Raw genomic sequence first — 72,089 nt, forward strand, 5'->3', positions numbered from 1 at the left:
ATATTATTTAGTCATAAGTTTCATCTACACCCTAGATAAAGAAAATTAGCTACTCATGAATGATTTAACAATCAAACTCACAAGTTTATTGATGCAAAACATCATAAAGTACAAGTATAAGAAAGATAAAAGAAAGCTTAGCCAATTGAAGGTGAAGCTCTCCAATTCCTGCTATGCTCTTGCACAATATGATTCAAGTGAAAACTCCAAATGCTTCTCCAAGAACTCTTAATTAGAGAGAAAGTTGTTATAAGATGAAAAACTAGCTACGTATGGTAATGTCCACACCTCTGCCCTGTGTTTCTGCATAAAAAGTGGTAGAAAGTCTACTCTTCTCCCTTCATAATTTCCTCCACTCAGATTTTGTAAAAAGAAGTCAAAGATATGATGTTTCTTTTTGTCTACACTCATTTGGTCTTCTCTTTTGTTACAGAAGCATGTGCCACCGATTTCTGGCCCTCAAAATAGTTGGAAAAGTTGTGAGAAAGGTAAAGAAAAATGGCTGTGCCACTTGCTGAGGAGAGAGACAGATCCGAGTCTTGGATCCGAGGGGTGAAAATGGATCCGAGCTCGGATCAGTGGATCCGAGGACTTCCTATGATGGATCCGAGGTCGGATCGTTCTGACCTCGGATACGCTCCTCCAGAAGTACAGACGAGGGCTCGGATCCCTCTTGTTCACACGGATCCGAGCTCGGATCCGTGTTAACCAATTTTTTCAGTTTTTCACTTCTTTCCTTTTTCTACATTTTTGCTCCCCATTTCTTGTGTACTTTGTCCTCTGGATGATCCTTACATTTCTTTCAGCTCGTGCATGAATTTCATACATCAATAAACCTTCACAATTTCACAAAATTAACGCTTTAATCCTTTCATTTATCAAGTCTTGAACACTTAAACAATATTTAAGCAATTATCACCAAAAGAGTTCAAATATGGCTTTAATCTTCTCAAAACATATCAAAATTTCATGCCAAATTTGTACAAAATGTACGTTAAATATTCACTTATCAAATTCCCCACACTTGAATCATTGCTTGTCCTCAAGCAATTTTTACATAAAACTTACTACAATGATTCAATAGATAAAACAACATACGTACTTTTGTCAAATGTAATTCCTCAAAAACCTAAAAACCAATCGTTATGCCATTTCTCAGATTACACTAAATACTCATAATATTTAATTAAATAAAAATAATTATGCCTTAATTTCAACAAATTCAAATCAATCTCTCATTCTATCCTAATTTCACAAATAAGTAAATCACATAGTCAATTTTATGGCCTTCCTCATCCCAAAACTTAACAATTTAGAGGGATTTATTCACATTTCATCTTATTTAAATAGTGAAAACGTCTTTTTACGCGAAAATCAACACTTTTAGGTGAAAATTCTCGGTTACTCAACATTTCACTTATTCAAATTGCTAAGCATACTCTTAATTCCAATACCTTTTTACGCGAATGTCGACATTTGTAAATGCGAACCCCCGGTTACTCAGTATGTGAATCATTGGAGTAGAAAATTAAAAATAAATATTTTTCTCTTTTTTTTTTAACAATCAATTCTTTTCCCTCTAACATAATTAAAGGAAGAATTTGGCCTTGTCTTGACTATATCAATCACTTACTTATAAAATTAAGTAAAAATGATAAATATCATTAATCATGCAAAATTCTAAGCATAATTTTTCTTATTTAGCCAAATATACTTTCTAAAATGTAAAAATCCTAATTGCATAATAATTCATTCCAAGCCAACTAAGGACTAAACTTTTCCAAAATACATATAACATTTTATCCAATGGAAGAATTGGACACTTAAAATTTGAACATTTTGGCCTTTTAATTGAAAGAATTGCAATGAAATATTGGAAAAATTTTTAGAAAAATTTTGACAGAGTTTCCCCATAAAAATGGACAAAACTCCCTGCTAACAACCTCAATTTCACAAAAATTATCCTCATGACAGTATCTCCAAATATAATTTCAACATTTTTAAGCCATAAACAACTAAAATCATGCATTTCAAGACACAATCACCCATAAGATAAAGTAATCCCTCCCCCACACTTAAAATCTACAATGTCCTCATTGTAGAGGAAGGTAAAAGAAACTGAAACTTCCCTCAAATAGGTGGTAATGCAATTTGAAACCCTTAATCATCACGATCATCCAAATTCTGTCCAAAATGAAACAACAAGGGTACCAAACACCATAAGTAGCACAAGATGATTCAAATAAAAGAAAAATAAAGTCTACAAAGTTTGTCTTAACAAAAGAAAAGAAAAATAAAAGATCCAATCCACTAAGGAGCATCATGGCTGCTCGGAACGAGGGTCTACTGCCTCCTCGGCTCCATGAGAACCATGTGATGTACCAATGTGACCCTCCTCATGATGAGGTGTCGGAGTGGGTGGCCGGCGGATATGGAAATGATCTTCCATCGCCCGAAGACGACGATCATGCCTGTCTAGTCGCTCCGTTATCCGGCGCTCGGTCTGATCGATATGCTCGACGACTCATGCCTCCATACAACAAATGGCATTGAGGAGCTCTTTGCCACTTAGAGCGCAGTGGAGGAGGTGGTCGCGGAACAGGAGGAGGAAGAGTCTGGTGTGCCTCAGTCTCTTGAGTTTCCGCTTGTGGTTCAGTATGAGGTGGAGGCTGAGTGGAAGTCGATGCTTCTCCTGTGTCCCGGACCAGAGCAGCTCCAAAATCCGTAGAAATACCCAAGGATTTGAGTATCGAAGCATTTACCTCCTCGGCCGACCTAGTTACCACAGCTCTCTCGGTTCCAAGAGGGACCTTGAGCTTCTCAAACAGAAGAGAGAGAAGTCGAGGAAATCCGAAGCAAGTCTCGCCGGCCCTCATGCGAGCTGTGGTCCGCATATAACTGATGATAATGCTGGGTAGAGGAATACCGGTCAACTGCCTACCCACTCCATGTATCATCTTATCCAGAAAATAGAGATCGCTATTTCGGATCTCCCATTTGCCACTCCTTTTCAGCACCACATTAAAGGCAAAAAGATAGAAGATCAGGTGGTACCGATGCTCGAAGGAGTCGGCATATACCGTGAGTTTTTTCGAACTTCCTCGCTCACGGTACTGACCTTTAAGACGTCCCACAGCCTCTCCCACTTGCCAAGGGTTTCGAACCTTGAACTCCTTGGTCAATTTGACATCTTCGCCTTCGTCTTTGAGTTTGACGAATTGTCTCAGTATATCTCGATTGAGAGCCACTCTCCTGCCTCGAACCCACGAGACAATGAGGTTGCCACTGTGGCTCTGTTTGTTTTCTACATTGGCGTAGCACTCCCGGACCAGGTTGGGGTAGTAGTGCTTGGGCAATTGAAGGATGTTCTCCCATCCGAGTCTCTTGAATGCCGTAGAAATGTGATAGTGTGCATCCACCTCCGGTGCCAAGTGCTTATCAAATTATGATTTCCTTGTCCAATCCGGCTTCGTACCACTGTTGATTCTCGAGTGATGTGAATCGTGTGGTATCATAGTCCGGAGGTGGCTCGTCACGGCTAGTAGACGCGGTCTTCCGGCGAGAGCGAGGTGGCGGCTCTGGTGAGGGAGATTCCTCTTCAGGCGACTCCTCTTGCAAGGAAGGTGTGTGTTCCTCACTCGACGATGACGAAGGTGTAGGAGTCCTAGTCCTTCTTGTGCGAGCCATGATGCTTGTATACAAACAAGATGAATATTCATTAGAAACAATATAAACTTGCTCTCAAATGATAAATAGAAATTTAAGAAAATTTCGGCAAAGTTTCCCCTTATAAAAGGGCTAAACTCCCTTCCAACAATTGACAGTTCCAAGCACATAGCCTATTTAACTACTTTTTAAGCTCAATTGCAACATCAAGGTTACTTAAAATTATCTATCCAAGAGCACATATCCAAAATTCACAGCATGCTTAACATAGCATTCAAATTCAACCACTTAGCATTTATATTCATGGACTTCCTACCAATTTGTTCTTTTATCAAATGGGGTCGGCTAAATGGCATAAAGATAAGCACCACCACAATTAAAACAAATTCAACCCTTTGTTTTTTTTTTTTTTTACATTCAATAAGAAACACATCCTTTTACAAAATGGAAGTTGCTCTAATGATCACAAATTGTTCACAATTGTACAATAGTGATTTGTATGAAAGCAAAAATTCAAAAGCCTAAAGAACCAAATGCTCAAACCCAAAAATTGAGAAAAAAAATCTCAAAAATATCACCAAATCTGCAATTCACTCAATACTAAGCATAACAATTGTTGCAACAACTTATTTTAGAACAATGTAGCACAATTGTATCAAGAAATTCCAACAAATATGTATTTATCAACATATACTCAAAAACTAAAAAAAATGCAAAAATAGGAATTATAAAATCTCAAAAGAAGTTGCAAATTGTTACCTCAAATGTATAGGAGGATGCTAGAGGATGATAATGATGAAAAATGAGGAAGAAACAAGTCCAATTTCACCCAGAAATCAAAGAATTTCCGCGCGGCCCAAAATCCCCTTTTTAAGATCAAAATCCTCTTTTGACGATGTTTTGTGGTGAAATAGCTTAGGGTTTCTAATCATACAAGGGTTGGGGAGGTGTTTATGGTGAAAGATTGGAGATTTGATGGTTAAAATGGAAGATTGGAGGAAAGGGGGTAGGGTTTCGGTGAGAAGAGGAAAGAAAATTTTGAAAAGTGCAGAAACGAAGCCTCGTTTCTGCTATATCCGCGAACTGATCCGGGCTCGGATCAGTTCTGGAGGGCCTCAGATCCGACAAGGCTCAGATCCATCTCACCAGAAACACAGACGAGCCCTCGGATCCATCTGGGTTCAATTGGATCCGAGCTCGGATCAGTGGATCCGCGGTCGGATCTGTCTGGACATTTAGGATCCGAGCTCGGATCTGTTTTTCTCTGCACTAATTGCAGAATCTGCAAATTTTTCAAACTTTTTCTCCCTTTTCCGGCCAATTCCAAATTACACATTGGACAAACTTTTTATCAATTCCAACCTCCCACGTACATGTAATATACCATAAACACAATATCCAACCTCTCAAAACACATCAAACACATTTTCATTAAAAATCGAGGTGTGAGGTTCTTTGATCATTTTTGCACTTTTACACTAAAATGGTATTTTTGGGCATTAAATGCACATCAAATGAATCTATATGCATTTATAACCATGTTATCACCAAAACTCACTTAAATATACTTGAAATGCACAATGTATATATATGCATGGGAATTTTAAGCACTTAAAACACAATTTGGTAAGAAAAACTCCCATTTTACACATGTTCTTCAAGTGCACGTCCAAGATGGATGATAAAACTCCTGTACCTCCTACAAACAAGTGAAATACGTCCAATTAGTCAATTAAATCACACCAAAATGTAAGAAATACATAAATACACACAAATACACTATTATCATTGGGTTGCCTCCCAACAAGCGCTTTTGTTTATAGTCGTTGGCTCGACTCTCCTATAACTTCTTTAACTCTCCATTGCATTTCCTAAGGAGTAAATTACTCATTTAGGAACCTTTTTTCCGGCCAAATAGAGCTTCAATTTTTGGCCATTTACTTTGAATGGAGCCCCATTTTCTCCTTTTATTTCCACTGCTCCATAAGGAAACATGCGAACCACTTCAAATGGACCGGACCATCGAGACTTAAGTTTTCCAGGGAATAATTTAAGCCTTGAGTTAAACAACAAAACCTTTTGCACTTCTTCAAAATGCTTAGGAAGAATGTGTTTATCATGTCAAGATTTTACTTTTTCTTTGTAAATCTTGATATTCTCATACGAAGTCAACCGCAATTCCTCCAATTCGCTTAACTCAAGCATTCTCTTTTCACCTGTAGATTTATAATAAAAATTAATAGCTTTAACGGCCCAATAAGCTTTATGCTCTATTTCTACAGGTAAGTGATACGCTTTCCCATAAACAAGCTTATTTGGAGACATTCCCAACGGCGTTTTAAATGCCGTTCTATACGCCCACAACGCATCTTCAAGCTTGTTCAACCAATCCTTTCTTGATTGGTTTACCGTTTTCTCCAAAATAATTTTAATTTTCCGATTGGCCAACTCCGCTTGTCCATTAGCTTGAGGATGATAAGGGAGTGACTTTTTATGCCTGCATCCATATTTAAGCAACAAAGTATCAATAATTTTATTACAAAAATGCTTACCTTCGTCGCTTATTATTGCCTTTGGAACTCCGAACCTGCAAAATATGTTCCGCTTAAGGAACTTAAGTACAACTTTAGCATCATTAGTTTGTGAAGGAATAGCCTCCACCCATTTAGAAATATAATCAACTGCTAAAAGAATGTACTTATTATTATATGAACTAGGAAATTGTCTCATAAAATCAATGCCCCAAACATCAAATAACTCAACTTTCAAATATGTAGTCAAAGGCATTTCATTCTTTCTTGAAATATTCCCGGTTCTTTGGCATTGATCACAACTTTTAACCCAATTTCTAGCATCTTGGTACATAGCAGGCCAATAAAATCCAGATTGTCATATCTTTGCTACGATTTTAGTAGTATTAAAATGACCTCCCGTTTCAAGAGTATGACAATGCATTAAAATACTATGTACCTCCTCCTCCGGAACACATCTTCTAATTATTCCATCTGCACAATGTTTGTAAAAGAATGGTTCCTCCCAAAAGTAATGTCTAGCATCATTTAAGAATTTTTTCCTTTGATGAGAATTCAAATCACTTGGTATCACTCCACTAGCTATAAAGTTAACTAAATCAGCATGCCATGGTGACTTATAAATTGCCATTAAAAATTCATCTGAAAATTCTTCTTTAATGGAAGAATGGTCTTCTTGAGGCATGTTCTCCAGTCTAGAAAGATGATCAACAACTAAATTCTTGGATCCTTTTTTATCTTTGATCTCCAAATCTGCAATAATAAAATCCATCGAATTAGTCGTGATTTTGCATCTTTCTTATTTAACAAATATTTAAGTGCTGCATGGTCGGTATAAATGATAACTTTAGATCCTACTAGGTACGATCTAAACTTATCCAATGCAAAAATCACTGCTAGCAACTCTTTCTCTGTTGTTGCATAGTTGACTTGGGTTTCATTTAACATTTTACTTGCATAATAAATGACATGAAATCGCTTATCATGTTTTTGCCCAAGAACAGTCCCAACTGCAAAATCACTTGCATCACACATTAATTCGAATGGCACGCTCCAATCCGGTGATGCTATTATGGGTGCGGAGACAAGTTCCTTCTTCAACCTATTAAAAACAAGTAAACACTCATCATTAAAGTGAAAAGAAATATCTTTTGCAAGTAATTCACATAAAGGTTTAGCAATCTTAGAGAAATCCTTAATAAATCGCCGATAAAATCCCACATGTCCAAGAAAGCTGCGAATGCCTTTCACATTGGTCGGTGGGGGCATTCTCTCAATAACCACTATTTTTGCTTGATCAACCTCAATACCTTCTGCAGAAATTTTGTGGCCTAGCACAATACCTTCACAAACCATGAAGTGACATTTTTCCCAATTGAGTACAAGGTTTGTTTCTTCGCATCTCTGCAAAATTAGATCTAAATTGTTAAGACAATCATCATAAGTAGATCCAAATACAGAAAAATTATCCATGAAGATTTCCATAATTTTCTCATTAAAATCAGAGAAAATTACCATCATGCATCGTTGGAAGGTGGCCGGTGCATTGCACAGTCCAAAAGGCATCTTTCGAAATGCAAAAGTGCCGTAAGGACAAGTGAATGTAGTTTTCTCTTGATCTTCCGGTGCAATGACTATTTGATTGTATCCTGAAAAATCATCCAAGAAACAATAAAATTCATATCCGGCCAATCTTTCTACCATTTGATCAAGAAAAGGTAGAGGAAAATGATCATTTCTAGTAACTGCATTCAGTTTTCTGTAATCAATACAGACTCGCCAACCAACCACAACTCTAGAGGGAATCATTTCATCATTTTTACCATGTACTATGGTTATTCCCCCTTTCTTTGGCACTACATGTATAGGAGAAATCTAAACACTATCAGAAATTGAAAAACTTATACCTGCATCCAACCATTTAAGGATTTCTACTCTTACCACTTCCTTCATGTTTGGATTTAACCTTCTTTGAGTCTCAACCACTGGTTTAGAATTCTCTTTCAATAAAATCCTGTGCATACAAATAGTTGGACTAATTCCTTTGATATCAGAAATTGTCCATCCTATAGCCTTCAAATGCTTCCTCAAAACACGTAAGAGCTTGTCTAGTTGTTCCTCATCTAGTGCTGAATTTACAATCACCGACAATGTCTCTTTTTCTCCAAGAAACGCATATTTGAGGTGCTTAGGCAGCGGCTTAAGTTCAAGCTGCGGTGCTTGCTCACACGATGGTGGAGGTAGCCCTTTGCTCAGTCCTAACTCCTCATATGCATTTCTCCTTTTGTAAGGAACCTGTGCCTGCAAAAATTCAGTCATTTCTTCAACTTGTTCCTCTTGTAAACCTATACCATTAAGACAAAGTTCAAGAGAATCATTATCAAGATTAACTTGACTCATTTCTAATGCCAATTCATCACATATGTCAACCGAATAAACATGGTCAGTAAAAGAGGGATATTTCTCCACTTTACTCAAATCAAATTTCACATCCTCTTCACCGATTTGGAACTTAAACTTACCTCGTTTGACATCTATTATTGTCCCTGCAGTGGCCAGAAATGGTCTACCAAGTATAATAGGTACATTTACATCTTCCTCCATATCTAAAACAACAAAATCAACAGTGTGACGCCCCCACTTCTCCCTAAAGCGAACCAGAGGGTATCCGCGGGACGCCTGCCCAGCTCTCGCCAGGACTCAAGCAGTTTCCGTTCAAACTTAATGCAAAACTATTCGACTGCACTGGATAAATAAGAAAGTGCGAAAAACTTCCGAACTTAACAATATATATAACGTTTATCCACCCTTACATGAAATTTCCAAAAGTTACATCAATACCCAAAATATACCACATCTGGGTGCATCAAATATCCAAATCATACATAAAGTTTTCAAGAGTGCAATCAATAAGAGGTCTAACCCAAATTACATTAGAAACCCTAAGCCAGAAGTGCATCAAAAGGGGGTTTCTCCAAGTTCATTCCATGTCCATTCCTATTCAGGAAAACAAATCTACGGGGTGAGCAAAACGCTCGTGAGGCCAAGAACACACATGCAAGCACATAGTCCAAGTAACAAACCCAAATAACAGGTCAATGGATAAGTACAAGTAATTGACAATTCCAATAAAATGTAAACAGAAACAATTCAAGGATATGGTAGTTCTCAGGAGCTAAGTTCCACTTGCTTTGTCAGGGCCATTAGTATACCTTCCCGCGATGACACTCCGTCAACCGGATTGGTATTTTCAATCTGTAGATCACCACTTACTTCCATCCGTCCACCGTACATACCCCCACCGGACCCGAACGTCATTTATAAGGCGATACTTCAACGAGTATGCCAAGCAAGATCTCTCAAATAGATCAAACTTATCAGTTTTCTCATGGCTCGCCAAGGTTCCCGACCAAACCCATGCCGACTCGAGTCCAAGATCTGCCTATGAGTTTGGGCGTCCCCCAATTAACATTTATAAGTCGAGGAGATTCACTTCAGCAACGTATGCAGCCATAGCATACCATTACATTTCATTCAATACATTTCAGTCATTCATTTAAATCATTCATAATTCATTCGTTTCATTTTAATCATGGGTCATTCATTTCAAATAAGAATGAGTGCGGTAAAGTACACACTCGTCTTCATTTTCAAAATTTCCAAACAATTATAACAATTAAGCATGTATCAAGTATTCATACACTTGACACTCACTAATTAACAAGAGCAAGTAGATTCAATTGAAGTTCAAGCGTCCACCGTGGGGTCCTCTGGAAGGTTCTCGTGTGCGCTTGAGCAAATAATAATAGACTGTCATTTTCAAACCCCTACTATTAAAGGAGATCGTACCATAGTATAATCTTAGAAAGTCTCGTCAAACGAGCCTTATTTATCCTAAATCGAGGCTCTCAAGTGGGGTTTCAAAGTACAGGAGAAATTTAGTTTTCATCTTGGAAATCAAGTATAAAACGTTCAAGTAGTGTCGAAGGAATAAGGAGTACTCGAAAAACTACATTTCCTTGAAATTCAGAAATTTTCAGTTTTGATATGATACATTTGAAAAATCGTATCTCACGCTTTACAAGTCAAAAATTGGAAAACTTGGTACCGTTGAAAACCTCTTCCAAGGTACTAAAAGTTCATAGAATACTCTCTTCCATGATTCCAGACAGAGAGTATTCAAAAATTGGCTCAAAGTTGCTGTTTTAAACATGAGGATAGCTTTCGGGGTTGGTTTTTGGCCAACTTTGGAAATTCGAAAAAATTCACCCAATTTGAACTAGCCTTTGGAATTTGGAACTCAATTAGAGTTGCAAACAAGGTTTAAAATAAAACAAGCGGAATGAGAATTGAAATTTCGAGCACCAAGATATGGTAGCTCAAAGTTACCCAAATTTTCTTGTTAAACAAGGGTTTTCCAACACCAAGTCATGAATTTTGGAAATTTATTTGAACCATGAAACGGCCTCAAAATATCACCAAAATTAGCAGTATAATACTACCATATAAGGGTTGTTCCTCTACCAAATTTCATGGAGAAATAAGCACAGAAAGTGGGTTAACAAAACCGTTGAAATTCCAAGAAATTCTAAGGCTAAGCTGCCTTTGAACTTCCGTTTTGCCGTTTCAAAACATTTGGTCAAGGAACATCTCAAACATGGTTCATTCCAGTAGGAAATGTCCAAAATATGTTCAAGGTACATTCGATAGATAATTTACAATAAGAAGCTTTGGATAACAAGTCCCAAACCATAGTTAGTTTCAAATCTGTCCAAAACGCTGTTTTTGTTCACAAAGTCAGTTTTGAATTTCGACCATAAATCACTCAATTCAACTCATAATTGAGCGTGGTTGGTGGCGTTAGAAAATAGACTCATAAGGTTATATTTTCTCAGAAGAAACCATTTTCAAAATCTGTCCATAAATAGCTCATTCGTGAGCATCATTTTGCAACTCGTGTGCTGCCTTCCAGGAAGCAACGAAACAGGACAGTGGATTTCAAACAAATGGTTTGGCTCACTCAAATGGAACTAGAATGTGCATTTTATACCGTTACAAATCTAGGAATGTCTAGTTTCCGGTGCCGCAAACCGCACTCCATTCCGACATCGGAGTAAAAAGATATAGCTGAAACAAATACACTGCCTAGGTGAATACGGGATAAATTTCCAAATTGCTAAACTGTCGTAAATCCAACATTTGGGTGACCAAATCAAGTTATTTTTCAACGAAACTTTTTACACAACCAATATAACATGTAAAAAACATAATCAAGCCATTAGAACCTCAAAATTTTGCAAAAAAGTGGTCGGACAAGGCAGGGGTAAAATGGTCACTTTTGCTCCAAGTACCTCCTTTGATTTTCTACCAACAATTCAACATTAATCCACTAATATAAGCACTAAACCACCATTAATTTCATCATCAATCATCAAATCAGTCTTTCCATCAAAGTGGGAGTTCATAGAGCCCACTCACCAATTTTACAACAATTTAAAGCTACCCATGAGAATCCAAGAGCTCATGAGTGTAATCTAACTTCCATAAATCAAGAATTAAGAGGTTGATCGTCCATTACCTCTCTTGATGTGCATGACAGAAATTTCGACTCTCCTTAGCTCTAGAAAACCCGTGGATTGCAGCTCCTTTTCTTGGCTAGATGAAATCTCCAAGTGTTAAACTAAGTGTGGGTGAAATTTGAAATGAATTGGAGGAAGTTTGATGAAGATTTGATGAAGGAATTTGAAGAACTCTTGCGCTGTTTTTCTTCTTCTTGTTCGGCTGTTAGGAGAGAGAAGAGAGAGGGAAAAATCTGATGGAACTTGCTTCTTGAAGATAGCTTAATGGTTAAGTATTAGGTGCACAAAGTCAACCGCAAATAGTGCGCGTACGCGCGCGTTTTGTGCTCGATTCCTCTTAAATTTGTTACACTAGTGCACTAAACCTATAATGCACTTACATTCATATCATCATTATTCACTCTTAGTAGTTCCAAAGTAAACGTCTAAGGTCCTTCAATTAATCGCGCACGTAAAAACGCGTATTTCCAATTTAAGCGTGATAACGCGAAATTTCTAAGAAATTCTTATAACGATAATATTACTAACTAATATTTGAGCACTTAAACATAAAATACCTAGTTTAGGACTAATGTACATGTCTCCAATTTTTCCAAACTTATTGTATCCTCGATTCAATTATTTACTCCAATCGCGTATTCACTATTTTCACTTAACGAGTCTTCAGAAATTAAATTTTGAAACGAGTCACTTTAAAAATATAACTAAGCCATAGATCCCTTTAATTAGGTCTAAAAATGTTAGAAAATAATATTTGGGGCAATTGGCCAAATAAATAATTAAATGAGCTAGAATTTGGAGTTTAAAATAGGTAAATTTTTGTGAGTCTTTACATGAGTCGAGTATTAATTCCTCAATTAACCTTTCTTAATCTACTATTGATCATTTTTAATTCTCCAATATTAATATACTCCCGATTCAAGTATAGCCCCGAAAAACGTGTACTCGTTATTCCAATCTAAACGAATTTTTCAAAAAAAAATGAATTTTCCAACAAGACGCTTTAAAATATAAAAGAGATGTTGTTCCATATAAATGGATTTTTTTTATTAAATGATCGAAATAAATAATTCGGAGAAAATGAGTAAATAAATATTTAAGTAAACTTGTAATATTCGATAAATAAGAAAATTTTCGGGTTCTCACAAACAGGAATAATGAATTTCTGCACTTTAATAAGCACATTCTCCAATATGCCCATTGAATGTCTAATAGACCTGTCAGCCAATTGTAAGGAAATGTTAGTACGCTTCAACTCTTTCAACCCCAATTGCCTAGCCATAGTTAAAGGGATCACTGACACACTTACACCAAGGTCACAAAGTGCTTTAGAGAATTCTACATTACCGATAGTGCAAGGAACTGTGAAACTCCCTGGATCTTTCAACTTGGGTGGCAATTTGTTTTGTATGATTGCACTACACTCTTCCGTTAATGCAATTGTCTCACTATCTACCAACTTCCTTTTCTTGGTCATTATTTCCTTGAGAAATTTTGCGTACGAAGGAATCTACAAAATAGCATCCACAAAAGGAATGTTAATATGTAATTGTTTAAAAATGTTGACAAATTTCTCAAATTCTTTGTCATTTCTCGAAGGTTTCAATCTTTGAGGAAATAGCACCGGTGGAGGAATTGGTGTTGTATCTCCCATTTGTGGTTCATTTTCCTCCATCGTTTCTTTCCCTTTTTCTTTCTTGCTTTCCTCTCCTAACTCACTCAACTTCTTATTTTCTCTTCTTTCAAACTCTCTTCCACTTTCAACTACCGGCGGCTCACTTAATTCTTTACCACTATGGAGGGTTATAGCCTTCACATGCTCCCTTGGGTTCACCTCAGTTTTACTAGGTAAATCCCCTTGGTTACGATTATTAACCACATTAGCAATTTAGCCTAATTGGACCTCAACATTCCTGTACATATTGGTGAGTTGGTCCATTCTTCCCTCAATTCTTTCAAACCGTTGAGTAGTGGCACTAGCTAACTTTTCAATTTTATCATTTGATACATTGGCTAACTTTTCAATTGCCAATTCCCAAGCTGGTTTGGACTCATGCAGTGGTTGTTTCGGTTGAAAATCCGGTGGATTAATTGGTTTTTGTTGGTTCCCTTGATCCTTCATCCAAAATTCGGGTGATTACACCATCCTGGATTGTAAGTATTAGAGTATGGATTGTTTTGGGATGGACGGTTGTAATTGTTGAGATATTGAACCTGTTCACTGCTAGAACACATAAAATCCTCATGATCTCCGCCGCAAGTGGTACAACATGCAACAACTACTCCTTGATTAGAACTAGAACCAACTTGCCTATTAAGCATCTTAACCACATTATCCATTTTTACACTTAACATATTCAAGGTATCTATTTCGAGCATACCTGCGGTTCTCCTTGTATTACCTTGTTCGTTTGCCTATTGGTAGTTGTTAGCAGCCATTTCTTCGATCAATTGTTGAGCTTCCTCAGCTGTCTTTCCCATCAAAGCTCCTCCCGCTGCAGCATCTACATGCATCTTTGTTGGATAGGTGAAACCATTGTAAAATGTTTGGACTACTAGCCAATCGGGTAGACCATGATGAGGACATCTTTGTTGCAATTCCCGATAGCGCTCCCAAGCTTCATACAATGTCTCTCCTTCCTGTTGACAGAAACTAGTTATATCCATTCTCAATTTAGCAGTTTTTCCAGGTGAAAAGAATTTATTGAGTAAAGCCTTAGCTAATTCATCCCAAATAGTGAAAGTATTTGGAAGATGAGATTGTAGCCAAACCTTAGCCTTGTCCCTTAGTGAAAATGGAAACAATCGAAGTTTAATTGCATCTTCACTAACACCATTAAACTTAATTGTATCACAGATTTCAAGAAATGTTGACAAGTGAGAATTTGGATCTTCGGTAGCATTACCTCCATATTGAGATTGTTGTACCATTTGAATCAGTGATGGTTTAATTTCAAAATTATTAGCATTTACCGTTGGCCTTACAATGCTAGTTTGAGAACCTTGTGCTCCCGGTAAAGCAAAATCTCGTAGAATTCGCCTATTTGATTCATTTTCCGCCATTTCTTCCTCAATTGGTAATCCTATCAAGATATCTTCTATTGGCTGCCAAACCTCTTGTTCCTCTTGATGCAGTGTATTCCTCCTTTGTCTTCGTAATGTTCTTTCAATTTCAGGATCGAAATGTGCAACTTCTCGATTTGATCGGTGCATACACTACAAATAAAGACAAGAGAAATTTTTGCAGATTTAATTCAACAACTTGAATAAAATCAATGAAAATATCTAAATTAATAGAGATGATTAGGCCCTAATATTGCCGCTCCCCGGCAACGGCGCCAAAAACTTGACGGGTCTTTTTTATATCAATGCAAGTTTAATTTCGATTTTACACCCGTTGGACTGCAAGTATACAGGTCGCAATTGTAGTACAAGGTGTGTATCAGGTCAATCCCACGAGGAGCAATTTAAACAATTACTAAGCCCTTCTTTTCTCTATTATTTAGACTTACAATTAATTTGAGCAGAGAAAATATATTGCTGTAGTCTACAAATCTAATATACAAATCTAGTTTAACAAATGCTAAATGCAAATGGAGAAATTTCACTCAAGGAAGAATCTAGGGATGTAAATTCCACTTATGGCATAAACAATACAAATGAATGGATTTACTTCTTGTTATTATTCTTGTTTAACCAGAGATTCATTTCCAAAATTACCAAGCCTCATTTTCATGATGAAATGGCCCTGAGCAATATAGTTTCCCTATTTTCATGGTAAAATACTACTACTACTCTGTTTTATTTCATGAAATGCTAAGTAATCCACTTAAGTGTATCTCTATTTTCATGAACATACAACTTAAGCTCTACTCATGTGTTTCCATTGTTACTACCAATTCTCATTGAATAATAACAGCTATAAACATGTTATTGGTGATCAATCAATAACAAGTAATCACAGCTACACAAGTAAACAAGTCAATACAAGATATAACAAGTGTAAATCACATTCAATTCATATTATTTAGCCATAAGTTTCATCTACACCCTAGATAAAGAAAATTAGCTACTCATGAATGATTTAACAATCAAACTCACAAGTTTATTGATGCAAAATATCATAAAGTACAAGTATAAGAAAGATAAAAGAAAACTTAGCCAATTGAAGGTGAAGCTCTCCAATTCCTGCTATGCTCTTGCATAATATGATTACAAGTGAAAACTCCAAATGCTTCTCCAAGAACTCTTAACTAGAGAGAAAGTTGTTACAAGATGAAAAACTAGCTACGTATGGTAATGTCCACACCTCTCCCCTGTGTTTCTGCATAAAAAGTGGTAGAAAATCTATTCTTCTCCCTTCATAATTTCCTCCACTCAGATTTTGTAAAAAGAAGTCAAAGATGTGATGTTTCTTTTTGTCTACACTCATTTGGTCTTCTCTTTTGTTGCAGAAGCATGTGCCACCGATTTCTGGCCCTCAAAATAGCTGGAAAAGTTGTGAGAAAGATAAAGAAAAACGGTTGTGCCACTTGCTGAGGAGAGAGACAGATCCGAGCCTCGGATCCGAGGGGTGAAAATGGATCCGAGCTCGGATCCGTGTTAACCAATTTTTCCAGTTTTTCATTTCTTTCCTTTTTCTACATTTTTGCTCCCCATTTCTTGTGTACTTTGTCCTCTGGATGATCCTTACATTTCTTTCAGCTCGTGCATGAATTTCATACATCAATAAACCTTCACAATTTCACAAAATTAACGCATTAATCCTTTCATTTATCAAGTCTTGAACATTTAAACAATATTTAAGCAATTATCACCAAAAGAGTTCAAATATGGCTTTAATCTTCTCAAAACATATCAAAATTTCATGCCAAATTTGTACAAAATGTACGTTAAATATTCACTTATCAGTGTAGGAGGGAGGTTTACTTCCTTTTTAATTATGGTGATTTGAGAAAAATAGTTCAAAATTTTTAAAATTTTGTCAATTTTCAAAGCAGTTCCATAATTATGATTAGCAAAATTCTTCCTTTAAGTAAAATTTATGTCTCTTAAGAATTTTATTTCCTATTTGACTTGAAAATAGCTCTTCTATAACTAGGATTTTTGCTATGAAGAAAGTATATCTTGGAAAGTGGAAGTAATTATGCCTTGAATTTTGCATGCTTAATAAGTTTCCTATCTTGATTAAATTTCACAATTTGAGTGATGAATATGGTCAATATTTGTATTACTTTTTCTATAATCATTCTATATGAGGGAAGTTCCAAGAAAAAAAAAGAAAAAAAGAGAGAAAATAAATAAAAGTTCTACTCCAATTATTCTTGAATCTTAGTAACTGGGATTTTTCATCTATAAATGTCGATTTTCGGATAAAACGGCTCTTGAATTATGAGTATGCAAAGTAACTTTAGTTAGTGATGAAGTTGAATAACCGGTGGTCTTCATATATTAGTCAATCTTTGTGTTAAAAGACATCTTCACGACTTGAGGAAACTATTTGTTATATATTGAATAAATTCCTCTTTTGAATAAAGAAAGATGATTATGGAAATTGTATGCTTTGACTTGGATATATGAGTTGTTTAAAGGTGAAATTGAGTTGTGGGGAAGAAATGAGTTGAACAAATCTTAATTCTTGATATAACTCTCTCTCCTATACTTGGTATGATAAGTATTTATGGTGAAATGAATGGTTAAATAATGGTGATTTACCTTATTATTGAGGAAGTGAATTTGAAAGACACATGAGCAAAAAGGGAGATATTTGAACTATTGTAATAGTTTCTAATTTTTAATTGCCTGAGGACAAGTAATAGTTCAAGTGTGGCAGAATTTGATAAGTGTGAATTTTGAGTATTTAAGTGTGTTTTATTATTTAATTTTGGTATGTTTTATTCATTTTTACAGCTAATTAACTAGGTTTCTAGTGAATTATGCATTTTGTGGTTCAAAGTGTGAAAAATTACATTTCTATGGATTAAAATGGTGAAAGCTTCATGTTATTTTGTAGGTTTTAATGATTCAATCATCAAATGGGGTAAATTAGAAAGATATTTGGATGATTGTTGATGAATTGAAGTGATTTAAAGAGAATATGGAGTGCAAAATGTTCAAAAGATGAAATACAATCAAGTGAAAAAGAAGAGAAGTTTGATAGTTTTAACACTATTCGGTATTTTGGCTATATCTTGAGATAAAAGCACTGGATTGAGGTGATTATTGAGCCATGTTGAAGTTAAGTTATAGCTCTATATTTCTAGTGAAGACATCAAAATCCATTTCATGAGTTTTCCAAGTCAAAAAAGTTGAAATACTGTCAGCCATTTTTGCTGTCAAAAGCTGAAATAGGATTTTGACAAATTAAAGATATTTTGGTCATTTATCAGTCTACAGGGCTCCAAATTAGATGATTCTTAATGCATTGAAAAAGTAACTCAAAGGGATACAACTTTCATATTTGTACAAGACCTAGTTCGGCCTTTATTAAGGACAAAATATCAGTTAAAGTTGGCGAAAAAAGAGAGCAAAAGTGAAGACTGATCAGAAAAGTGCAAACCTACAGGAGAGGCAATACCTACCCATAATATCCGACCTTAAGGGTGCGTATTCTATAAATGTGTATACAACTTGCGCAACCACTTGTTTTAATTTTTTACAACTGACGAGCACGGGATATACAGATACAATTAGTTCATTCCACAATTAAGTTTTACATTTATAATTCCTAAATACCCCACACGCAATTTTTCGCAAGTATACGAATCGTTTATTGAACATTGGGGTATTAGGTATCGATCCCACAGGAAAGATTTTCAATTACCGGTGGTTTCAAACTCCTTTATTATTTAAACTATCACAAGTATAAGAAATTAAATCTAAACTATAAAAGTGATAAAAATACACTAGAAAACTCCTAGAGGTATGGAATTCCTTACTATACTTGCAAATGAGATTACTGGTTAAGTGAATGCTATTATCTTATTTAGTTATGCCATAATTTCCTAATGTATGTGAAACCTATTCTCGTAGTGAATCAACTATACTTATACCTAAACCATACCTACTCTCATGGTTTTGAAATTAACTACAAACTCATTTCTTCTATGAAATTACATGAAACATGTCACTTAAGCCACAAAGGTGCACCTCTGCTCTCGTAAGTGTACTCCCTGGGTTTATCACTTCCTTGACCTAGTGTTAAATTCCAATTCTCATTGCAAACTTAATACCTTAAAATTATCACAATTAATGGCCCGTTAATTATGATTAGATAAGCAAAAGTGATAAATAACTTATTCAAAATAATATCATCATATGACCAAGTAAGTATCACTAACAAGATATAGAAAGTTCATCCATAACTCTAGGCATAAACTTTAACTAAATATGATAAAAACACAAATCCAAACTTATACTATAGATAAACATGAAATCAAATACAAGAGAGAAAGTAGTAGAAGAAATATCACCCTTGTCACATGACATCAACCTCTCTATATTTGCTCCTTAATCTTCATCCAAATCTAACTATAAATACAAGAAGGAAAAACTACACTAACTATACCATACTACTCGAACTAATGAACTAAGGAAATTCTAGTAAAGACTACATTTTTGTGGAGTTTCTCTAGCCTTCCAAAGTTGTGAAAATGTTCTCCAAAGGCTTCTATTTATAGAGGAATTCAAGGTCAAGAAGAGTTGTTATAGTTGATGTGAAATGCTGGTTGAGATTCCCAAATGATGCTTCTACAAGTTCCATGCATCTCCTTTACAGCTGCAACTGAAATTGTTGGCTGGAAGTGAGTTGGAAAAGTTGTGTGAAAGCAATTCAAGTTGAGAAAGTTGCAGAAAACAGAAGAGAATACATGACTTCAGGAATACGCGATTTCATCTCGCGTATTGATAGCTCGCATTTTCGATTCTGCGCATTTTGCACCACTTCAACTACTATTTTCTCAATGATAAAGGCCGAACTAGCTCTTGTACAAAACATACAAGTTGTAGACCTTTGAGTTAGCTTTCCAATTCCTTAAGAATCATCCCATTTGGAGCTCTTTAGACTGAGATATGACCAAAATACCATCAACTGATCAGACCTCCATTTCAGCTTTCAACAACAGAATTGCACTTCTGTACTTTGACTTTTTTACTATGAAAATGACTGAACTTGACTTTGATGTCTCATACCAAATGTAGATCTATCTCTTAGCTTCAAAATGACAAAATAATCACCTGAATCCAATACTTGTAACTCAAGATATAACCAAAATACCATGAGGTGTCAAAACTGTCTTCACTTGCATTTCTTCCTTTGAATGTTTTGCACTTCATGTTTTCTTTAAACCACTTCAAATCATCAATAATCATCCAATTTGATGATTGAATCATTAAACCTACAAAAACATGAGGTTTTCACGATTAAAATCCATAAAAATGCAATATTTACCACTTAAATCATAAAATGCATATTTTTACTAGAATCCTAGCTAATTAGTTATAAAACTAGTTAAAACACACCAAAACTAACTAATAAAATACACTAAAAACACGTAAAATATTCACTTATCAAAAACTTTTTACAACTCAATTCTAGTAAAAATTTTGGCTGCAGCTAGAAAGAAAAGCATGTAGGCTTGTAGAAGAATATTTTAGGAATCCCAAGAGCATTTTACATCAACTTTAACAATTCATTTGGAACTTAAATTCATCTATAAATAGGGGAATTGAAGACATATTTTCACAACTTTAGAAGACTAGAGACACTATCAAAATGTAATCTTTACTAGTTTTTCTTAATTCATTAGTATAGTATAGTTAGCGTAGTTTATCCATCTTGCACTTGTAGTTAGATTTGGATGAAGAATTAAAAAGCAACATGGAGAGATTGGAACTCATGTGACAATGGTGACTTTTCTCCTATCTCTTTTTCTTTTGTTTTTGAGTTCATGTTTAGCTATAATGCAAGTATATTCTTTTCTTTCATTTTCTTTACATTTTACTAAAGTGTATACCTAGAGTTATCGATAAACTTTCTATATCTTGTTAGTGATGCTTAATTGGTTATTTGATAATATTATTTTGAGCAGGTTATTTATCATTTTTGCTTTTCTAAGCATGATTAACTAGCCATTAATTATGATAATCTTAAGGTGTTAAGTTTGCAATGAGAATTGAAATTTGACACTAGTTCAAGAAAGTGTTAAACCTAGGAAGTACACTCATGAGAATGGAAGTGCACCTTTGTGGCTTTGATGATTTATTTCATGTAATTTTATTGATGTAATGAACTTGTAGCTAATTTCATAACCACAAGAGTAGGTCTGGATTAGGTATAAGTATAGTTGATTCACTACTAGAGTAGGTTTCACATTCATTAGAAAATTACATCATAATTAGCCAAAATAATAACATTCAATTAAACCGGTAATTTCACTTGTAATAGTAGTGAGGAATTCCATAACTCTAGAACCTTTCTATTGTTATTTTTATTACTTTTATTTCATGTTCGTAGTGTAGATTTAACTTTTGAAATTTGTGATAGTTTAAATAATAAAGAAATTCAAAAACCATCGATAATTGACAATCTTTCATGTGGGATCAACACCTAGTATTCCTATACTCGATAAACGATCTGACCACTTGCAGAAAATGGGACATTTAGGTTTTATTAAAATTTGGTGGATGGCAGAACCTCATCAATGGGGAGTAAGCAGTGGAGACTCCAGTTAGGACATCGTTCAATCCAGGCATATTAGTGGAAAATAGTCATTCAAATGGTGAAGAGGTCACCCATCCAAACTTCCAGAATGCCCATGGAAATCCAATCGAGGTTGTCCTTCCAAAACTGGATATGGATTCTAGGAAAGGTGTCATCAAGAATAGACTTCTTATGCACTGCCTTGGTCAGAGAAATTCTAGTGTTTCTAATTCGAAAATTGACCAAATTATCAATCTGAGGAACAAGATTCTTAATAGAATGGTCCAATTAGATCACCGCCATTTCTAGAATACCCATCAAAAGAGGCTAATTCGAGACTACATACTACTGCCCAAGAGCATGGAGTATAAAGTTCCTACTCTAGAATTGAAGTTAGAGTCTTTATTCAGGAAAAATCCCACCAGCTTCATCATATATAAGGATCTTAATAGATGGCGGGCCTCACTCCATATGGATGCACCGTTTCGCGGTCTTAGACGGAGCTGAACGTTCATATGTGGGTGGTCTATTCCAATTCTTAATTCTATCTTGGTATTTCATTAAGAAAGTCCTCTGACGCGGTTGAGGGACAACTGACCGAAAGGAAAGTGGGTAGACCGTTGCTAATTATTGGAAGAGTTTAGTCAAATGCCCTTTACTGGATTGCTTTTTTATCGAAAAATAGTAAGTGATTACTTTTATGGATTTTGTTTTGAAGCCGGCACACCTCATAGGCGCCCGGGCCAACCAATAGGCTAAGGGTAATGGAAACTAAAACAAAGAGAGAACCTATGCCCAAAAAGTTGCCGATCCGCCTAGGAAGAAATGAATGAGGTATATCATGGGGAGTAAAGAAGTCCCGCACCTCCTCCCGCCTTTTCTTGCAAATGCTATGTTCAACTACCCACACTTTTCAATTCCTTGAGTTTTCTGGCCACCTCCATTCTAACTCTGTTCCATTCTTTCAAAACATTGGACATGGTCAGCAAAGATGACATTGTCGATTGAGCACCATCCGAAGACAAGTCCAGCAACGAGAAGTCAAAATCACAAGATTTTCCATCCCATGACTGCATGCTCCTACTTGACCCTATGCAGCTCAGCGTTCGCCGTTTCTGGTGATCATTCTCCTTTTCTTTCTTGATCTCAGCACACATTAGATCACGGAAACTAATTACTGACGCACAGACTGCTTAGATGAACTTCTTTTCACAAGTGTAAGAGTTGCTCGGGTGTCGTGAAGTTGTTCCAAAAGGAGTTCTGTAGATGCATTACCAGCTAATTATCCATTGAGAAATCGAAAGCATAAGCAATATCAAAAGATAAGACAGATTGGATCATAGCAGCTTCTGCTACTACAGAATCTCTTGAAAGGATTGATACGACTGCTGGAAACTGAATTCCATTTTCTTTTTTGCTCTTTCTTTGTCTTCTTATTATGCTTGTGCATCTTAAATTCCTCTATTGATTTTTTTAGGAGTCTTTGAATACACAAGACAATCCTTCTTTTCTTGTTTTGGAAAGAAGAAATGGAAGAAGGAAAGATGATCTTATGCTCATTAAGATGATGATATTCGATGCATTCAAATTTCCAAAAAGCTTAGTCAGTTTAACACTTTTGTAAGACTTATCAAGAACTATAGATTTCTTGTTATGGTAGCACTTTGCCTATGTGCTTCACGTATCATGCTTCCTCAATGGCAGTATGTATTAACTAATTAAGATATCCTTCCTTTGTCATCAATATACATGATGTTTTGACATCTACATTACTTCTAGTGATCTTTATTTTGTGGGGTAAACTCCACTTTGCACCCTTAAATTATACCTGCTTTTTCACTTTAGTCTTTTACCTTGAAAATGGGACAATTTAATCCTTAAAGTCTCAAAAATATAAAAATTTCTCCCATTGAAATATAAAATTTTTCCCTCTATCATCAAACGAATTTACTTTAATGGAAACAATTTTATATTTTAGTCCTATTTTAATGTTTAGGGACCAAACTGAGACCGTGGGTATAGTTAAAGGGTGCAAAGTGGATTTGAAACTATTTTGTGTCATGGAAAGCTTTTTGCCACCATTAGACTAAGTTGGCAATTAGCCTTGTTTGGAAGATAAGTCTATCCAAATAATATATTCCTTGCCTCTATCATGACTAGGGGTGCAGAGAAATCAAGTAGCTTGAATCGAGCTCGCGAGTAGCTTGATTAGATACTCGACTCGAGCTCGGTCGAATTTGATCTCGAGCTACTCGCTACAGGAAACGAGTCGATCTCGAGTAATTAGGAGGAAGAATTTTTTCCTCGTCGAGTAGCTTGAGATCGATAGCATATATGTATTGTATATTATTTTAGTTATCAATTTACTCTTTTAGGTTTGTTAGCTAGTCTATTTACGGGCTTAACCAGTTATGTTGTAGTAGTAATGAAGGGTGAATAAGTAATTTTGGCTTGAGAAATGTAATGAAATGATGAAAACTAAAACTGAAAACTCCTTAGTCCTTCCGTCGTCCTTCATTCTTCTTCTTCGCTCCTCTTCAGCAGCTCAGCTTCAGTCTCAAATCTCAATCTCTCATTCTCTCAACTGTCACACGTCGTAAGGCAGCCGCAACATCTAGAGCTTTAAACACTTCAGTAGTTCAGCTAATCTTCCATCTTCCTTCTCCTGGAGCTCAAAATGGAGTAGGTAGCAGCGGTGGGCAGCCGACCCTTGAGCGAGGGTTTAAATTAATCAAAACCCACCAATTTCAACAGCTGCATTTGACAAATTGAGGTACTTATTGTGCATTTCTGTAGTAAATATGTGCATTATGAGGTTAAATTTTATAAATGTAATATTAATTTTTAATATCGAAACCCTAACCAAAAAAATTGAGGGCTGCAGCCTGCAGTTGAATAGATTCTAGTTCGCACGTTTAGTTCTTGGTTTCTTGCATGGACACGGACATGTTTGAGGTTCTTAATCGCACGTTTAGGCTGATTGCTATGGCTGCTAGCTTCAGTTCATGTTCTGATAGAGAGTTGTTCTTCTTCTCCTTGTTGTTGTTGTTGCTTTGATCAGAAACAACAGGAAGCTGCTACTGCTGCAATATTTGTAATGGTTTCTGAGGTCTTGACTTAGATTAAGCTGCTGCTGCTGATGATAATTGCATGACTTTGGGTTGGGACTGCTGATGGGATTGAGGAGGCCTATTTTTGGACTTGCTTTGAGTTGTTTCTTTCGTGAAGGGGGCGAACAAACAAGCTGACAGCAGGATTATCGCTCGAGTACACGACTCGATCGAGCTCGACATGCTGTCATTGATCTCGAGTACTCGACTCGATAGTGAGCTCGAATGCAGGTCAAGCTCGATCAAGTCGAGTTCGAGCCTGCTCATGTTATTCTCGAGTCGATTCCTATCTTTATTTCCCGAGCTCGCTCAAGCTCGAGCTCTGGTGGACGACGTCGAGTTCGAGCTCGAGTACGTCACTACTCGAGCTCGACTCGGCTTGATTTCATCCCTAGTCATGACTTTCTTCATGCAAGAAAAGAAATCCCATTTTGGGCCAAACTTCTTGTCTTATGCAGCTTGACGAAGACGCGTTTTTCTGAACTATTGAAATCATGAATGTATCTTTGAAATTTTCATGTCTTTGACTGGACCGTGAAATCTTACAGAGGTGTGTTGAGAAAATAACAGTTTTAGTCCCTGTGCAATTTGAGTCCTTAAAATTTTAATAAAAATAAATCTGGTTCTCAATATTTAGCACATGTACAGTTTTAGTCCATAAAGTTTTCGTAATAGCAAATCTAGTTCTTAATATATTCAATATAAAGTAGATTTAGAACATTTAAAGAATTTTCACAATTACTGACAAAATTTAGTCACGTTTAATTATGTGTTTGCTAAATTAGATTTTAAAAAAAGAAGCAAAATAGTACCTAATTTTAAACAGCAAAATTAAGAACTAAAACTCTTAACCAACGAAAGGAAAGAAAAATTTTAAGCAAAAAAAAAAACTGAAACTAAAACAAGTCGGAGCTCCTAATTCATCGCTCCAAAACTCATTTTCACTCTCTACACATGCAACCCTCCAGCAAAAAATCATAGTACTTTATTTTTTGTACCGATTAACAAATTTCCATTCTTTTTTAGTTTCTAAGTTAATTAAATACTAACATACCATTACATGAGTTATTCTTATTATTTAAGGTTATTGACTATTTTGTTTCCTTTTTTTAATGAAATTTGATTCAATAAACATGTGACTACACGTGATTGATCCTATTAACATTTGGAAAAATTTGTTAATTGTCCTTAATTTGCTTCAAATTGGTAATATTGGAGGCCATATTTATTTTTGTCAAAACTTTAAGGATTAAAATTGCAACAAGTACCAAATATTGGGGACTAGATTTGTTTTTCTCGAAACATTAGGTACCAAAATTACACGTGTACTAAACAATAAGGACTGAAACTGCTTTTCCCCTTCCTTCAAAAAGAAAAACTGCTTTTCCCTTTTAATGTTGCTATCGTAATAACAAAGCATGTTTTAGAGCAACAATATTACTTTGTCATAAAGCTTTTCAGCAGTATTTGATTTATTTAAGTAAGGAACAAATGCCTTCTCCCTTGGATTTAGGCCCGTCAACTAAGCCTTGTGTTCAGTCTTGCAAATTAAACCGTCTTATGAGGCTCCTAATGAAAGCCCGTTTAAGCTTCAATTGCTTGTCTTGAAGTATTGGGCTGAGGACGGGCCAACACCTAGTTGTGCAACCTTCAAAGTTGGGTCACTTTTTCGTTTTTGACCCAATTTTTTTTTTTTTTTTGATTAGAGGACAAACTAGGTGTTACCCATCCACTAAAAAAAAAAAAAAAAAAAAGGTTATTAACATTTTGCCTCCTTACCATTCAGTGCTACTATCAATTTCCCTCTTAACATTACTTTTTAGTCACTTTACCTCCAAAACTAGCAGTCAAATTTAGCGAAATTTGTTAATTAAAGTGAAAAGACATATTTAACTCTTCAAATTATTATCACTTTACTCCTATAAACTATAGTTTCATTATCAATTTACCCTCTTGAGTTATTTTTGAAGCAATTTATCCCAACATTAAACCAACCTGGTAAATTAAAAAAGTTTAGAAGAAAGTACTATCCTCTTTTTATACTAAAAATAATAAAAAATTTAGAGTGACTGTTCTTCTTTTTTGTATTAAAAAAAAAAGTCAAAGTGTTAATCTTTTTCTTTTTGGCAATCTTATTAATATTGAAAAAAATAGAAAGATGTGGACGGGGAGGAGGAGGAGGAGAGATAGAGATACAGAGAGAGAAAGAGCTCAATTTCTTTTTTTAAAAAAAAAATTAAAAATAAGAAAGAATTAAATACTTTTATTATTTTAAAATTACTTAACTTTTCTGTTTACCATCAAATTCCAATTCTAATCCCAACAACTTTAAAATAATACGATAATGTTAGACTCTTCTTTCTTTGCAAAATCTAATTTTCTCTCTCCTTCTTTCCTATCTCCTTTTCTTTTCCTAGTATTAATAAGTGTGAAAAAAGAAATTTAAAAAAACCCTTTTATTTTTATGTTTTTGTATCTCTTAAAGTGAAAAAAAAGGAAGAATAACCATTTCAACTTTTTACTTTTAATTATATATAAAAAAGGTAAATATATTTAAAAAATTTTGACCATACTAGTTAAATTAACGATGAGATAAAATGCCTAAAAAATAATGTCAGGAATTAAAGCAATTGTATCACTATAATATTAAGGGATAAAGTGATAATAATAATGTGATAATGCTATAGAATAAAGGGGTATTTTTGTTCAAAATTTCTTAATATGTTGAATTGAATAACTTATGGAGGTGAAGTAACTAAAAGATAACATTAGAGTGTAAATTGATAATATTGATATAGTTTAAGGGGGTAAAGTGATAATAACTCAAAAAAATCGTATATAGTACAAATGAAACTTTTTTGTATCCAATATAAAGATGTCATAGCTATGGATGGTGTGCATTTTCACAAGAAAAGAAAAGTATTATTTGGGATTGTGGTTGCTACCAAATGAAAAAATTTGTTTTTAAGTTTTCATTCTCTTGTCTATTCAATGGAAAAAAGCAAAGGGTTCATTCCACTTTGCATGCTTTAATTATACTCAACTTCTCACTGTAGTTCCTAAATTTCAAAGTGGGATACTTTAATTTCTAAAGTTTAAAATCTATTTCATTTAATTCTCCCAGTTTAGTTGCCAAAGTATAGAATCTATCTCACTTTATTCTCCATTTAAGTAAAATCATTGTTGGCAGTAAGAAAACTTTATACTTAAGTGAAATTAGCCCAAAACCCATGTGTTTGACTACTAAATTTGTCAATTTCCCATTTCAAAAATCGGGTCCACCAGACTTTTTTTTGGGATAATTTCAGAAACCTCCCTTAAGGTTTCTGACAATTTCATTGAGCTCCCCTAAAGTTTGAAAAATAACACATACCTCCTTTGTAATTTAAAGCGACAATACTAACCTTAAATATTTTAATAAAATTTCCTTGTTTGGTATGCTTATATTTAGAATGAGTTTAAAATTATTTTTTCATTCTTTTTCCTTCTTATTCCTTTTTATTTTAATTTTTTGTCAATAAAATTATAAAATTACCACTATTATCTCTAGTTTCTATTATAACCAAATGTTGAACTAATGATTTTTTTGATGAGTAAACTTTATACGTAATCTGATGTTTTTGCTAATCTTTGTTTTCTATTTTTTGGTATTAAAATTAACCATAAATTAAAAAGAAATTGTCCAAAATCACTACTAAAGTATGATAATCCCACTATTCAAAAAATTCATGAACTTTGAATCAATTATTTTAACATTTTATTTTCTATCTTATAAATCTAAATCCATAATAAAATACTATCAAAAGTATTCTATCATAGTGGTAAAATATTATAGTTGTTTATCAAATAGTAGGTATGGACATGAAAAATTCGAAACATTTTCCTTATAATTACATTGGATAATTTTATAATTCTATAGGGAAGTAAATTAAAACTCATTATACAAGGGCATTTTTGGGTATTCATTTAAAATTTTGACCAAGTCAATATTATTTTAAGGTTTTATTACTAAAACTATCAAATCAAATGAGGGATGTGTAATTTTTCAAATCTCAGAAAAGCTCAGTGAAATTGTCAAAAACCTTATGGGAGGTTTATGAAATTAACCCTTTTTTGGGTTCAAATGAGAACTTCGGGAACTTGCGATTTTCCAATGATTTTCTCAACTTAGAGGCTGGATATTTTTACTACTTTGTGAAAATACAACTACAAATGATACAGCACAATCGAGCAATCAGAAGGAGCAACAAGGAGAAGTCTAAGAGGAGATCTGTACAAGTTGGAAGAAATAGAACCAGAAGGTATAGAAACATCTGTGGAAACTCAATATCAAACAAAAGGTGAAGATTTTCTTGTGGAAATGCCTGAACCAGGCGTTACCAGTAAGAGAAATTATCGCCGGTAGCTAAGAAAGGAGATCTAGTAGGTAGATTGTGTGGAGAGGAAAGAGAGACAGTGGAACATGCGTTACTTAATTGCAGCTGTGTCAAACAAGTATGGAGGATTGCTCCAATCTAGTGGGATGAACTTCAGGATCAACAAGGAAGCTTCAGTAGATGGTGGACTACAATAGCAGAAGCAAGAAAACAACCAGAGGGAAATGAGCATCTAGCTTTGACGGCTAACATCATTTGGCAGATTTGGAAAAGCAGAAATGATAAGAGAGTTCAATGGCAAACAGCACCTCCCATTGAAAACGATTCAAAATCCTCAAGAGGAATGGTTAGAGTATAAGGAAGCCAAAACAAAAGCATCAAGAATGAGCACAGAAGAAACAACAACACAGGTGACTTCACTTCAACAGCAGGAAGATACAGAAGACATAATAAAGTTGAGGTTTGCAACACATAAGCTGAAAGACAGCCCAGAAATGGGGATTGGTGTCACGGCAATGGGGGATAATCAACATCTCATTACGAGCTGGGCATTGAAGGAGAGATGTACTGGACACCGACACATTGATGAAGTGGTAGCTATTAAGCTACTAATGAGCAAAGCTCTAGTGTTAAACTGGAGAAAGATCGAGATCCAAATCCAAACCAAGCAAGTGCTCAACTGCATTTTGTCTAGGAAAACGCATGATATGAGAGTGGCAACCTTGGTGGAGGACATTTATCACTTAAGTTTGTTGTTTTAAATGTGCTCCTTTCATTTAGTAAATAAGGAACATAATTATATTAGTAATAGGATTAGCTCATATGTCATAGGCATAATCTAATATGAGGAACTTTGGATTCCTTAGTGTCAAAGTACACAGATTGTATAGTTCATTCGAACCTTTACTCGTAACAGTAAGGTTTTGATAAACTATAAAATCATTTATCGTTTTGAGAAAAAAAAAAACTACATACGATACAGCCAACTTGGGTAGCATTTGGAAGTTTGCAATTTTTCAGGAACTCAATAGTGTCACATGCCTAAGAGTAAGCATCTCAAATTCGTGCGCTAGCATAAGGACTCCCCACATAAGAGTACGAAGAAGATTATACAAATAAGATGCAACTATTCTTCTAATAAAAAAGATATAATTATTTAATAAATTTGGCCCCTAAAGCGCGCTTTAGTTAATTATAGTGTCCAAATTGAAGCAGAACGTAGGACCAATATTCATTCTTGCAACAGCTACCACAGAGAAAAATAACATGTTATTGATCAACAAAAGTAGATAACACGGAGCATGTATTTCAATAGAATTTTATTTGAAATAATTATTGTAATAATTTTTTTGATGTGATGTATGTGAGAAATAAAGGTAATTGAAAAGATAAAAAGATATATTGAAAAATATATTTGTGATTCAAACAAACAACTTTTGTACAAATGATGCCTATCTAAACACACAGGCATGCCAAATAATTTGCCAACTTCTGTCATCATTCATCGTCCACAGAGAAAAATAACATAATAATTCATGTATAATCGTCTAGATAAAAGACAAAGTTAACCAGAAAAACACTTACGGGACAGCCAGTTTAGTAACCAGAGGATGCTAATGGTAGTAAGATACTCCGTGGTTGTCATAAATGGCTCCCAAATTGACAAATTCTAATCAATCGCTGAAAATTACGTGTGAAAAGGACAGAAGAAAAAACAGCATACTTAGAAATGATGGGCTTCACTTTTCTTCTTTTTTTTAAAAAATTGTATAAAATAATGTAAATCAATGATTGGTAAACCAGCTAGTTTAATACCAATTCTCCGTGATGTACACAACAGGATTATTGTACCATTCCTTTACATAGTGCAAGGGTTTCACCATTCCCTCTGGATGAAAATAAACCCAAGAAGAACTTGTCCGTCCACCTTTTTTTTATTTTTTTTATTTTTGGGGTCAAGGAGAAGATGACAAAACTAACCATAACCAAGTAATAAAATGGCACAACCTATGCACATTTCCCTAATCTCATCATATTTTGTTTTCCATTTTTAGTTGTTTCAGTAACTTGGCCAAAAACAGTTTTGATTCTTCTTCTATAATCTTCCTGAGATAATCAAATTATTTTTATCTAAAACTTCTATGGTTTTTACCCGATATAGAGATCTTGCTTAGTAATCCAGCTTCGGCCCCCATTTGGGCAAAAGGGGAAAGAAATTTCACTAACATTTTATCTTTTGCATGTGTGGGCGGAAAACAGAGAATCAAAATAATAATGCTCATCAGTCAAGGGGAAGGGGTTATATTTGTCTACATGGAAAGAAAGGAAGACAAGATGGCATAAGCAATCAACAACTAAAGACCTCTTCTACTGAATACCATAGATTTTGGTGACCAATATATGTAGCTTGGAATTTAATGCCAAGGTTTTCCATCCCAAATGAGTGGAAAGAAATAAAAGCAGTGTGGTCGGATGGAAAAAGTATGATTGAGAGTTGATTTATTTATTTTTGGATCTGTTTGACGGTACCCAACTGGTATACTTTAGGTGTTAGAGTTTTAATTAATTAAGAAAAGTATATAAATACAAAAAAAAATTGTTAGCATAGATATACACACATACACACATACATGGAAAATGGACTTCCATTTCACGTTGAATCATTTGTCATCCTAAGCGAGTGTATGTACCATTAAATTGTGTTTCGCCAGAATTGTAACCAATGTTTTTAAACTCGAATAGAAGAGTGAATGAGTTAAGTGTTCGATTTGCGGATTAACTGATTTGATCGATTCAACATTGACTCTTCGATTTTTCCATTTTTTTTAAAAAAATTAAAATATCATCCCTAAAAGTTTGGACTTGGACATTAAGTTTGTACATTGTGAACTAAGACACAACAAGTCTATAAGGCCCACAAACATAGTTGTGACATGCTAAATTCATCATAAGGCCAGCCAAAAAGCAAAAAAAAAAAAGAAAAAAGAAGTCCATACACTTAGAAGAAATCTTCTTGAAAGTCAAATTCATCATAAGGCCCAATAATAAAAAAAAAAAGAAGTCCAAGCACAATCAAGAAATCTTCCTGAAACTCAAATTCATCATAAGGCTAGAAAAAAAAAAGAAAGAATTCCAACACATTCAAGAAATCTTCTTGAGACTCCATCATTAGACGTTCATATCATCTTTCATTATTTACACCTACAAAGCCACAAGGTAATCTTCATCAACAAAAATCAATTCCAAAGAATATTAAAAGGAAAAAACTACAGTTATATTTTAAAAAAGGATGCCAAAAAATTAGGAAAAAATGCAGCATCCGTTTGTGCAAAAACTAACTAATTAGTACTGCCTCATATACATTTGATATATATATATATATATATATATATATATATAAGAAATGCAGAAAGAATTTACCAGTGCCACAAAATACATATGAATAAAATATAAAAGTTGTATAAAACTGGAGAAAGTATAAAGATGAAAGGAAAAGCAGTTAAAAAGCAAAAAAAAGAAAAGAAAAATACAACACTAACCCCGTTCAAAAAGCTACAGTTCCAGGTTCAACAGACTTTTAACGGGTTCACTGGGTTTGGCTGAATTTATCAGTTTCTCAGTGTAGCATGCAATCAAATCAGGGGATAACTGGTTTGCGATTCAATTGATTGAACTAACTACCTGGTCCAGTTTGGTTGTGACCACCTAATATTCGCTTCAGTTTTCACCAAAAAATTATGGTCTGGTGGGCCTTGGGCAATGGGCCCATCAATTCAAGATGTGCAAAAATGAGTTAAAGGGGGCCGTGGGATCCTGCACTTGTCTGGGTCCACATTGGATAACACTACAAATTCATTTAAAATTAAAAAAAAAAGAAAACTTTGAATGAACTATGAGCAATTCAAATCGGACCAACTTGATATGAATCATAAAAAGCATCCATGTTAAAGTGTGGTGAATCCCTCACTTATAATCCTAGTTGATATGGCTTAATCTTGATTTGTAAATTTTATTTTGAAAAAGTATAACATTAAACTCATTAATGTAGATTAGACCATATTATAGGCAGCCCAATTTAAATCTCTAATTGCTTCTTATCCTGTCACCCAAAGATGTTATGATCTTTAAGGCACATATGGTCATTTGGCTTCCAATTGCTTTCGTAGGATTTCTCAAGAAAAAAAAAAATCTAAGAATTGACATAGATACAATTCATTTGTCACAACAAAACTTAATTCCTTCTCCGACCGGAAATGACAATTCGTTTTTCACCAATTGAGCTATCTTATAAACAAATAATTTCAGTGACAGAGTATTTTCCAGTGTTTGGTTATTTAGTGAAAATATTTTCCAAATTCCTTTTTTCATCATTTTCCGGTGTTTGGTTTGTCAGTGAAAATATTTTTTGATATTTTGTTGATATATTGCAAATGTTTTTCTACTTTCAAAACATTCATTTTATTACACGTTATTTTTAGTTTTTATCCATTATAATCATATTATCATTTTTATAAAATATTTATTCATATTACACCATGAATTCTTAAATGGAATTATTAATGATACTAATTAATTGACTTTTTATCTTCCTTTTAAAAAAAAATCATTAAGGGGAGAAGAGTCTCTTTTATCAAATTGGATGCTTCTGCTTCTCGAGGGGGTTTCCACTTTCCACTTTGCACCAGAGAAAGATCATAGAAACTGAATGTTGTTTTTTCAGGGAGGGCGTTCGCTGGGTGCTTTTTAAAGTTGTACTGTTATAAGTGAAAGAATGTACAAGTGGGTGGTTGTACAAATTACATAATAATTTGGGGAGATAGAGAGATGAGCGAGCGAAGCCGTACTAGGAGTAGAATGTTTGATGATCAAATGGCAGTGGTGCTCGGGAAATTTGGAGACGACGATCCTTGTGATCAGGAGGAGGAGGGCCAAAGCACGTTGTTGGACCAGTACGAGAGGCTCTCCTTCGAGGTTCATTTGAAGCAAGCCATGCTGGGGAGGAGTCTGTCTGAGCCATCATCATCTGCCGTGGGCAGGACAAGGGCAGCTGGCAGTGGTGCGGCGTCTTTGGCAGCCCAAAAGGGCAAACAAGGTGGTTCAACGGCTGGACCCCGTAAGTCTAGAATTTTCACAAAGTTGTCAAGATGCTGATCAAACCATTAGTAGTGGGTGGGTCTTCAATTGTCTCAATGGGAGGTGGAGTGAGGCTGTGATTTTCAGTCTCTCGGTGAAAACTATGTGAAAGGAAAATAACTTCAGAATGATAGATAAGGAAATTATTTTTCTTTTCTGGTGTAAGTTCTTTTCCATCGGAAAACATTTTTCACCCAAACAAACAGACCCTAAATGGCTCGCGAATTTCAGGACAACATTGCCAACCAATGAGTGGAAACACAACAAATAATGCAGCCTGGTTGGACGGTGAACGTACATATGATATGATTGAGAATTAAGTGAATTGTTCTTTATAGTCAATTATTGCTACGCGGAAAACGGGCTTCAATTTTATATTGCCATAATTGGCATCTTCAGCTATATGGCTGGATACTTATCTTCATAGATCACTTGTAATGGAAGATCTATAGGTGGCAAACCAACCCACTTAACTAAATTTACCCATACTAGTTTATGAATAGATGGGTATGGATATCTTAAATTTTTGTATATAGATATAAATAGATTATCCAATAATATTCATTAAACCCAATTAACTCATTTAGAATTCACTTCGCCCAAGTCTCTTCTCCTCCCCTATCCATTTTTTTTTCAAATTTTTCATTTTATCATGATGTTAACTACTTTTGTTTTATTATTATTATTATTTGTTAGTTTTATTTTATTATTTTATTTTTTCTTAGTTTGTTAACTTGCTTATTTTTTAGCATTACCAATTTATGATAAGTTTTAGCCTCTTTTCTTATCTTTCTAAAATGAAATTTTAAATTTATATATGAAAAAAAATGTTAGGGTTCAAAATTTTTGGATTAAGTTTTTATATTAACTTTTATAGTACTTAGTTCAAATTTTTTTATTCTTATTATTCAATTATTAAATAATATGTAATTTTGCGACATAGAGTATAAATGGAAAAAAAATTGGTAATTAGGCTTATTGAACATTATAAGTAAATATTTAAAATTAATGATGGGTACAAAGAGCGGTATAAATTGATAACTTAGTTTGCAAAAATGAATTTAAATGAGTTTACAAAAAATTAAAATAAATGAGTTATAAATGGGTAATTGGGTCACCCAATTCATTTTTTGACTTACCCATTTATACCCATCTAATTAAATGGGTATAAATGGGTTGACACACTTATACCCATTACTATTTTATCCAACCCAACTCCGCCCAAGTCACCCATTTTAATACCTCCAAAGACCATACTTCAATTTGAGAGATGCTTGGAAGTTAGTACAAGAGATTTTAATCACTAATAATTATATATTTCCGGATTAAGCAGAACTATTAAAATTTCAAGAGCACTCGATCTTATTTATTTGAAAAAAATAACTCGAGTGGGTTAGTTTCCTTAATCATTGACGAGGGACAAAGCAAATACTTAGAATAATAACACCAAGTATTATTCTCAGCATAGCAAATTCCAGAATTATAACTCTTCAAAGCTCAATTCAAATTTAAGAATTTGAAAACATTAGGTTTGGTAATTTGACATGTAACTGTATTAGAAGGATTATTTTTCTTAGTTTTTTTAAGGTTTAATCACATTTTATCCCTTTAAAGAATATCCCATTTCTCAGTTTATCCCCTAACCTTTAATTTTGCTCACTTAACCCCCTTTAGGACAAAATTGCCCTTGCATTATTTTGACTTTTCATTTACCTTGTTTTCATTTACCTTGCATTATTTTGACTTTTCATTTACCTTGTTTTCCTTTCTTTTATTTCTTTATTTCTTTCTTCTTTACTTAACTCTTCTTCTTTCCCACAAAAATCTTTACCTTAATGATTGAAATTAAAAAAAACGAATTGCAGAGATCTATCTTCTCCTTAAATGATTAAAAAAATATTCAATTCACTTTCCTAAAATACAATTTTTTTAGCCTTTCAATTCTTTTAATTTGGATTTTTCTCTTTCCTTTCTAGTTTCTCATTTTATTCCTAAGAAAATATCTTAAGATGAAATTGTGACATGATTAATAATCATCAATTGAAATTTGTGACACGTGGCATCATACAAAAAATCAAAATTAGTTTTTGATGCCTTTTAAACATTCACCCAGAAGTATGCAATTACAAACTCAAAAAAAAAAATTCGTTGAAATGGAATTTCTATTGGGAAGGATGAAAGAGAGAAGAAAGAGAAAAAGAAATAAAAGAAAGGAAAACAATTTCATCTTATGATATTTTCTTGAGAATAAAATGAGAAACTAGAAAGGAAAGAAGAAAACCCAAAATTAAAAGAATTAAAAAGCTAAAAAAATTGTATTTTAGGAAAGTAATTTGAATATTTTTTTAATCATTTAAGGAGAAGATAGATCAATCCCTCTTTTTTAATTTCAATCATTAAGGTGAAGATTTTTGTGAGAAAGAGGAAGAATTAAATAAAGAAAAAAGAGAAAAAGAAATAAAAGAAAGGAAAACAAGGTAAATGAAAAGTCAAAATAATGCAAGGACAATTTTGTCCTAAAGGGATTTAAGTGAGTAAAATTAAATCTTATGAGGTAAACTGAGAAATGAGGTATTCTTTAAGGGGATAAAATGTGACTAACCCTTTTTCTAATAAGATTATAAAGAACCCACAATAGAATAATAGATCAAGCAAGTAACCCCTGCCCTCCCCCCCGCCCCCCCCCCCCCCTCCCCGCCTTTTTAATATTGAATTCATATGTTCAAAGGCACACTGGCTATACAAAAGGGGACAACTGCCATGCTTTACGTTTTCCTATGAATCTCTTTCCTGCTTTCCTCCTTATAAGAAATTTCTGCACTTTATATCTCAAGTTTTAATGATTCGGATCTGCCCTGAGCCTCAGTGCCTTAGGCAATGTCTCGTCGAGATGTACCAAAATGAGTTAAAAAGAGAGCTGAAGCCTCTGCAGTTGCAGTTGCGGTGAGGTTCAAATTAGATTATATTAATTCTGTCTAATTTAGATCATTCATTTAAAATTTTTTTAAAAAATTATAGTAAACAGCTCAGTTTGATTCTAACTGATTTTATCAGATTTGGACCATGAAAAGCAAGGTTTGTTGCACCTGCAATTACACAGCCCTGCACCCGAGCTAAAGTGTGGTGAATATCTCACCTGCAATCCCAATTGATATGACTTAATTTTGATTGTATAAATTTTATTTTGCATTAAATACATTAAACTCACCAGTTTAAATTGGACCATATTAAAGGCAGCCCAATTTAAATCACTAATTGCTACATGCAGTTACGTGTCTTATTCTGTTACCCAAGGATGTTATGATCTTCTACGAACATATGATCATTCGGCTTCCTTTTTTTTTTGGGTAGGATTTCTCAAAATCAGTTTGATAGGATAAAGATTTTTGGGATCAAATATTAAGCACCGACATAGAAAATCTACAGATAATTTGTAACAATAAAACTAATTCCTCCGACGACGACGAGAAATGAAAAATCATTTTTCACCAATTGAGCTATCTTATAAACAAATAATTTCAATGGCACCCTATCTTCGAATAGGTGAGCTGTATATCACTTCAGAACGTGATTTTGATAGCCAAATGGCTCGGGAATTTGAGGACAACATCGCCAACCAATGAGTGGAAACATACATTGCAGCCTGATTGGACGATGAATATATTTAAGGTTTTGATGTAAGTGAATAACTTTTTAGAATGATTGGATATTTCCCCAAAGAATAAATGTCGCTACGCGGAAAATGTGCTTCAATCTCACAGTGCCAAAATTGCGATCTTCAGCGGGCAACAAATGGCTGCAGAGTGCTGAGTTTTGACCTCCCATGTGATGCTTTTAACGGAAGACCAGTACATATGAAGAGATGCTTGGAAGTTGAAACAAGAGATTTTAATCCGTCAATTGCAAATCAATAACAATGCACTAAAAATGGTAAAAAACAGCAAAAGAAGCGTAACTAGAATAAAATGATGCCCTATCATTGACTTACAGGGCCTTCTATTTCACCAATTTTATTAATCATATTATCGACTGGGCTTAGGCGGAACAATTCTGAGAGGTTAGGTTCAATATGTCTAAAATTAAATTTTTAGATACAAATCGAGAATGGCGTACAAGTCCGAGTGTACAAAATAGAATTAGTCTGTTCAGAATTAACAGAAACTAGTAAAATTTGAAGAGCATATGATTTTATTGTTTGAAGAAAAGTAACTCCAGCGGGTTAATTTCCTTGATCATTAACAAGTGACAAAACGAAAATACTCCAAATAGTAAGAGCAAGTATTGGTGTTAGTATAGCAAACGCAAGAATTGTAACTGTGCAAAGATCAATAATGAAGTTCAAGAATTCGAGAACATTAAGTTTGGGTAATTTGACATGTTTTGTTTGAGGAAAATAATCACGTTTATGTTTTTGATAAGATTACAAATAATGAAAAATAGTTAGAGTAATATATATCATCAAGAAGTTAACTCATGAATGGTGAGAATTAAAATTCAATAATATTACAAATAAATTCACAAATATTGAAATAAAAAACTTGGTATATTGAGATTTGAATCTAAAACTACTAACTCAGTTGGTCTCAACTCTCATCACCAGATTAAAGTTTCATCCACAATCTTGGTCTTTTACAAAGAAGATTTTTCTATGTTTCTATGCATATCTCGTGTATGGTAATGGTGTTTTGGGACATTCAGTAAAACAAGATTGACACTAAAAGTGGTAGGTAATAATGATTGACGAGATGCAATGATAGCTATTATTGACATCCTGCAAGAGAGAGAGAGAGAGAGAGAGAGAGAGAGAGAGAGAGAGAGAGAGAGAGAGAGAATTATTGTGTCTAATGGGACACCAACTGTACCTCACATTTCAACATATGAGTTGAAAATCACTAGAAATTAGAGCTTCTTAATTCTACTTCTCTAATCCCCTTCCTCTTTCTTATATTCCACCCTTTCTTATTAAAAAAAATCTTTAAAAAAAATGTGAAATGATATTGTAATATGATTCGCTCTATTCCTAGTAAGTCAATGGCTGAGTGTCTACTCTCAAAGCTTCCCATTCCTTATAATTTCCCCTCCAAAATCAATAAAGAAATTACCTGAATCAAAGATCAGTAAGTAAAATAAAACCTAAAGCTGATTGAGGCAAAAAAAATTATTTATTTATTTCTTCATTTCTCATACCAAATGCAATGGCTATAGAACACAGATTATAAGAAACAGACCCTTATATCAGAAATAATGAACCGAAACTGACACCTATTCTCCTAGAACTTGGATCCTCATCATGTTTCCACCTCGACTAATCCAACTTAAAATGCCTGTTAACACCTAATAAAACTGAGACAATTTTCAACTACTAATACAATAGATTGGTTAAACTTTTCTTACATGCATGGATCAACAGTCCAAACCTACTACGTACACTGCCCCCCTTAAAAAAAACTACTATGTGTTATGAAACAACTAAAAGTGTGGATGTCTCTTTGTATTCTCAAGAGGATTAATTTATGATTTATGGCTACATTATGTATAGAAGTTACAATCCATAATTCTATTCATGTAGTGGAGAAACCATTTTATATGTTTCTTCATATTCTTGTAATAGTTGGTGTTTAATAGGATTGATGTACCTTTAATTTTGTAGTACCTATATATAGAGGTACATTGACATCCTTTGGAATGACTTTTGGTATTGGTTGGAATATAAGAATATCATTCTCCCTTTCTCTACTCCTTTCTCTAATATCTCTATTCATACTATAGTAGTTTATTAGTTTTACAACACGTTATCAGCACGAAATTTCTACTTTTGAGCAAAAGGTGAAAACGGAGGCTCTACCTAGAACAAAAGTGAAAGATGAGATTTTGCCGAAATTCTGCCCGTATTTCTTCAAGTAACTTTTGAGGTAAATTTCTAACTCAAAAACTTATTTCAATTTCTTATGGCTAATCTTACAAAACAAGAGTTCGTACCTCTTGATATTTCTGGAAAAAATTTCATGGGTGTTGGATGTTGAAATTCATCTTGAGGCAATGGGTCTTAGTAACACTATTATTGAAAAAAATGAATCCTCAAACCAAAACCGTGCCAAAGCTATGATTTTCCTTCATCATCATTTAGATGAAAGATTAAAAATAGAGTATCTTACTGTCAAAGATCCTCTTGTCCTTTGGCAAGATTTGAAATAAAGATTCGACCACCTGAAGTTGGTCGTTCTTCCAAAAGCCCGATATGATTTGCTTCACTTATAGCTGCAAGATTTTAAATCTGTCAATGAATATAATTCAGCCATGTTCAGAATTACTTCTCAATTATCATTATGTGGTGAAAAAGTCACTGATGAAGATATGTTAGAGAAGACATTTTCTACTTTTCATGTCTTTAACATACTCCTGCAGCAGCAATATCGAGAGAAGGGAATTAAAAAGTATTCTGAACTTATTGCATGTCATCTCTTGTCTGAACAAAACAATGAATTATTGCTGAAAAATCATGAGTCCTGACCAACTGGTGCAAGTCCATTCCCTAAAGCGAATGCGACTCAATTTCAAAATTTTGGTCGAGATCGTGACGTGGCCGTAGAGGTGGCCGTGGCCGTGGACGTGATCGTAGTAGATTTGTGTCCCGTGAAAATTATAACCGTAGCAAACAACAAAATATTTCTCAAAAGAGGGAAAATAACTACAATCAGAAAAATGGAGAAAAGAAAGTTTATGAAGAAAAATACTACCGGTGTGGTATGGAAGGTCATTGGTCCCGTACCTGTCGTACGGCTGAGCATCTTGTTGACCTCCATCAAGCATCATTGAAAAAGAAAGACAAAGGTGTTGAGACAAATTTCATTGATCAAAAGAATGATTATGATGATAGTGATGATGCTGATATGACACACCTCGATGTTGCTGATTTTTTTTAGCATCCTAAAGATGTCAACAAATACCCCATGATTATTTAGATATTTTATGATGCTTTATATTTTCATGTAATTTTCTTTCTATTTAATATTTATTTTGGCATCTTTATTAATATTTATTTTTATTTGAAATTTTCTTCCTGAAGAAGAAATTGATGCCAAATATTTGGGATTAAATAATGGTGATGATGATATTTGTCTCATTGATAGTGCTACTACGCACACCATATTGAAAAATAAAAAATATTTTTCTTGTTTGAAAATGGGAGAGAGAAATGTTGATACCATTGGTGGTAGTGCAAAATTGATTGAAGGCTCCGAAAGAGCCACTCTATTTCTCCCTGAAGGGACTGAAATTGTCGTAAATAATGCACTATTTTCTCCCAAGTCTCGAAGAAATTTATTGAGTTTTAAAGATATCCGCGAAAATGGATATCATATTGAGACAATGACTGAAACAAATGGTGAATTTTTATTAATCACAAGTATCATTTCTGGGCAAAAATGCGTAGTAGAAAGATTATCTTCTTTTTCTTCTGGCTTATATTATGCACAAATTAGTGCAATTGAAATTCATCATCTAGTAGACCAGAAATCTACTTCTCCCAATGATTTTATAGTTTGGCATGATCGTCTCAGACATCCCGAATCTATGATGATAAGACAAATAATTGAAAATTCACATGGCCACTCATTGAAAAATCAAAAAGTATTAAAAGCCAATGAATTCTCTTGTGTTGCTTGTTCTCAAGGAAAATTAATTATTAGACCATCACAAGCCAAAGTTGGGACTGAATCCCCTACATTTCTAGAACGAATTCATAGTGATATATGTGGGCCTGTAGATCCACCATGTGGACCATTTCGATATTTTATGGTTCTAATTGATGCATCAACTAGATGGTCACATGTATGTTTATTATCTACTCGCAACCTGGCGTTTGCGAGATTGCTAGCTCAAATAATTAAATTGCGAGCACAATTTCCAGATTATCCAATAAAGAAAATTCGTCAAGATAATGCTGGTGAATATTTGTCACATGCTTTTGACGATTATTGTATGTCCATTGGAATAACTGTTGAACATCCTGTAACTTATGTTCACACACAAAATGGTCTAGCCGAATCACTTATTAAACGACTACAATTAATTGCTAGACCACTGTTGATGAAGTGTAAACTTCCTTCATCTACTTGGGGACATGCCATTTTACATGCAACAGCACTTGTGAGAATTAGGTCGACAAGTTATCATACTTATTCTTCCATACAATTAACTTTTGGTTATGAGCCTAATATTTCTCATTTACGAATATTTGGTTGTGCGGTGTATGTCCCAATTGCACCGCCCCAACGTAGTAAATTAGGCCCCAAAGAAGATTGAGAATATATGTCGGATATGAATCACCTTCAATCATTAAGTATATGGAACCATTAATAGGTGATTTATTTACTGCGAGATTTGCAGATTGTCATTTTGATGAATCACATTTTTTGACATTAGGAGGAGATAAAAATCAACCTAAAAAGGAAATTACTTGGAAAAAATCATTGAATTTTCTTGATTATCGTACTAAAGAATGTGAACTAGAAGTTCAAAGGATTATACATTTGCAAAAAATTGTAAATCAATTACCGGATGCATTTAATGACTCCAAAAGAGTTACTAAATCACATATTTCTACTGAAAATACTTCGATTAAAATCGATGTCCCTGAAGGACAAATTACAAGTGCTAATGAGTCTAAAGCATGCCTGAAGCGTGGGAGATCTCTTGGTTCCAAAGATAAAAATTCTCGAAAGAAAAGAGGAGTTGATGAATCAACAATTAGTAACAAAATTCAACCTCCTGAAGAGGTCGCTCCTAAAGAGCCAATTCTTGAAGAGAATGAAATTATAGAAAATTCAATAAATTTTGTCACTTCAAGAAAAAGTTGGAACCGAAAAGAAATAATTATTGATAGTATTTTTGCATATAATGTAGCACTTGATATTATGACAGAGGACGAGGATCATGAGCCCAGATCGGTTGATGAATGTCGAGGTAGAAATGATTGGTCAAAATGGAAAGATGAGATCCAATCTGAATTGGATTAACTGACTAAAAGAAAAGTTTTGGACCTGTAGTCCAAACACCTGAAGGTGTAAAGCCAATAGGGTATAAATAGGTATTTATGAGAAAAAGAAATGAGAAAAATGAAATTGTGAGACATAAAGCAAGACTTGTAACCCAAGAATTTTCACAAAGGCCTGAATTTGATTATGATGAAACGTATTTACCTGTAGTGGATGCTATCACATTTAGATATCTTGTGAGTTTTGCAGTACATGAAAAATTAGATATGTGTCTAATGGACGTCGTTACTGCATATTTATATGGAAATCTTGAAAATGATATTTATATGAGAATCCCCAAAGGATTCAACATGCCTGAAGCATGCAATCAAATTCTAAAAATATTTATTCTATTAAATTACAAAGATCTTTGTATGGGCTCAAACAATTTAGACGTATGTGGTATAATCGCCTCAATAAATGTCTAACCAAAGAAGGTTATACCAATGATCCAATATGTCCATGTGTTTTTATCAAGAAAAATGGATCAAATTTTGTGATAATTGCTGTATATGTTGATGATATAAATTTGATTGGAACTCCTGAAGAGATTCAAAATAGTGTTGATTATTTGAAGAAAGAATTTGAGATCAAAGATTTTAGAAAGACAAAATTCTACCTTGGTTTACAAATTGAGCATTTGAAAGGTGAAATTTTTGTCCACCAAACTGTTTATATCCGAAAGGTATTAAAGCGATTTTATATGAATAAAACACATACATTAAGTATCCCAATGGTCGTTAGATCACTAGATCCTAATAAGGATCCTTTTAGACCACGAGAGGAAAATGAAGAGACGCTTGGTCCTGAAGTACCATATCTTAGTGCAATTGGTGCACTAATGTATCTTACTAATTGTACAAGACCTGATATATCATTTGCAGTGAATTTATTAGTAAGATTTAGTTCCTCGCCTACAAGACGACATTGGAATGGTATTATACATATTTTTCGCTATCTCTAAGGAACAATTGATCTTGGTTTATTTTATTCAAATAAATCCAAACCTGAATTGGTTGGTTATGCTAATGCTGGGTACTTGATAAGAATATATTTTACGTATTTTTTAGTGTGTTTTATTAGTTAATTTTGGTTTGATTATTTAGTTTTATAACAAAAATAACTAAGGTTTTGGTAAAAAACCTACATTTTATGTTAAAGTGGCTAAACATTGCATTTTATGAATTTTTATGGTAAAAACTTCATATTTTGTAGGTTTAATGATTCAATCATCAAATGAAGTGCATTGAGAATATATTTGGATGATTGAAGATGGATTAAAGTGGTGAAAATAAAATATGAAGTGTAAAAGGAAAAATGCAATTTGAATCAAGAAAAGTCAGGTTTGACAACTCTGACACGTTTCGGTATTTCGACCATATCTGGAGTTACACTTATCGGATTGAGGTGATCTTTATACCATTTTAAAGCTCAGAAAGAGACCTACAATTGTTATGAAGACACCAAAATCCAATTCTGCTGTTTTCATGGGCAAAAAGTCAGAATACAGAAGCTGCATTCTGTGGTCGAAAATCGAAACAGGGGTTGGACTAGGTAATAGTATTTCGATCATATCTCAGGCTACAAAGCTCCGATTTGGATGATTCTTGAAGCATTGGAAAGCTACTCAAAGGGCTACAACTTTTGTGTTTTGTACAAAAGTTAGTTCGGCCTTTATGATAGAGAAAATCGCAGATGAAGTAAGGCGAAAGTGAATACGCGAGTACACAAACGTGACTTGTAACCGCGTTTTGTGTAGGCGCGTTTTCTGGCCGCAATTCTGCAATTTGCTCAGTCAATTCTCTTATGTTCAAACTACTTTCCAGCTACAATCTGCAAGAGAATTCGGTGCACATGCCTCAGAAGACAAAAGGGCAATAAAGATGGCTTATTTTTAAGTCAAAAACATTGATTATTGACTATCCTAACAAAGTTAGATTTGGAAATCAAAAGTTGGAATTTGACTTGGAAAAAGAGAGCCTTTGAGTAGTTTATATGCAGAGACATTTGGGAGCCAAAAGAGAAACATACGGGAGAAGCTTGGAGTCTGTAAAAATGTAGCTTTTCCATTCTCTTAGTGTTAGTTTAGCTTAGTATAGAGTAAGATAGTTCATCCATTCTTGTTATTAGCTAGATAAAGAAGAAGATGGAGGATGAAGAAGGCAAGGAAGAAAGCTCATGTGACAAGGGTTGTATTCCTTCCAAATCTTTATCTTTTGTACTTGATTCCAAGTTTAGTTAATATACAAGTTCTGGATTTTGTATTTAATATGTGTTTCTAAAGTTTATGCCTTGGGTTTGGTTGAACTTTTTATAATTGTTAGTATTTATTATTTGGTTATTTGATTGCTATGATTTGAGCAAGTTATTTAGTACTTTAGCTCTTTAAATCATGATTAATCTGGTACCATTGATTGTGATTATCAAAGGTGTTGTTTCTGCAATGAAAGTTGAGATTTAACACTAGTTCAAGAAGTGCTAAACATAGGGAGTACACTCACGAAAGTAGAAGTACACCTATGTGGTTTTTAGTGATTCATTTCATGTAATTTCACTGAAGAAATGAACTTGTAGCTAATTTCATAACCATGAGAATAGGTATGGATTACTTATAAGTATAATTGATTCACTATGAAAGTGGGATTCAAATGCATAAGGAAATTACACCATAACTAGTCTAGATGTAGTACTCAATGATCCAAATATAACACTTGCATGAGTAGTTAGGGATACCACAACCTAAGGAGCTTTTATTTGTTATTTTGTATAATTTCAGTAGGTTAATAATTCATTGATAGTCTAAATAATAGAGAAGCTTTAGTAATACCGGTAATTGTTCACTCTTCCCTGTGGGATCGACCCGATATATACCCTAAACTACTAGTTGACCTGTATACTTGCAGTGAACGGGTGTAATTCGGTATTTTTTAACTTGTATGTATGTAAAATACCCGTCAGTACTTATCTGACCCGCTTAAAGCAAGATTTCAGACTGGTTATCTATTTACATATGGAGGTACAGCCATTTCTTGGCAATCTACAAAACAATCATTAGCTGCCACTTTATCGAATCATGCTGAAATAATAGCAATTCATGAAGTCAGTCGAGAATGTGTTTGGTTAAGATCAATGACCCACTATATTCGGAAGAGTTGTGGATTATCCTTCGAAAAAGAAAATCCTCCAACTATATTATATGAAGATAATGCAGCTTGTATAATTCAATTGAAAGGATGATATATTAAAGGAGATAGAATAAAGCATATTTCACCAAAATTCTTTTTTACTCATGATTTGCAAAAGAATGGTAAAATTGATACGCAACAAATCCGATCAGATAATAATTTGGCGGATTTATTTACCAAGGCATTGCCAACTGCAACATTTGAGAAATTGGTGAAGAGTATTGGAATGTGACGATTAAAAGATTTCAAATGATGTTTGCATCAGGGGGAGAAATTAATACACAAGAATAGTGTACTCTTTTTCCTTCACTAGGGTTTTTGTTCCGATGGGTTTTTCCCTAGTAAGGTTTTAACGAGGCATATTCATTGTGTAATGGACATCCAAGGGGGAGTGTTATAAAACAACTAAAAGTATGGATGTCTCTTTGTATTCCCAAGAGGATTAATTCATGATTTATGACTACATTATGTATAAAATTACAATCCATAATTCTATTCATGTAGTGGAGAAACCGTTTTATATGTTTCTTCATATTCTTGTAATAGTGGGTGTTTAATAGAATTGATGTACCTTTAATCTTGTAGTACCTATATATAGAGGTACATTGACATCCTTTGGGGTGATTTTTGGTATTGGTTGGAATATAAGAATATCATTCTCCCTTTCTCTACTCCTTTCTCTAATATCTCTATTCATACTATAGTAGTTTATTAGTTTTACAACACTATGTACGATTTGCAAATTCCTTTTTTTTTAGTAATCATTGAAGTATTTATATAATAATTCAGTATGATTTTCTATCGCACTGAAAATAATTTTCATATGTCTTCAAACGCAAAAAAAAATATTAAGATTGTTTGAATTGTAGTTTATTTGCAATTTTTTATTTATTTGTATTATCAACACTTTTTTTAACCATATTTTTATTTTACATATATTACATTCAAAAAAGCGATACAGTATTTTTTTCAAAAAATTATCCCTAATAACCAACTATCCAATCACACTTAGTATGTTTACATCAGAAAAGATACCCTTTTGACATTGGAGTTTTGCCTTCAATGTATAGTTATTAAAACCAACCCAGCATCAACTCGGCAGGAGGACCGGATTAGCAGGTCAGTGGTTCAACCGATGGATCACGGTTGAATCGTTAGGTCACACTATATAATAAAAAATAATATAATTAAATAAATAAATAAATTTATAGTATAAGTACAGAAATTCTTAAGTGTTGACAAGTCATAACCTATTCATATTTCATAGTTCATACACATAAGTCATAGCTATACATGTTCCTTAGTTCATGAATTCATATTAATAGTATGCACAAACATAAATGATATATCTAAGTGTCAAAGAAAGAAAGAAACCCTAATTCCCAAATCCCTTTTCAATATTTCATCATTCAATTGTCAAAAAGACGACAATGTCCATGTTGATGCGACTGGTCAAATTAAAAAATTGGGTAAAAATGTAATTTCAGAAAAATTTCTAAAATCCGTTGGATTTAGCGGGTCACCAATTCGACTGTCTGGATCAAACGATTCAAAGCGAGTCATCTGCAACTCCAATTCAATTGCTAAACTAATCTGGTTCCATGGTGGGTCCACCGGTTCAACCGCCAGGCCGGGACGGATTTAATAACTATGCTTCAATGTGCAATTATTGAGCTCCAATTGACCAATTATATATGCCCAAAAAACAAATGGAAAGGACATTGAAAGATACTGTGACTGAAATCATTCAAAGAAATATAATTAGCCTAGAATCTTGAAACGATTAAGCCAATAATGTATTACCAATAAGGCAGTAACCATCAAAAAGCGTAGCCGCTACAGTTATAGAGGGTATGCAGGACCACTGAAGCTTGGAACCGACTAAAAGGCATTTATAAAAAAATGACACGATCGTGTGACGCGATATTTTTTTTAATGAATCAAAAGCAGCTACATCTCTGCGAAAGAAGTAAAAAGAAATAATGAATAAAGAAAAGAAGTTCAATTATTGTACTATTTCTTTTAGAAATGTCCTAAAGAAACATGCTAGACAAAGTAATCAGACTACGAGATCAAATTCGTATTCAACATTATTAGTGAATCAATTGTCTTGAACAAAATATCTTCAAATTGAACAGAAAAAACCAGGATTGATACTTCTAAAAGTGATTTTATGATTGAAGTATATGGTGATTGGATCAGGGGTTTCTACAATTATCAGTCCAAATTATACAATGCGATGTAGACACTCACACAATAAAGATAGATAATAATATAACAAATGTTGACACTAATACAATAACATGCAAAAATTCAACAAATTTCAGCACTTCTAGAAAATCATAGTTTTGACTGTAAGGTATAATAAGTGAATGAGATTGATTGTAGACTATAACTTTATAAATTCTCATAAAGGTTTGTCAAAATGAACTTACGAAATTTAGAGTTGCCTTTGATAACAGAAGCTGTTGATTGTTGAATCCTCAAACTTGTGATCTTCTTATTAAAATATTTGAAAAGGGGTACAAAGGTGGTTGAATATAAAGAGTGATTGAATATGACAAAGAGGTTGGGAAGCTTGCTAATGGATTTTACACGAGAAGATTTCTTTCTTCTAACCGATGCTTTGTCTTCTGATTTTGCCTCTATTTATAGAGTCATCTAGTCTTGCATTTCATCTTCATTTGAATTTCATTTGCTTTTTCTTGAAATGTGGCCGACATCTTTCTTCAAAAGTCATTTGGGTCTTGTCCGCATGGACCCCCGAAATGATCAAAAGTAGATTCGGATGATCCAGCTGACTCTTCAATTTTGTCGGTTTCTTCTTTCTTATTTTGCTTTTGTAAATAGTCCAAATATTCTTTCAGCATCTCGGGATTCTGCATCATCTTTTTCATCAAAAAGTCGTTTGAGATTGCCTCGGATGCCATACTGACACCTTTTTCTTTATCTTTCTTTTTTGGAGTGGTTGTCATAGTGGTTGGAGTGGTTGGCATAGTTGTTGAAGTGGTTGATTGATTTGTCCACTTGAGTTTGTCTCCAGTTGTTAGGAATCTTATCACATTTGTTTGGTCTCCATATTCTTGATTGAATCCGCTCCACCATTTGATCTTGAATTCTCTGACTAGTGACATTGGAAGTGGTTTTTCTAATTCTTGATGAATTTTGAAGCTCCAGCAAAAAATCCATGGTACTTATTATACACTTGGAATGACTAATGATATTTGGATTCTTTTTATCTGGAATAGGGAATATTTCTACAGATTGAGTATCTGTAAGAATTAACTCATAATAATCCAAATTTTTTGAAGGATCATCAGGTTGCCAATAACATTTTTGAGGAAAGATTCTTTGAGTAAGCTGATTGAGTGTAGAATATAATGGTAGTTCTTGGAATCTGGTTAGGGTAATATGCTGATGAAATGGTAGTTCAAAAAAAATATTTTCAATGGTTTTATAATCGTTTTATTTTCAATTGTTCAACTGTCCTGAACAAAATATCTTCAGATTGAACAGAAAAAACCAGGATTGATACTTCTAAAAGTGATTTTATGATTGAAGTATATGGTGATTGGATCAGGGGTTTCTACAATTATCAGTCCAAATTATACAATGCGATGTAGACACTCACACAATAAAGATAGATAATAATATAATAAATGTTGACACTAATACAATAACATGCAAAAATTCAACAAATTTCAGCACTTCTAGAAAATCATGTTCTACAATCAATCTCATTCACTTATTATACCTTACAGTCAAAACTATGATTGTAGGACCAATTTGTAATGATCGTTGTCAGTGTGTATAACCCAATCACATTGCATTACGTTGATTTCTATAATTGCCTGCATTAGATAATCTTTTGGTTTCGTACTACATTGGCTAATGACAAACAACTTATGATATACACATACACATCTATATATGTATGTGTATATATATATATATATATATATGTTAGGGTATCGGGTCAATTATTTGAAAAAGAATGAAAAAGAAAAGACCAACAATTTAATAGAAAACAATATCTAACATGAACGATGAGCAACGCATAAGAATTAACGTGGTTCAGTTTAATCGTCAAGCCTACGTCCACGGAGAAGAAAACTTGTTCTTACTATGAGAGAAAAAACACCACAAGATTACAACTTGATTCCCAAGCTCCAACTCTTATATAACCCTCTCACCCACTAAGAACTCTCTCACTCCTTTCTTGTGTGTCTTTGTAGTATGCCAATCTACCTATTTATAGAGAACATTACTTGGCCAAAAAATCAAATAACAATTGGAAACCAATACTAATTCCTAAACTTATATAGAGTTGGAAATAACATCTAATTCTAGCTAAATAGGACTTTACTTGACTACTATTTCAAATAATTAAAATCCAGTAGGAAACTAGTTACTTTCCACACCAAATAAGGGTCTTGACTAAAAGAAATTAAGCCAATTTTCTAATAATATATATATATATTTCATATTTGAGTTGCTTTATATTTAAACAACTACGCTCTCAATCTCATTTAAAGTATCATATTCACTTTTTTTAGCACTATAAGAGTAATCATTTTTCTTATATTAATAATTCTAAATGCATGATATATAATATTTATTCAAATTTAAAATTGGGTTGCTGCACATATGCATCCTTCCAATTGTGCCAATGAAGAAAAAAAAAATTTACAACGACAATGCATGAAACATAATTCTATACCACCTCCCAAAATGTTAGGTCAAAGTACAACCATGACTCCTTTTTTACTTTTATCCGCCATTGTTATTTTTTCAATGAGATTTGTCATACAATTCAAATTCTCAATCATGGGGAATAAATTGGAAGGATATGAAATATATAATCATTGCCAATACAATTGTTTTAAACAATTGATTGGTGGAGTTAGGGCCGTTTTGGGTGGTGAGTTTTTTTTATGTGTTTGTATAAACTTTTAGGATTAATTTTCTATAAATTGATAGTGTATACATTTTTACCATTAGATGTACGATACATAATCCAAATTTGAATTTGAAACTCAAATTTTACATATGTGTCGTATATCCAATCGTGGTAGTGTATACACCGTCAGTGTATATAAAATTTACTCAAAATTTTATTGTAACTTATTGTAGCAATTGTAGAAAAATTTCTTTTTTCCTTTCTTTTTTCCTTTCTTTTTCATCCTCCTTTCTCCTTCTCTCACTTTCTTTTTCATCCTCCTTTCTCCTTCTCTCCCTTTCCACTACCAGCCGTTGGCTACACCACCTTCGGCATCTGCCACCACCTTACAACTCCTTTTTTTTGCCCTCTCTCCTCCTCCTTCTCCTCCCTCCCCCTTCTCCACCCTATCCTCGTCCCTCCTCCACCTCCTTCCCTTCTCCTACTTCCTCTCTCTCTCTCCCCTTCTCCTCTACCCCCTCTCCTTTCCCTGCCCCCCTCTAGTCGCATGACCAAATCTGGTCACTCAACTACCAGGGGGTAGGTGAGGAGGAGGAGAGGAGGGAGGAGATAGAGAGAGTGAGGAAAAGAAGGAAAGGAGGAAGAGCTTGCGACAGAGGTGGTGGTAGGTTGAGATAGGGAAAAAAGAAGAAGAAGAAAGGAAAGATGAGAAAATCTTTTATGTGTTTTTGGGTATTTTGATGTGTGAATTTTAAAAATTTTAAGAAGTTTTTTTTAGATTTTTATAATTAGAATTGTTAAAAAACTTATAGAAGAAAAACTAGGCAAATAACTCATTTGCCAAAATTTTGTCTTCAGACCGATGATGCATAGCACGTGTTAGCCTTTTACCATTAACTTTTCTCCTTTTCTTCTTACCCAATAAAGGCTCTCCTACTACTATAACTAGGACCAAATTTCGTGAAGATCTGCACAGCCAATTAGCTTTTCTGCAGTTTCAACTTTGAAGCATATAAACCAACTTAGCTTTTCTGAAGTGTGGTGGAAAACTTCCACGAGAGATTAAAACAATGGCAGCTCCTGCTCCTAAGTTTGCAGGAACAGTTACCCGAAAGGACTTCCCAGAGGGTTTTCTTTTCAGCTCTGCTACATCTGCCTTTCAGGTATCTATTGAGTCATTTCTTATAGGGTTTTCTTTAAAGTGCATTTCTAAAAAGTCATTCCTTCCCATTGGGATCCATGTGCATTGAAATCTTAGGGAACGGAAGATTTCCCACGGAAACCTTTATGGTAGGAAGCCCTTTGACCATTCCTACCGTAGGAAGGCATGCAGAGGTCGACACGTGTATTTGGAGAAGGAGGACCAAACGGATCCGTTATGTTGCAGTGCTAACGCGCGTGGAGGAGGAGCAAACGAATTAAATGTATCAGTATAACTATATTAGTATAAATGTATTACTAAATTTAGTTTGACTAATTTAGAACTTTTATTAATAAGCATGTATAGTTAATAGGACAATTGATATTATCAATTATATACATATGCTATTATACATTATATAATACACATAGCTAATAATATCATTATTGTAAGTTTGTAACTAATCAAATTAAATATTATATGTAATTAGATAAAATTATGCAAATATTATAATATAAATATAAACAAATAATAATATAGTATATATAAATATTCATTATAATTATACATTGTATAATTATAATGTATATTACATATTAGATATTATTGTATATTATTATATTCATAATGATTCAGAGTAAAATGCTCATAAATAGCTATTACTTTGTTCGTGTAATAGAGGATAAAGAGCTGATATGTTGTAGGCAAAATTTTTTTTTTTTACTTTCACGTATTTAGTTTATGTTAAATACAAAAACTACTAGTTTTCCTTTCGTAAAAATATTAGTATATCACTTTTTAAATTTTACTTACAAACATTTATGTATTTAACATAAATTATATGATTCAGAGTAAAAAACCTATAAATAGCTAGTACTTTATTCATATAATAGAAGAACCCGTAAAGAGCTAGTAAAAAGTGGGTAATTTCTTTTTTTACTTTCACGTATTTAATTTATATTAAATACAAAACCTACTAGTTTCCCTTTCGTAATAATATTGGTGTAACACTTTTTGAATTTCACTTATAAACATTTATGTATTTAATACAAATTAAATGATTCAAAGTAAAATACTCATAAATAGCTAGTACTTTATTCATGTAATGGAAGAAACTTGTAAATAATTGGTATGTTATGGACAATTTTTTTTTTTACTTTCAAATACTTCATTTATATTAAATACAAAACATGCTAGTTTTCCTTTCGTAAAAATATTTGTGTAACGGCTTTTGAATTTTATTTGCAAATATTTATGTATTTAACATAAATTAAATGATTCAGAATAAAATGCCCATAAAAACCTGGTACTTGGTTCATGTAATAGAGAAAAGCCATAAAGAGTTGGTACTTTATGGGATATTTCTTTTTTAAAAAATATTTAATTTATGTTAAATAGATAACCTACTAGTTTTTTTTCGTAAGAAATTACTGTAACACTTTTTGAATTTTACTTAAAAATATTTATATATTTATTATAAATTGAATTTTTGAAAGTAAAATGTCCACAAAAAGCTAGTATTTTGAATAGGTAATGCCTATTTGCCCATAAACTACACCATCTGAAGTTTATTAATTGTTAATTGTTTTGTAGTGCTTTGTCATTCCTTTGCTAATACTACTTTGGTAATACAAAGGGCAAATATGGTACAAATTTCTTATCTCACTCCTTAAAACAATATTTTCATGACACTTTTTCTAGTTTGGACTGAATATGCAACAGAATCAGTAAGTTTAAGGGAGGTTACTGCTATTTCTTAAACCACAGAAGAGGTGAGTGCTAGTGTCAGAAACCTCAGAGGAGTTCTGCAATTTTCCCTTTGTTTAAAGTTTTCAAGATATGTGATTGTTCTAACTCATTTATTTTGAGTTAGTGGTATATTTTTAACTAACTTCTAACTCATTTAGAGAGAAGTTTGTATTTTTTATTTTGAATTTTAGTGGTATATTTTTTATATTTTTTATTTTTGAAATATTATTGAAGTAATATTTTTCAAATAGATGAAAAAAATTTTATATGTTTAAAAGTAATTAGTTTTATTAATGCAAGCTAATACAAAGAGGTACAATTGAATTTTATTTATTAGACATATAAATTTTTTGTTGATTAGCATTTAGCAATTGGTTGTATCTGTGTTATGTTATTTAATCTTAAAATACAAAAGCTTTAAGTTCATAAATCAGTTGTTGATTAGCCTTTAATATATTTTCAAAAACGATCGGTGGTATAAAAATTCATTTTTGGCTGAATCCCCTCCATTACAGGCATATACAACCCCCACAAAAAATGAACAACAACTGTTATATGGAGATTATAACTAGAAAAGAGAACAATTTTGTCTTAATTTGAAAAACCAATGAAGATGAGATTCTTTGGCCAACTAAAATTACTCTCACATTTCAACAGCCGTCGTCAGCTATGGAAGATTGGAAAAGAGGCCTGCTACACCGGTAGGAGAGAACTTAGAAAATTGGAATAAGTGGGATAGGGGGAAGGGATAAAAATTGGAATAACTGGGATAGGGGGAAGGGATAGGGCGGTCTGCTATGGGGAAGGAAGCAAATAGGAGAGAAAATGCGATGAAAATATAAGAGAGTTGGTGAACCAGTGAGTGAGATGCAAGTTAAAATATTAGTATTTATTAGCTTTGCAATCAGACGTGGGATTTCACAAAACCCCTCAACTTGGTCAGCAATTGAGAGTCGCCACTTTCTTAGCATTCACAGGAAAAAATCTTGAATCCGATACCTATAATCCAAACACTAACAAACGACTTTTCTCGAATATAACTGGTACCACACCCATAAACCAAACCGCCTGTCAGTGTTTAAACTTCCTACTATAATTAATAATATCATTAGTCTAAGTTTGTAAATAATCAAATTAAATTTTATATATAATTAAATAAATTTATTAAAATACTGTAATATTAATATAACTATATATTAATATACTATACATAAATATTCATTATTCTAATACATTATAATTATATAATGTATATTATATATTAAATAATATTATATATAATATTATTATTCATAACAATAAATATAGCTATCTCTATATTTTTTATTATTACATAAACATATATATTATAATAACATCAACATCTAATATACATTTATTTATATTATTTAAAAATAATATAAATATTAGTATATAAATTTAATCAATTTATAACATATATAACGTAAATATACGGTCCTCTATTAATTAAATGATTATACTATATATTTATACAATATATTATACATGTGTATATATATTATAATAAATACAAATATAACTATATTTTTTATTATAAATATATTATAATGATTATAAATATATTATATAACTATACTAATATTCTAATAAAAATATAATTAGTCCTTAAATATTTTAATTTATATATACATCACTACCATAATTATTCGAATTCTCCATTCCCAAACCCTGTTCCGAAACGCCACATTAGATTGTCATGCTCACTTTTCGACAGATTAGTACAACAGTAACAATATAATAATATACAATAATATCTAATATATAATATACATTATAATTATACAATGTATAATTACAATGTATAATTATAATGAATATTTATATATACTATATTATTATTTGTTTATATTTATATTATAATATTTGCATAATTTTATCTAATTACATATAATATTTAATTTGATTAGTTACAAACTTACAATAATGATATTATTAGCTATGTGTATTATATAATGTATAATAGCATATGTATATAATTGATAATGTCAATTGTACTATTAACTATACATGCTTATTAATAAAAGTTCTAAATTAGTCAAACTAAATTTAGTAATACATTTATACTAATATAGTTATACTGATACATTTAATTCGTTTGCTCCTCCTCCACGCGCGTTAGTACTGCAACATAACGGGTCCGTTTGGTTCTCATTCTCCAAATGCACGTGTTGACCTCTGCATGCCTTCCCACGGTAGGAACGGTCAAAGAGCTTCCTACCGTAAAGGTTTCCGATTTCCCACCTTGCCATATTTGGTATTGTCAAGGTTTCGATGAAACATTATGTCAATTTATTTCTGTTTTTGCTTCATTTCTGTCTTTCAATATGAAGGGGCACATGATGCTGATGGTAGGGGAGCAAGCATTTGGGATACATTCTTGAAGGAAAACAACCCTGGTCTCTTTCGTTCTCCTTCTCCTCTCTCTTTCAACTGTCGTGTGAAACAGGATAGTAATCATTATTACCGTACAGGTCTTATCCACTTTTGTCTTGACAAATCTCCATAAATCATCTCATTGGCTTCGTACTACATTTTGAGCCCAGCATTAAGTTTGAACATTATTATACTCCCAAAAGGTAAACTTCGGTGTGTTTCAAGTTTTTACGGACAACTATATCGGGCTCACCTCTTAAGGGCACAGAATAGAAGAATTTTTAACAGTAGAACAATGACATGCTGCAAAACCCATTTCATTAGAATTAGAAGGTTAGATTGGAAATTAAATAAAAAAAACTACAAATTTGCTAGTACACTTTTTGTTGGAGATCATAAATTTTGCATATAGATAAATATAGATATGTATAGCTTTGCGACATAGCTTCGGGTAAAAGAAAATAAAGGAGGAGGTATAATGAATCAAGCTATTCAGTATCTTAAAAGTACTACTGCTTATTTGAGTTCTATTTGATTTTACAAATATTGTGGCTATTAATGGACTCAATCCAGTTGAATTCTACTGCCGGTACAAGTTATAGCTTCTACTACAGATATTGTCACACACAATAGTTTGGGGGGCTACACATAAGTGAGCATCTGATTTAACCCTTTTTGGTGTTGTTGATATGTATTGCAGGAGGACATAAAAATCATGAAGGAGATGGGGTTTAATACTTTCAGATTGTCCATATCTTGGCCGAGAGTGTTACCTTGTAAGAATTCATTTCCATTCTCCTCTCAGGATATATTCGTCAAACTGAAAAAGAAGTCCAATTCTATGGAAAAGGACTAATTTTTCTTGCGTATAATAACAGGTTTGGATGCATGTTATATAATAACAATGCAAATTGAAAGTTTTAGTTTGCACATCCTTGTGTGCCCATGAACAGTGCAAGAAAGATTTATATGGTCTCAATAACAGTTAATTCCTTTGTCAGACGGAAGGAGAACTTATGGGCCCAATGGTGAAGAGCAAGGAGTGAATAAGAAGGGGATAGACTTCTACAACAACGTCATTAACTTGCTCTTGGAGAATGGTAATTTCCTTATTCAACCAATTTTTCTTTTTGCCCTTTTTGAAGCTTTGTCTATATCAACAATTGAATACAAAATTAATAGAAAGAAATACATAATGAAGCTTCTCTAACTGAGATTGCAATCACATGTGACCAAGTATTGAGCCAAATGTGACTCTCTTTCACTGGGATTTTCCTCAGGCGTTGGAAATTGAATATCTAGGGTTCTTAAGTGACAGATCAATGTAGGTAATAGTCATCTTTTCCTTCTCAAATCACCTTGATGCCAATATCTCTAATTGTGAAGTCTACGTGTTTTTTCCCCTTTTTGAAGGTCCATTCTTTGTAAAGCTTGTATGCATTTGTCAATGCAATTTGACAAGCCTATAATTGCAACTACTTATCAACAATTGAAACTCCATTAATTTTTCTGGAAATGTTTGTTTTTCTAAGCATGTCTGAATCGGGGAATCCTTATTATAGTCAGTTTCTTGTTTTCTATCAATAGAAGGGTTATATTACCTAGAAAAAGGTAAACATATCTCAACCAATGATCATATAAACTAGAAAATAAATTGGTCATTCATATTGCCTTTTACGTACTTATCCTTTTTTGATATTGCCCATTTATATATTTCCCAATTCCCATGATCAGAAAATTAACTTTCATTGACTTGAAATCATGTATCTGCAGCAAGGATTTCATGGACTACGCAGATCTTTGCTTTAGAGAATTTGGAGACAGAGTGAAGTTATGGTTGACATTTAATGAAACATGGACCTATAGTTGTTTGGATACATGGTGGGTTCGTTTGCCCCAGGCTGTGGTGCTAGTTCTGAAGAACAAAGGGAAGCCATGGCCAGAACCCTCCCATCCGGCCCTGGAAGTACAAGGAAAGCGTTGGCTCGTCGCCTTGCACCCAGAGCTGGAGACCCAACCACGGAACCGTATATCGTCACACACAACCAGCCCTTGTCTCATGCAGCGGCAGTGAAATTGTATAGGAAAAAATACTAGGTTCTATTCATATACATCTCTTTTTTTCCCCCTCTCAAAAGGCAATATATTACAAAAAAAAGAAAAAGAAAAAAAGAAAAATGGCTACTACCTCATATGGGAAAAATACTAGGTTCTGTTCATATGATTTTTTCTCTAATTCTTTTTTTTCATAAAAGGCAATATCTTATTAGAAAAAAAGGTCAACTATCTCATCTAGGCTTGTTCCCATACCCTTAAAAAAAGGGTCTACCATGTCATCTAGGCCTGCTCCCATGTCCTTCTCACTATTGATTGTCAAGTAAAGGATTCGATTCAAATTTTGAACCGATAACTGGAGAACTCTGAGAGTCCTCCCTTAATTATTGGGTCAACCCCAATGATTATATATGTTTGTTTACTTGATAAATGCCAGGCTTTATAGTTCATGATTATTATTCATACTAACATAATTGTTACTGGCACTCCATGGATTTCTTTAATCATGTAAAATGACATAATTACTCCTACTTTATTTTTAGGGATAATTTCAGAAACCTCCATCGAGATTTTCGATAATTTCACTCAGTTCCCTTGAAGTTTACATAACTACGGAGACTTCCCTTGGTGTGATAAAAAAATAACAATGCCCTTCATTAATTATCAACTCATTGAAAAACTCTATCAAATATTAAAGCTCTCTCATCTATTAACAACCAATAATTATTCAAACTACAGTATTTTCCATTTAACTATCTATCCTCTTCCTCCTACATCTATTTTCCTTTCAAACTTATTTATTTATTATTATCAACCAAATGTGTACTGTCGCCACTAATAAATTACCAAACTACCAATACTTATATATCTTGGTATCTATTTCCAATTCTTGATTTTCCATTATTATTAAATAGTTTTCTTGCGTCCATTTTTGTTTCCAATTTTTGATAGGTATTAGCAAATTGAAATTGTCAAATGACAAATTAAGTGCTAATTTCATTATCAAACTAGATTGAGATGAAGATAGTGACAATGATAAAAAAAAATTAAGGATAGGAAATGGAATTGAAACTAAATATAAGTTATACCGTTATGGTTGAAAAAAAGTGTTTTTGGTATATATTTATAACTGCATTGTGTTTCTATTTTTGATTTACAACTATTGATGTTATTCCTATAAAGATAATTTGATTGATTTTGAACTCTATGCCAATGGAGTATATTGGATATTGATATTAGTAGTGATGGTTTAGATTATTTTGTATTAAAAAGGTGGCAGCCATGGAATTAAAATTTAAGGATATTGACAAATATTGTTGTGTATTAAGGAATATCTGATATTGATATGAGATTGTAGGTAAACTTTTGGATATCTCATGTAGCGTTTATAATTGATACAATAGTCTGTATCTTTTTAGGTAAAAAAAGGAATATCAGAACAAAAATAAGTGTTTATTTAATAGTGATTTGGATATTGATGGGTAGGTAACAAGTAAAGATAAATGAAATAGAGACTGTGAACCATTTTTTTTCCTTTACATTTTTGTTGTTGAATTATAACTCAAGGGCATTATAGAAATTTTGAGAAAAAGTATAGCCTGTTGGGTCTAGAATGTTACTTAAATAGTGAAAATAGGGGAGGTAGGTGTAGTAGGTGTAATTTTTAGAACTTGAGGGGAACTTTCTGCAATTGTCAAAAACCTTAGGGGAGGTATGTGAAATTAACCCTTATTTTTAATTATAGCATGCCTTTTTCTCAAATTGTGCAATTAAAAGGCAGTATAGGGGTATTTTGTCTTTTCGCATAATTAAAAAAGTCAAAATATAAATGTTATTAGAAAATTTGACAGTGCCAGTATTGGACATGACTTTGGCAAAGACAAAGAGTGGGGCGTCTACATTTTTTTCGCAATGGCTACAGTCTATCTTACGCCTATACTAACCTATATTATGGGGGAGGGGGAGTGTGCAGAGGTTTGTAGGGAGGTTGGAGAGTGAACCGCAAGACCAAATAAGTGCACTACTGCTCTTTTTGAATTGCATGAATTGTGTGGCACATCTACATTGTGGGAATAAAAATGAAATACACAAAAAACATATGTGGGAAATTGATTGAAACTGCAGTCACCTTTTCAAAATAGTAAAAAAAAAATTTAACGAACTCCATAATGACAAATTCATTCAATTTATGCATAAATCCGCAGAACATCCAAAATGGTCAAATTGGGCTTGGACTCGTCATCAATTGGGCTGAACCACAAACTGATACGCAAGAAGACAGAGATGCGGCACAATGAGTGATTGACTTCATGCTTGGATGGTGAGTACTACTAAAGACTTTCAAAAATTTGTTTGAAAAAAATTTGTATGTTCTTTTTCAATTAATACCTTAAAGGGTACTCGAATCTTAAATTTTCCAATGGATATTCGCAGGTTATTTGATCCTGCAGTTTTCGATAAATATCCCGACAGCATGAGAAGACTTGTAGGAAATCGACTTCCAGAGTTTACGCTTGAACAAGCTACAGACTTGATTGGGTCATTTGATTTTATTGGGATGAACTATTACACTGCTAATAGTATAGAAAACAGCCCTCCCACAAGAATTACCTTTTACAATCCAGAGTCCCAAGCTATATGCCATAGTAAGTCTATTTATAGCTTGAAGAATTAATTTTAGATCAACACAGTTTTGTGGATATTGAGTGATTATAATATTGTTCATTTTGCATTTTTGCAGTGCTTGGTGAGGAGGCAAGTTTTTCAACTGAAGCAATTGAGCTGATACTGCTTCCTTCAATTTGAATTGAGCTACAATTTATTGTGACAAAAAGGAGATTAAAAATCTTAATTTGGATGTATGAAATTTATGGCATGTAAAAAAAAAACTCTTAAGAAGCAAAACCTAGAGAGAAAAATTTGGAGTATATATGTATATTTTCCCCTTTAGTTGTGACTAATATTTCTCCCTTGATAATATTACAGGCAGGTTCTTCTTGGGTTTACTCTTATCCCCAAGGATTGGTGAAACTCTTGCATTATGTAAAAGAGAAATACAATAATCCCATCCTTTACATCACAGAAAATGGTATTCAGTTACACGAATTACCAACCATTTACCTTATTGCCATCCCTTTTTTCCTTATTAAACACTGGTTGAAAAGGACTTTAACCTAGTTCGCAATTTAATTGCAGGAATCGATGAGGTGAATGGTGAAAATTTGTCCATGTGGGAAGCCCTTTATGATCACGATTGAGTAAATTACTACAGGGTACATCTGGAGGCCCTTAAGCAGGTTATCTCGTAAGTGCTCCTTTTCTTTAAAAAGCAGATTGTGATGCACTTTTTAGCTGGTTTTATGAGCTAATAACTTTAGAAAACTTCACTTGCATAATGCATTAGGCATGATTTGGATGCATCAAAAAATTCTTCAAAATAATATCCATGAAGATGTTAATTGAAGAGCTTCAGTTTGATATTGAAAGGTATCTCACGTGTTTCCCTACATACTAAAGATGTCGATTTTATTAGACAAACTTTCATTTTAATATCATATAATATAGAATGAAACCTTCAAAAAGAATAACTATCTTACATTTACTTGTTAGGAATCTTAGCATTCTTTGATGTATTTAAATGTTCCAATTTCCAAGCAGAGAAGGGGCCAACGTCAAAGGATCCTATGCGTGGTCACTGACAGACAATTTAGAATGGGCTTCAGGCTTCGATTCTCGGTTTGGATTGAATTACATACATTTTCGTAGAGAACTGGAGAGGTATCCAAAACTAACAGCTGGATGGTTCAAGTTTTTCCTCGAGAAGTAAAACTGAGCAAGATTCTTCTACTCAGCGTGGCATTGGAATAAAATCGTGTTTCCCAAAATAAATCATGAACCCGAGTCTTATGTCATGCTCAGTTTCTCTGCTTCAAATGCCAGAGTTGGTTCCTTTATGTGTTGTTCTTTTATATCATACTAATGAAAGCAATCCGAGTGTTTGTTTCTCTATCACGGGTGTATCACTTTCTATGTGGAGTGATAATGTGGATTTAGTTTCGTTTTCTCATCTTCATGGGATAATTATGTGCCAATTATGTTGAGTAACATACTATTTTAATGAAATTTGTAATGTTTGAGTATTCTTTTAAATCTTGTCCCAAATACTTCCTATACAACCTCAATAAATGGTTAAGCAAATAAAGATATTTTCTAAATAACTACCATTTCTGTTTCGCTAGATCTCTTTTGAGTTCTCTGAGTGCAAAATGATTATCATTTAGAGGCTCAAGGTAGCAACTCAAGAAATTTTGAGCAATAAAATAAGCCAAAGTTGAGGTAAATATATAAACTAAGAAATGAATAAGTACACTATTCCTTGTTGTTCCAAGTTTTCTCAACTATGGAGACCTTCCTTCTGATAGGTGGTCGCATTTTCTTTGAAACTTGAACAGGACTAAGAATTACAGAAGACAAATTCAGTAACAAACGAATCATTTTATTTAGCTCCATTCTTTCATGTTTCATGGAAAATTGATCTTTCTAATTGTTCTTAATGCTAATTAAATTTGGTTGATGAATAAAAGAGTTCAGAACAACAATTCTTTTTGGGAGGTTTCAAACAATTGCAAGAAGTTTCCCTCTAATTTTTAAAGTTACATATACGTCCCTCAATTACTACATATATTACAAAATAGTTTGCATTACAATATAGACCAAACATGCTAAACTTTTCTTCAAATATCCTAAAATGCCCTTTATTTGTTTTAAAAAAAAATAAAGAATTTTCCTCATTACCTTGATTTCTTCAAAACTTGTGATAGACAATTGTAGAACCTCCTTCGACTATACTTATCATCCCCCTTGTTCACTTTTTTCCGCCTCTCTCTTTGTTTTCCTTTCTTCTTCACTTTCTTCCCCCTCCCAGTTTGCTTTTCAGTCTTTGTTAAGGAATAGAGCTGGTCAAGACCAAAGCTTCAATTGGCTGGCATAAGTTTGAGTTTAGATCATTCTTTGACAAAATGAATTGAGCTCGAACACCAAATCAAGCTTAATTAGTAAACAAATGAACACAAGCCTTGTTTGCAAATATTCATTTCGCTTGTCAGCATTTAAAAAATTTACTAATCACATTTATGTTTATCTTAGTAATAAGCCTCTATATTTGACTTTAATTTGTTTCATATTGCTCTACTCCTTTTATTTGTGTTCCGTATTCATCAATATTTCAGGGATTTCAAATTAAAACTAAGTCAATAGTTGAAGTTTTTGAGTTCATACTCGAGCTTAGCTTATTTTTGTTAAACAAGTTGAGCTCTAGCAATGAATTAGCACACAACGTTTTCAAATGAGCTCAAATCAGGTACAAATAATAAATGAATAACCATATTATACGAACACGTGTTAAATTAAGATAAGTAGCTAGCATTTTATACATCAACTTGTGTATATATGATGAGAAATATGGGCTGCTTAAGAGTCATGTTTCAAGGTTCAAGTAGTTCGAGTTTTTATTAGTAACTGAGTAGTTTAGTTTCCAGATTTCTAGTTAATTTGGTAGAAATAAACTCGATCCAAGATCTCATGTTGAGTTGGATCCAAATTTGTTGTCAAATCTGTTGGTTAATTGAGTCGTTTTGTTAGTTATTTCCTTGTGTAATAATCGGCCAGCAATAAACTTCTTAATTAGGTTGTGAGTTAATTGATTAATATTATGTAAGTTAAGTTGAGTCCATTAGTTTAGGTATAGTAGGATCATAAATATTTGTATCATTTCATTCAAAGGGAAGAAAGAAAGTTGACATTTTTTTTGAAAGTTTTCTCTTGACTTGTCACCGACCCCTTTGAATACTTTAGATGGGTTCTTAAGTGTTCATTTATGGCTTATCAATCAAATAAAGCATTTGATTGTGGCGCCTTCCTATCAACCTTAATTCGTCTTGAGTTATCCCTGATCGAATTAGGTTCTATTCCTTATATCAAGTGTTCTTAGAAGCCTTACTAACACAATGCGTTCTTTCTTAGTGGATGCATGTGTATAATTAAGATGCAGTTTTCAATATTTTCATTTTCTTTTCTTAGTGGACAGTTAAGCACGTGAGATTCTCATCTAAGCATCCGGAAGTATATAGAAAGGTCCTCCATGTCAACGGCAAGAAATATAGTTATAGCCATGGCAAAGGTCTTACCAGGGCAACACCTTCCAAACCTCGAAAATCTATACCAACATTAGAAATCTCTCTGGCTGAAGTTCCTCGGGCTTCTTCCAAAGCAAGGGTCTTTCCCGAATGCCTAAATATCATACCCCATTACCTTGATGTCTCAAGTTGATTCTCGATAAATTTTGGAAAAACTAAACCAAAGAGACATGTCAAACTATTTGGTGGATAGAAAAGTAGAACTTCAAAACTGTAATTGATAAAGAGGATGTAGGAAGAAGGCTTAATCGAGAGTAGATTACTGCTCAAAGAAAAAAGCTGTAATTATCTTAAGCATATCACTTTGATTAGATTAGTAACGTAGGAAGAAGGAAAGTTGATAGCCTTGACACATTTTTGTATTTCGGCTATAACTTCAGCTACAATGATCGGATTGAGATGATTCTTGAGACATTTTGAAGATAAGGCCATCTCAAAAAGACATGGTCCTAACAGCTCTTGGAGGAATCTTGCACCAGTATTAAAGGGAAGGGCGCCGCTCGGAACACCAGGCAACTGAATCACCAAAAGGCCGCCTCCGACAAGTTCTTCTGCTCTAGCATTCAGAAACCTGTTGAGATCTTTCCTGAACTGAGCAAAATATGCCAATGGTTCTGCACGTTATTTGTTTTAGTGAGTTTGAAAATATGTAAATGGATGCTAAACTGCACGTTATTTGTTTTATGACAACAATTCAGAAATTGTTGGTGCCCGAACAATATGTCTTGCTTTTGATCCATGCCAATGAAGTATGATCTCTAACTTCTTCTGGAACCTTGGAAACCCAATGGAGTGCATAAAATAAATATGCCAAATGAAGACTAGCATTGGGGGATAAACGCTCGTAGAAGGAGCCAAGTACAGCTGCAGCTAAGTATCTTAGGTGTGAAGGGAGGGATTTGAAGAGAATATTGAAATCATTGTCTCCAAGATCATTGAAGAAAACATGGAAGTTGAGGGTTGGGCTCTGTTGCAGAGATTTGTTCTTTAGCTCCACTGCTTCAACAACATTCTGCATTGCAAGGAATGTGTTTGGTCCACTGGAACAGCCATAATCAGCAATCACAAATGTCCTTGGGCAGTCGTTTTTGAATTCTAGCTTCTCCTTAATTGCTTGTAAAATTTCACCTCTTGCAGCTTCAATCACCCCTTTCTACAAGAAGTATGAAAAAGAATTCACATGCACAATGCCAATTAAGTGGCACGTGATGGAATGGTAAGGTAGAGAAAGCGGAAAAAAATAAAGTTTTGTGGATGATATGAGTGAAATTAATAGTACCTGATAGCTGGAATTTTGAGCATAGCTCTTAGAATCAGCTCCACCATTCATGGGGTGTGATTTAGGCTTTTCTTTAGCTTCTGTCCAATGATTTCCATTCTGTGGCGGCCTCACCTCCCCCTAAGGCGAACCAGAGGGTTCGACGAGTCGCCTGCCCAACTCTCGCTGGGACTCACTCACTCAATCATCTAACATCATCAAATATAATTCGTAAATAAACTTTACTTCTCGCATAAGCCAAGTATTTAAACAAACCGTACCATTCAACTTACTCTATCCAAAAGTACAATTTCAAGCATCAAAGAAAATGTCGAACTTAAAATACTTAAATTCAACTTTATTTACAATTTAAAATTCCGAATCCAGGGCACAGAAGCACCACAGGATTCACATTTTCCCAAAGACACAAAAGTCATCCAAAAGATACTAAAGTTTTCCCAAAGTACAAATACAAAAGTGGGCATTCAAAATATAACATTTCTTTTCTAGTTCTCCAAGACTTCATGCAATTCAGAACCTGTCAAGGAAAACAAATTGGAAGGGATGAGCCAATAGCTCAGTGGTGCCTCGAAACATGCAATTCACATAGGGCAATTTAACAAGTACAAATGGACAAGTAAGCAATTAACAATTTACGAAATCGAAGTAACATGACAAGAAAAGGATACGGGGCTCTCAGGAGCCAAAGTCCACGCGCTTGATCAGGAAATTTTTAGTAGTTGACACTCCGTCAACTTTCACTACCTAACCTCCATGTAGAATATTTCCTACTCTACTTGTTTCCTAGCAACGACTTCCCCCTTATTTTCGGACTCGACTCCAACACGAATTTTGCAAGCACTTTTACCAAGACGGCAGAGAGGTACCTCCCACTCTAATAGAGCGTGGTACGTGCATCCGTTTGGTTTATTTAGTCGACAAGACCACGCTCCAATCGACCTTGCAACACTTGTACTTGTGGCATTTCACACAATCACATAACATATAACATTTCATGATATCTCTAGCAAGTACTTTTAACAAGTAGTTCAACTAGCAGGTAAACACGATTCATGCAAGAGACACTCACCTCAAGTGAAGAGTCTAAAATTCCAAACTTTGATCGAGATGGTGCTCTTCACCAACTCCTAAAATCATACAAATAATTCACATAAATTTCCACTTTTGAGTTGGCGAATTTAACTCGAGTCAACTAGCATTTAATTTCACTCAAAAATCCCAAACTAGTATTAATCGTTTTCTCAAAGTGAAATCCACAAATTTCGAGTGAAATTAAATTTTGAGGTTTCTTTAAAACCAAAAACTTGCTAAATTCGTCAAATATTCCAATAACCAAGTTAAAACTAGTCGTTGGAATTTCTATAAAATAAAAACTCCTTAAGTTTGCCAAATTCCATTGACCAACTTGGTTCAAGGATTTTTTTTATGAAGGCAAAAACTTGAGTTTTCAAGAAAATTTCCAGATTTGGCATATTTCTCGAAATAGGGCATTTGGTCTAATAAAATTCAAGGTTATTGACCTGAAATGGACCTAGTAACAAAGGTTAATGCTAGAAAACATTTTCGGGACAATTTAGTCCACATTTAATCAAAATGAAATCCAAACGTCAAAATCATTTCTAATTTCAAACAAAATTTCTGTTTTGGTAGCCTCGTGAAGAATAAAATTTTGGCCCACTTTTGAACGTAAACTCTACTAGATTTTGTCCCCAAATAGAGCTATACACACCCCTTAACTAAACACAAGTCAAATTGGGTTCATGTTAACGTGAAAATTATTCAACATGTCTCATGCAAAGCTGGGAAAAATTTCAAGTGCATTCGATACAAGCAGTCCATTTCCTCTTCAATTTGTCCAAAACTTTTCAACTACCCAAAAGCTACATTTTCTCCCAAACAATACTACACATATTGGTAAACATGTATACAGCCCAAATAGTTCACAAATTTGTCGAAATCAACCCCCAAAAATTCGACCAAAATCTGGAAAATTTCCAGAATTTTCGGGTAGCTCAAAGGGCATTTTTCTCTTTGATTTTTCAATGAAATTTCCCATTGTACCAAAGCTGCATTTTCACCAAAACTACTCTACACATATAGGTGAACATATACATGATTTAAATAGCCCAATAACTTCACAAAATCCAGCTCAAGAATTCGGGTAACAATGGAAGAAAGTCAAGCCTGTTTGTGCGGCTATAGCAGAGCAGAATTTTCTCCTCTTTTTGCTCAACCATTTTCAACTTATAAGTCATACTTTAAGTCCATAACAATCACAACTAACTAGTCTAACCTCCCAACAAGCAATCCAGTTCATTACCTAAGTAAAAATTGCAAAACAACAACCGGTAACCAAGCTGGAATTTTGCCTTCCCATTTCGGCCAGCTCTCCATTTTCATTCTTAAAATTTCCCAAACATTTACCCACCACAAAACACACATATAAACACATAAAACACCTCTAGTTTCATCAATCATTAGCTTAGAGGTTCAGCAACCCAACAAGTTTCACCAACGCAAGTTAACATTTCATGAACCACAAGCTGCAAAATCTGAAATTTTTGGCTAAGGTGCTAAGCTGGAGTTTGTTACCTTCAAGTGGGTTGTTTACTAGCTAAATGTATTGTCTAGTTCCTCAAGTTGCTCCTAGAACCACAGAGGATCAGCCGATTCCCTTGCTCTCTGTTTCCCTCTCAGTCTGGCCAGTCACCGCAGCAGCACAGCAGCGACTGAAGATAAAGAGGGCTGGGGTTCTGGGGTTTTTGGTGAGCTTGAGGTGGTTCTGTGGTTGGTGGAAGGAAGAAATAGGAAGCTGGTTTTTCTCCTTCACCCTGGTCCGAACAACCCAGCAGTAGTAGCAGCGGCAGGAGCAGCGAGAGTAGCAGCAGCAACAACGATCCTCTCCTTCCTCTTGCTCGATCTGGACAGCAGCAAGAAGTGGAGGTGGAAGCTGAAAATGGAAGCTTGAAGACTGGGTGTGAGTGGCTGAAAATGAGAGGCTGTTGGAGCTTGGAAGGCAGCGGTTTCTGCTTCTTCTTGCAGCAGAGGAGCGGAAGTTTAGAGGGGTAACAAAAGGGTGGTAGCTGGTGACAAGATGGGAGGAAAATTGGGGTAGTCTAGGGAGTAGTCTAATTGACTTTTGGGCATGCTAATAACGGTGGGAAAATTTTGAATTGAATCGCGTTTACGCGCGAGAATTTTATCTACTGGTAGGAATTCCCCATTTAACACATCCTCAGCTTAATTGTACATTTTTTTTTTATAACCTTTACATATCCTACATTTCAACTTAGGGCTACATTGCGCGTCAGTGCGCAAAAATTTACCCTAATGCTTAGTCGAACGCGAACCGTCAAATAAATTTTTAAAAATTCATGTAAATTAAAATATAACATTTTTGTAAGTGAAAACATCATTACTAATATAAATACATATTATTTAATAATTTCAACATTTAAATAATATTTTGATTTTAATTTTCAAAAAGTAATGAAATTTTGAGATCCTCACACATTCTCCATATCTTTACTGTGTTAGGGTGGTTATCTAAAATTAACCTTTGGTTTGGTGAATACAATCACCTATTAAATCCAAAATCTATATGGCGATTATTAAAAAATAAATTAACAGTGAAATAGCGGAAGCGTACCTGGATTCATATCGACAAACTGATATTTGAATCTCCAAAGATATTGAGGTGGCTTTCCAGGTCAACATGTATTTGTCAATCCTTAGAAGAGCCCTTTAATATCTCTCTGGTATCTTTCTTGACGATGAGATATCAGGGAAGGATTTTTTTTGTGGTACTAGAAAATACGACAGATAGAATACATGTGACCTGGGGACCATAACCCTATTTATAGATAACAATCCTGTTACCCTTTAGATCCCTACCTCAGCCCATCATAGAAATTGAAAATACTCTTTAATTGGACTTAAGTTTATTTGACAGTTTGTAACCCATAATTATTCACATATAAGTCCAAAGTAAGATTAAGGATCCAACAATCTCCCATTTGGACTATATGTGTAACCTTATAATTATGTTTCGCAATTAACCGTATGAGTTCAACTTTACTGTCATTACCACAATGTATCTGTAACCAATTTGATCCATCAATCATTCTAACATAGGATCAAAGCGACTTTTGTTACAATTTCGTAACTCGACCCATCAATGGTCACATATATTGATATAATTGAATGACATGAATCATGATGTGGATGTGTAGCATGAAAATTTCATATAATGTGATCAAAACATACCTATTTTCAACTGATCCATCTTAACTTTAACGAAATCAAACCATACCAAAGTTAGAGTGTAAATAAATCTAAACTTTATTTATGCATAAAATATTCTTAAATCATTAATAATCGAAAAGTATTATAAGAACATTTAAAATAACAAACTCTCATTAAAATTGTACATCATTTAATATCATGACACCCATACGAGTAGTATGCTTATGAAACATTTTGAATGGCAATCTCTTAATAAGCGGATCCGCACCCATGGAGTTTGTCTCGATATACTCTATCGATAACTGTCCACTCTATACTCTTTCTTTAACAGTCAGGAACTTGATATCTATATGTTTAGATTTCGTCGAGCTCCTGTTATTATTGGAATATAGGATTGCAGACTTATTGCCACAAAATAATTTGAGCGATTTTTCAATACTATCCATACATGTAATCTTGTGACAAAATTTTACAGCCAAATTTCATGGTTGGATGCCTCATAACAAGTTATAAACTCTGCAGCCATAATAGAAGATGCTATGAGGGACTGTTTAGCATTCTTTCAGGATATGGCACCTCCAACTAACAAGTAAACATAGCCTGACGTTGACTTCATAGTATCTTGGCATTCAGCATAATCGGAATCAGTATACCCAATGATCTCTAACTCATCTATCTTTCGATACATGAGTATGTAATCTTTTGTTTTCTGTAAATATCGTAAAATCCGTTTGGTTGCTTTCCAATAATCTAATCCAGGATTGTTTAAATATCTACCCAACATTCCAATAATGTATGCAATATTCAGACGCGTACATACTTGAACATACATTAGACTCCCTACTGCTGACGTATAAGAAATCTTTTGCATCTCTTTTTGCTCAAAAGCATTCTTAAGATACTGATCGAGACTAAATTTGTCTCTTTTAGCTACAGGGGTGTCACTTGATTTACAATTTTGCATGCCATATTCTTTAAAAACCTTTTCGATATAATCCTTTTGTGATAATTTTAAAATATCTCGAGAGCGATCCCGGTGTATCTGTATGTCTAATACAAAAGATGCATCATCAAGATCTTTCATTTCAAAATTTTTAATTAGAAATCTCTTGATTTCATGCAATAGGCCCATATTGTTGCTGACAAGTAAAATGTCATCAACATACAATACCAAAAAAATATACTTGCTCCCATAGAACTTATGGTATATACAAACATCTACTAAATTCATCTCAAAACTAAATGAGATGATCACTTGATGAAATTTGAAATACCATTGTCGAGACATTTGTTTGACCCCTATAGATGGATTTTTTAAGTTTGCAAATCATATTCTTTTGGATCTCTTAATACAAAATTTTCTGATTGCACCATATAAATTGTCTCATCAATGTTACCATTGAGAAACGCTGTCTTTACATTCATCTGATGTAACTCAAGATCGAAATGCGCCACAATGCCATGATAATTCTAAAAGAATTCTTTGAAGAGATCGGAGAGAAGGTTTTTTTATAGTCAATACCTTTTTTTTTTTGTAAATCTCTTAACGACAAGATGAGTTTTGTATCTTTTCACATTGCCTTTCGAATCTCTTTTAATTTTAAATATTCACTTACAACCAATGGATTTTTCTAACAATGGGACAAGATCCCAAATATCATTGTCTTTCATGAATTTAATCTCCTCATTCATGGCATCGATCCACTTTTAAAAATTTGAACTTTTCATGACTTGACAAAAGTTAATTGGATCATCTTCTATCAATCCAGTGTCATCCTCATATTCCTGGAGAAAGACAATATAATCATCTGGTATTG

At 33.7% G+C, this 72,089-nt stretch overlaps 1 non-coding gene and 2 pseudogenes across 1 annotated transcript; 2 read left to right on the top strand and 1 right to left on the bottom strand.

Annotated features, from left to right (window-relative positions):
• Positions 1-14,345: 14,345 nt before the first annotated feature.
• Positions 14,346-14,452, top strand: LOC113719594 (small nucleolar RNA R71). Its single transcript, XR_003454933.1, has one exon. It is a non-coding gene; the product is annotated as a small nucleolar RNA R71 (small nucleolar RNA).
• A 37,833-nt stretch (positions 14,453-52,285) lies between these two features.
• LOC113691518 (beta-glucosidase 24-like) lies at positions 52,286-62,380 on the top strand (annotated as a pseudogene).
• Positions 62,381-65,033: 2,653 nt separating this feature from the next.
• Positions 65,034-66,782, bottom strand: LOC113691525 (loganic acid O-methyltransferase-like; annotated as a pseudogene).
• Positions 66,783-72,089: the final 5,307 nt, after the last annotated feature.

The sequence above is a fragment of the Coffea arabica genome, chromosome 1e, assembly GCF_036785885.1.
Source record: "Coffea arabica cultivar ET-39 chromosome 1e, Coffea Arabica ET-39 HiFi, whole genome shotgun sequence".
Classification (NCBI taxonomy): Eukaryota; Viridiplantae; Streptophyta; class Magnoliopsida; order Gentianales; family Rubiaceae; genus Coffea; species Coffea arabica.